This window comes from Acomys russatus, chromosome 10, assembly GCF_903995435.1.
Source record: "Acomys russatus chromosome 10, mAcoRus1.1, whole genome shotgun sequence".
Classification (NCBI taxonomy): Eukaryota; Metazoa; Chordata; class Mammalia; order Rodentia; family Muridae; genus Acomys; species Acomys russatus.
Genome location: NC_067146.1, coordinates 12001228 through 12072809, shown reverse-complemented (window position 1 = coordinate 12072809; position 71582 = coordinate 12001228). Strand labels below are relative to the sequence as shown.

General features: G+C 42.8%; 2 protein-coding genes across 3 annotated transcripts in view; one reads left to right on the top strand and one right to left on the bottom strand.

The window, feature by feature from the left end:
• Window positions 1–5952, bottom strand: part of Zc3hc1 (zinc finger C3HC-type containing 1) — a 22627-nt gene extending 16675 nt beyond the window's left edge. The window contains exons 1-2 of the mRNA XM_051151786.1: window positions 5763–5952; window positions 1600–1714 (exon numbers count right to left, since the gene is read on the bottom strand). Of these exons, the coding sequence (XP_051007743.1) occupies window positions 1600–1714; window positions 5763–5908 (261 nt within the window). The 5' untranslated portion in view covers window positions 5909–5952. The remainder of the gene's footprint in view (window positions 1–1599; window positions 1715–5762) is intronic.
• Window positions 5953–20127: 14175 nt separating this feature from the next.
• Klhdc10 (kelch domain containing 10) lies at window positions 20128–69541 on the top strand. Of its 2 annotated transcripts, XM_051151784.1 has the most exons (10): window positions 20128–20420; window positions 42394–42480; window positions 57103–57324; window positions 58865–59019; window positions 61540–61688; window positions 63637–63721; window positions 64409–64475; window positions 64884–64931; window positions 66952–67091; window positions 68883–69541. In XM_051151784.1, exons 1-10 carry the CDS (start codon window positions 20258–20260, stop codon window positions 69090–69092), a joined length of 1326 nt encoding a protein of 441 aa, XP_051007741.1. In that variant the 5' UTR covers window positions 20128–20257; the 3' UTR covers window positions 69093–69541. The 2 variants fall into 2 exon arrangements, with proteins under 2 accessions (XP_051007741.1, XP_051007742.1); XM_051151785.1 differs by lacking the exon at window positions 42394–42480 and having other exon boundaries at window positions 20129–20420.
• Window positions 69542–71582: the final 2041 nt, after the last annotated feature.

The following is a 71582-nucleotide window of genomic DNA, read 5'->3' as shown; positions in this document are numbered from 1 at the left end:
CACACAGAGAAACCCGGTCTTGAAAAACCAAAACCAACCAACCAACCAACCAAAATCTGGCTTTCATTCTGTTGGGTTTTTTTTTTTTTTTTTTTAAAGACAGGGTTTCTCTGTATAGCCTTGGTTATCCTGGACTCGCTTTGTAGAACAAGCTGGCCTGGAACTTACAGCATCCCACAGAGTGCTGGGATTAAAGGCCCAGCTTCATTTTATTGTTTTGCTTGTTCAACTGTGATGGAAGCCAGCTGCCAAATTGTGAACTGTTCCTATAAAATTCCACATAATAAGGAACCAAGGGAGGTCTCTGACCATTTGACAGTACAGCCTGAGGCCCTCAGTAGGATAGTCACAAAAAAGTGGGCCTGCTAATAATCATCCGAGAGAGCTTGGAACTGGATCCCCTCCCATCTGTCTATGCACTGGCTGCTCTTCATTGCTGCCTCTGAGAGAATCTGAACTAGTGATAAAACTGACCTTCTTGGGGTTAGAGGTTCAGTTAGAAGAACCTACTTGGCTTAGAGGTTAAGAGTACTGTCTAGTCTTCCAAAGGCCCTGAGTTCAATTCCCAGCAACCACATGGTGGATCACAACCATCTATATAAGAAGATCTGGTGCCCTCTTCTGGCATGCAGGCACACATGGGGGGCAGAGTACTGTATAAAATAAATAAATTAAAAACAACTGACCTACTTGGTGAGTATAGTGGCATACACTTGTAATTCCCACTTCAGAGAGGCAAAGGCAGGAAGATAGGGAGTTCAAAGCCAGCCAGGGCTATATAATGAGTTCCATGTCAACTTGGGTTGTATAGTTAAGACCCTGCCTAGAAAAATTGGGCTGGAGATGATTCAGGAGCTAAGCACATGTTCAATTCCTAGAATGTATGTCTGGTTGCTCTCAGGATTTTCAGGTTTTTTCCTTCTGTAAAGAGGAAAGGTTAGCTGGGTACCTGTCCCACCAGCACTTGAGGCCACAGCAGAAGGACCACAAGTATGGAGCTGGTCTGAGGATGCAACTTCCAGACTGTAGCCAAACAAAACAAACCAAGCCGGGTGTGGTGGCGCATGCCTTTGATCCCTGCACTTGGGAGACAGAGGCAAACGGATGCCTGTGAGTTAGAGGACAGCCAAGGCTAGACAGAAAAACTGTCCCCCCAAACAAAACAAAACAAACCACCCAAAACAACAACAAAAACAAACAGGCCAAAAGATTTTATCTATCTATTCTTCAACTGATCCTCTGCAGTATAACACATAAACGTGATGATTTCCATAGAAAAGTTCTTACCAACACTGGTTCTTTGGTTTAAAAGGTCAGATAAGGGGCTGGAGAGATGGCACAGCAGCCAAGAGCACTGGCTGCTGCTCTTGCAGTTCAATTCCTAGCACCCACATGGTGGGTACCAACCACCTGTAGCTGCACCCCAGGGGACCTGCTGCTCGTTTGGCCTCTGTGGGGACTACATGCATGTGGTTCGCAAACATACAGGCAAAACGCCCACACACACAACATTAAAACGAAGGATCAGAGTTAGCGCACGCACTCCCGAGTCACAGCTCCACAGCAGCTGGAACCACGTACACGAACTGAAAAGGATATAGAGAACGTTTCCACTCTGTGAAAAAAGGCTTCTTTGCTTGTAGATTCCAATGGAGGCTGCTGTTCTGCTTGAGGTGACCCACTGGCTGACTGGGATGTGGTCCAGGTGTCCTTTCTGAAACCCAACCGTGAGCCTGTTAGTGACCTCTTCTCTGCACGACTCCGCTTACATCTTCTGAGTGCAAACCTCAACACATCTGAAGCTCCTAAAACTCATTTCGACTGCCACCTTTTCAGTCAAGCCATTCTTCCGCTTAATAAATCCTAGGACTTCATAATACTTACTAAGAATACCCTAAACTCTTATGTCCAGGAGTGGTAACGCTTTACAATTCAGCCCGACTCTCTTGGCCCACTCACAGTTCTTCAGCAATATTTTGCATAACCTTAGTCAATACAAAATAAGGCCTTCAAGAGTTCAGGTACTGAACCGCTTCAGAGAAATAATTCTTCTATTTTTGAGACAGACTCTCACTCTATAAGCCAGAATGGCCTGGAATTCACAGCAATCCTCCTGCCTCTGCCTCTTAAGTGTCAAGATTACTACTGTGTGTAATAAGTGTGTGCACATGTGTGTGTGTGTGTGTGCAATATGCATGTGAATGCTTGTGCCCAGGCACATGTATGGAGGTCAGAGAACAACTCTGTGGAGTCAGATCTTTATCTTTATGTGAGTTCAGGGCTAAAACTCAGGTCACTAGGCTTTCATGGCAAGCACCTCCTGCTGGCCCAGAAATTCAACTCTTAATATAAGAAAGAATAACTTAGGCATTGCTATCTACACGGACCCTTGTTTCTCACTACCTCATTTGGAAAGTTCAAATCAGGGGCTGGAGAGATGGCTCAGTGGTTAAGACCACTGACTGTTCTTCCAGAGGTCATGAGTTCAATTCCCAGCAACCACATGGTGGCTCACAACCATCTATAATGTGATCTGATGCCCTCTTCTGCCTGCAGATGTACATGCAGGCAGAGCACTGTATACATAATAATAAATAATAAATCTTTAAAAAAAAAAAAAAAAGAAAGTTCAAATCAAAGACAAGATCTTTTGATTTCAAGAAGAAACTCAAAAAACCACACAAACAGAAACAAAAACAAAAATAAAACAAATACAGACCCAGCCAGGTCATTCTTTCATTTTCAGTGAAAAGCATTTGAACAGCTCCTGGGAACAGGAGGAAGGAAAAACTGCTAAGGCAAGGACCATTTGTTTCTTTACTTATTTGCTTTTTAAAAAAAAATGTGTGTATAGTGTGTGTGGCCATGGCATGCCTATGAAGTTCAGAGGGCAATTTCCAGGAATTCCCTTCCACCTGTAAATGGGTTCTAGTGAGAGCCCGGTCATTGGGTTTTATATACAAGTGCTTTATCTGCTAAGCTATTTTTTTTTCCTTTTCATTTTTTGTTTGTTCATTTGTTTAAGACAGGGCGTGGTGGCACTTGGGAGGCAGAGGCAGGAGGATCACTGTGAGTTCGAGGCCAGCCTGATCTACAAAGTGAGTCCAGGACAGCCATGGCTTCACAGAGAAACCCTGTCTTGAAAAGCAACAAAAAAGCTGGGCGTGGTGGCACACGCCTTTAATCCCAGCACTCGGGAGACAGAGGCAGGCGGATCGCTGTGAGTTCGAGGCCAGTCTGGTCTACAAAGTGAGTCCAGGATGGTCAAGGCTACACAGAGAAACTCTGTCTCGAAAAACCAAACCAAAAAAAAAAAAGGCAACAAAAAAACCAAAACAAAACAAAAAGACAGGGTTTCTTTGTGTAATGGTGGCTGTCTTGGGACTCACTCTGTAGACCAGACTGACCAGATCCGCCTGCCTTTGCCTTTTTAAAGTTTAGCCAGACTCTTATCACTACTCAGCTTTTCTACTGAACCATCCGTTTTTTGTTTTTCTTTTATTTTTTTTGTTTTTTGTTTTTCTTTTATTTTTGTTTTGTTTTTCAAAACAGGTTTCTCTGTGTAGCTTTGGCTGTCCTGGACTCACTTTTAGCCCTGGCTGCCCTTGAACTCACAGTGATCCGTCTGCCTCTGCCTCCTGAGTGCTGGGATTAAAGGCGTGAGCCACTGCTTTTGGTTTTTCAAGACAGGATTTCTCTGTATAGCTTTGGCTGTCTTGGACTCACTTTGTAGACCAGGCTGTCTTGGAACTACCTGCTTCTGCCTCTGCCTGAATGCTGGGATTACAGGCGTGCACCGCAGTGCCAGGCATCTGCTGAGCCATGTTGACTATCCCTGTTTTTGCTTTTTAGAGACAGGGTCTTATTTTGTAACTTAGCTGGCCCTGGAACTCACTATATAACAAGCTGACCCATAATTTACAGCAATCCTCTTGCTTCTTTCTTTTTTTTTTTTGGTTTTTCGAGACAGGGTTTCTCTGTGTAGCCTTGGCCATCCTGGACTCACTTGGTAGACCAGGCTGGCCTCGAACTCACAGCAATCCGCCTGCCTCTGCCTCCCGAGTGCTGGGATTAAAGACGTGTGCCACCACGCCCGGCTGCTTCTAACTTTCAAGTGCTGGTATTACAAGTGGGAGCCACTATGCTCAGCTAAAAACCATTTTAACAATAACACCAACAATTGCTTTTTGACTTGAAAGAAAATTACTCCAAGAAAAATCCTCACAGTGTTAAAGAGAGCCAGAAGATGTGGGCTTCTTGGAAGGGGAAAAAAATCAGAAAATCCCTAAACCCAGATAGGCATTAAATGATATTTAGAAGATCTCTGAGAAATACAGAATGGCTTCTTTCATTATCAAGATTAAGAGAAACCAAACCAGCCAGGCATGGTGGTGTGCGCCTTTAATCCCACCACAAAGTGAGTTCAGGCTATTTCGTTTTATTTTTTGGTTGATATTTTTGGACAGGGTTTCTCTGTGTAGCCTTGGCTGACCTGAAACTTACTATGTAGACCATTCTGGCCTCAAACTCAGAGCTTGGCCTGCCTCTGCCTCCCAGGTGCTGGGATTAAAGGCCTGCAACACCATGCCTGGCTCTTGTTTGTTTTGTTTTGTTTGAGACAGGGTTTCTGTGTGTAGCCCTGGCTGCACTCAAACGCATACATCCACCTACCTCATCCTTGCAAGTGCATGCACCACCCCTTGCCAGCTTATATTTTGAAATTGTATTGATGGCATCACTACTTTAAAATTACAATTGAGCTGGGTATGATGGTGCACGCCTTTAATCCCAGCACTAGGGAGGATCTCTGTGAGTTTGAGGCCAGCTTCATCTACAAAACAAGTCCAGGACAGCCATGGTGACACAGAAAAAACCTGTCCCCAAAAAAAAAAAAAAAAAAAAAAAAAAAAAAGCTGGGCATGGTGGCGGTGGTGCAGGCCTTTAATCCCAGTACTCAGGAGGTAGAGGCAGGCGGATTGCTGTGAGTTCAAGGCCAGCCTGATCTACAAAGTGAGCACAGGACAGCCAAGGCTACACAGAGAAACCTTGTCACAGAAAACAAAACAAAGTAAAAACCAAAACCAAAACATAAAATTACAATTGTGCTAAACATGCTACTAGTTATTAACTCTTTCCCCTCTCCTCTCCCTTCTCCCCATTCCTCCCCCCACCCCCACACACAGGGCCTCAAATTAGCCTGGGATTCAGATCCTCCACCTCTCAAGGGCTTAGGATATAGGTGTTTACCACCACTACCAACTGGTTTAATGTAGTGCTGAGAATCACATCTAGGCCTAGCGCATGCTAGGCTACCTATATTTTCAGCCCAGCATCAATTATTTAATCAAGGAAGAAAGGACAAGGGGAGCGAAATGACCGCAAGTTATGTTACCACATAACTTCCTTTTACTATCTTGCTATTTACCGTGTAACTGGTTTTATTTATATCCCGGGTAATTTGCCTTATGCGTTTAAGATTGTTCTTCGAAAAAGGGGTTCCTAAAATTCACCAGACTGTGAGAATCCACCGCATGAACCTTAATTAGTAATCAGGTTTTTCTTATTTAGCAAGTCAGCTCCCTCAAAAAAGGCTGAAAATAAAATTTTACAGGTGACACGGCGTCAGGTACATCGGGATGCCGTTGAAGCCAAGCAATCAGATATCAGAAAAAACTCAACCCCACCCACCAAGTCACCGATAGAAGTTACGGGCGGCGCCGCCCGCCCCCTGCTCCAGCGCCCATTTCACAGCCTGAACTCACGCGTCCCTGCTTCCCTCTTCCGGTACAATTCCCTCATCGATCAGCTGCCGAACTTTCTGGGGTGTCCCTTCAGGGGAACGAACGACTGCACCCCAAGTCTTTTCAATACCCGCGGCAAACAGCTGCCCCTCACTGGGAGCCGCCATCTTGGTCCGTTCCGGAGTTGTGTCCCCACGCGTCGGGAGGCTCAGGAACTTCCGTTCTGGATTAAGACCCGCCCCTCTGGCCTCTCAAAATATTGGCCTCATGTCCCACCCCTTCCTGGTTATCTAAAAGGATTTAAGAGTGGTTGTAGTATGTAAGGCTACATTGGTTAGCCTTTAATCCCAGCACTTGGGAGGCAGAGGCAGGCGGATCACGTACAGCCTCATACAAGCTTGGTGAGATCTACCACTGAGCTACATCCCCAGCTAGTCCCAGTGGTTCTTGTTTTTTTGTTTTTCGAGACAGGGTTTCTCTGTAGCCCTTGACTGTCCCAGAGTCTCTGTAGACCAGGCTGGCCTCCAATTTAGAGGGACCCGCCTGCCTCTGCCTCCGAGTTCTGGGATTAAAGGCATGCGCCACCACGCCCGGCTTCCCGAGGCTTGCTTTCAACCTCCAAGAGCATATGGTGCACATACATAGACACAGGCAAAACACTTACACATATTAAATAAATAAACCTTTAAAATTTTATTTTAGCCGGGCGTGGTGGTGCAGGCCTTTAATCCCAGCACTTGGGAGGCAGAGGCAGGCGAATCCCTGTGAGTTCGAGGCCGCCCTGATCTACAAAGTGAGTCCAGGACAGCCAAGGCTACACAGAGAAACCCTGTCTTGAAAAGCAACAACAAAACAAAACAAATAAAATAGAAAGAAAAAAGAAAAACAACAACAAAAAGTTTATTTCAAAGGGGGAGGTGGTGGGGGTAAACTGGAGAGATGGCTCAGAGGTTAAGAGCACTGTCTGTTCTTCCAAAGGCCCTGAGTGCAATTCCCAGTGGCTCATAACCATCTATGAAGAGATCTGATCCCCTTCTGGCATGCAGGCAGAATACTGTATACATTTTAAAAAATAAATAAATAAGAGGTGGGGAGCTGGAGAGATGGCTTAGTGGTTAAGAGCGGTAAGATGGTCACGCCTTTAATCCCAGCACTTGGGAGGCAGAGGCAGGTGGATCACTATGAGTTCGAGGCCAGCCTGGTCTACAAAGTGAGTCTAAGACAACCAAGGCTACACAGAGAAACTCTGTCTCGGGAAAAATAAAAAAATAAAAAAATAAAAAGAGCACTGTCAGCTTGTCTGCTCCTACAGAAGACCTGGGTTTGGTTCCTGGTTCCCATATTGGGTAATTCATAACCACTGGTAATTCCAGTCCAGGGAATCTGATACCCTCTTCTTGCTTTTCCAGGCTGGGGCACACATATACACACAAAATAAATATTTATACAGTATTTTGCCCACATGTGTGCCTACCCACCACAAGAAGACACCAGATCTCATTATAAGTGGTTGTAAACCACCATGTGGGTGCTGGGAATTGAACTTGGGATCTTTGGAAGAGCAGATGGTACTCTTAAGCTCTTAGCCATCTCTCCAGCCCAAATACATCTTTTTAAAAATAAAATAAAATAGAGGCCAGCCTGGTCTACAAAGTGAGTCCAGGATGGCCAAGGCTACACAGAGAAACCCCGTCTCGAAAAACCAAAAAATAAAATAAAATAAAATGTATTTATGTGTTTAGGTCTTTGAGACAGGGTTTTTCTGTGTAGCCTTGGCTGCACTTACTTTGTAGACCAATCTGGCCTCAAGCTCACAGAGATCCGCCGGCCTCTGCCTCCCCAGTGCTGGGATTACAGGCGTGCGCCACCACCACCAGGCAGAACCCCCCAGTCTTGGTACTGAAGTGGACAGGGCTGTTGAGAAGAAACCTGCACCAGGTCTTCCCAAAACTCCAACTGGAAGACTGGTGTGCAGGAACAGTGAGCAAAAAGGACAGTGGGATCACCTCTCCTTTCAGCTTATTTTTTTTCTTTATTTTCTTTATTTATCTGCAGAAGAGGGCATCAGATCACATTATAGATGGTTGTGAGCCACCATGTGGTTGCTGGGAATTGAACTCAGGACCTCTGGAAGAGCAGGTGGCGCTCTTAACCACTGAGCCAGCTCTAGCCCCTTCAGCTTATTTCTTATGGCTTCTGACTCCGATACCACTCATCCCCAAACACTGGAACCTGAAACCCGTGGATCTAGCACTTGGAATACAGAAGCAGGCAGATCTCTGCAAGTTTGAGGCCACCTGGTCTACATAGTTCCAGGCCAGCCCGAGCTCTGTTGGCGTGTTGTTATACACTATGTACGGTTTACTCTTGTATTATTCAAATACTGATTTCTCTATTCCAGGATCTGGTTTCAATCTGGACTCGGCTTTGTTATGTTTATTCTAAGAATTTCTTGTCTCAAGTTTCTATAACCATTGCTCCTCATTCAGGCTCTGCCTTGCCAATAGAATGGTGACCAGCCAATACTTGCCTGCATGTGAGCCAACAGGCCAGAAGAGGGCGCCGGATCTCATTATAAATGGTTGTGAGCCACCATGTGGTGGCTGGGAATTGAACTCAGGACCTTTGGAAGAACAGTCAGTGCTCTTAACCTCTGAGCCATCTCTCCAGCCAAGTCTTTAATAATAATAATAATTATTATCTTTTTTTTTTTGGTTTTTTGAGACAAGGTCTCTCTGTGTTAGCCTTGGCTGTCCTGGAGTCACTTTGTAGACCAGGCTGGCCTCGAACTCACAGCGATCCGCCTGCCTCTGCCTCCCAAGTGCTGGGATTACAGGCGTGCACCACCACGCCCAGCTCAAATCTTTAATTCTTATATTTTACTTAATCTTTACTTTTTACTCACTCACTCACTCACTCACTCACTCACTCACTCACTCCCTCCCTTCCTTCCTTCCTTCCTTTCTAACTTTTTGATTTTTTTCCAGACAGGCTATCACTATGTAGCCATGACTGTTGTAGAATTCACTTTATAGACCAGGTTGGCCTCCAAGTCATGGAGAGCTACCTGCCTGTGCCTCCTAATGGCTGGACTAGAAGGCATGCACCATCGCGACTCACTCACATTTTTGTTATTACCTGTGTGTCTGTGCTATGTATGCATGAGCATATGTGCCACCGTATGTATGTAGATCCTCTGATGACTTGTGGAGTCAGCTCTCTCCTTCCATCTTTTAAGGGTTCCCGAGATCAAAATGAAATGGCCAGGCATGCGCAGCGAGCACGTTCACTTTCTGAGCCATCTCAATGGCCCTGTTTAATCTTTAAACCTTGTTTCAACTACAGGCTTGGAGCAAGGTAACTAAGAAGCCACAGAATCACATGACACCTCAGCATGACTCTCCTGAGATGCCTGAACCCGTCTTTTATTTTATTTTTCTCCTCAAGACAGGGTTTCTCTGTGTAGCCTAGACTGTCCTGGACTCAATTTGTAGACCAGGCTGGTCTCGAACTCACAGCGATCCACCTGACTCTGCCTCCCTGCCTGGCTAGGCTTTTTTTTTTTTTTTTAAGATTTATTTGAGGGGTCTGGAGAGATGGCTCAGTGGTTAAGAGCATGGCCTGCTCTTCCAAAGGTCCTGAGTTCAATTCCCAGCAACCACAGGGTGGCTCATAACGATCTGTAATGTGATATGGTGCCCTCTTCTGGCTTGCAGGAGTACATGCAAGCAGAGCACTGTATCCATTATAATAAATGAATAAATCTTTTTAAAAAAGATTTATCGGGAGGCAGAGGCAGGCGGATTGCTGTGAGTTCGAGGCCAGCCTGGTCTACAAAGTGAGTCCAGGATGGCCAAGGCTACACAGAGAAACCCTGTCTCGAAAAACCAAAAAAAAAAAAAAAAAAAAAAAGTAAATAAAATAAAAATAAAAAAGATTTATTTATTTTATGTTTATCAATGTCCTGCCAAATTCATGTAAGTGTGGATTCTGAGAACCAAACCCAGGTCCTCTGCAAGAGAGCCAGTGCTGTTTACCTCTGAGGAGTCTCTTCAGCCCCGTTCGTCTTTTCTTTTGCTGCATAGCTATTACTACTATTTTTTTTTATTTTCTGTGTGTGGTGTACATGTGTGTACATTTTGTTGTATGTATGTGTATGCACTCATGTGCCTGTGGCTAGGTGTGTAGGCCAGAGTTTGGTGTCAGCTGTCCTCCTCAGTCACTTTCTACCTTATTTGTGTGAGGTAAGGTCTTTCTCTGCACCTGGAGCTCAGTGAGACTAGGGAAATGTCTCTGTGGGTAAGAGCAACCAAGCCTTGAGTTCAAGGCCTAGAATCCACATGACTGATATGGTGCATGTGCACGCCCGTGTGTGTGTGGGTGAGGAAGTTTGGACCTGGACCTGGAGGGTGTCACATTCTCTGTGACTGGCAGTCCTTCACTGCCAGGTGGGTGTTAGGAGTCAAACCTGGGTCCTCTGCAAGAACAGCCCATGTTCCTAACCACGGAGCCATCCCTCCAGCCCTTTGTAGTTGTTGTTTCACACAGGGTCTCACTCATCACCTTAGCTGGGCTGAAACTTATATGTAGACCAAGCTGGCTTTGAACTCAGAGATCTACTTACATCTGCCTCCCCCTCTGCCTCCCAAGAGCTGTAATTAAAGACTTGCTCCAGGACAGGATGGAGAGATGGCTCAGGGGGTAACAGTACTTGTTACTCTTTTTTTTAAGTTATTTATTATGTATAGAGTGTGGTGCCTGCATGTATACCTGCAGGCCAGAAGGGCATCAGATCTCATAGATGGTTGTGAGCCATCGTGTGGTTGCTAGGAATTGAACTCAGGACCTTTGGAACTCTTGACCTCTGAGCCATGTCTCCAGCCTCATACTTGTTGCTCTTAAAGAGGACCTGGGTTCCACTCCTAGCATTCACTTGGTGGCTCACAACCATCTGTAACTCAGGTTCCAGAAGATCTTGCATCTTCTGACTTCCACACGCACTAGGCATGCGTGTGGGGGACATAACACACATACAGGCAAAACACTCACATACATAAAACTAAGAAAATGATTTTTAAAAAAGACATGTCGGGGCTGGAGAGATGGCTCAGCGGCTAAGAGCACTGGGTACTCTTCCAGAGGTCATGAGTTCAATCCCCAGCAACCACACGGTGGCTCACACCCATCTATAATGTGATGTCCTCCTCTGCGTGCAGATGTACATGCAGGCAGAGCACTGTATACATAATAATAAATAAATAAATCTTAAAAAAAAAAGACATGTTACCATATCTGGACACTACTTTCCTTCCTTCTTTTCCTTTCTTTCTTTCTTTTTCTTTTTAAGATTTATTTATTTATTATTATGTGTATCGTGTTCTGCATGTATACCTGCAGGCCAGAGGAGGGCATTAGATCACATTAATAGATGGTTGTGAGCCACCATGTGGTTGCTGGGAATTGAACTCATGACCTCTGGAAGAACAGTCAGTACTCTTAACTGCTGAGCCAGCTCTCTGGCCCTGGAAGTGTATGGTTTTTGTTGTTGAATTTGTTTGGGACAGGGTCTCACTGTAACTCTGGTGGGCCTAGAACTCAAGGCGAGTCCTGCCTCTGCCTCTTTAGCATATCCTTTTTTTTTTTTTTTTTTAATTTTATTTCATGAACATTGGTGTGAGGGTGTCAGATCCCTTGGAACTTGAATTACGGACAGTTGTGAGCTGTCATGTGGTTGCTGGGAATTGAACCCGGGTCCTTTGGAAGAACAGACAGTGCTCTTAACCACTGAGCCGTCTCTCCAGCCCTCTTTAGCATATCCTAATAGAGTGTACCATCATGACTACAAAGCTTTTTTACATTTACTTTTTTCATACATGTAAATAATGTATGATTGTGGGCACATGGATGCCTCAGTACTTGTGTGAAGGTCAGAGGACAGCATGGGAGTCATATCTCTCTGCCACGTAGATTCTGGGGATTGGACTCAGGTCCTTAGCTTGGGCACAATTCCAGATCCAGTCAGCCACAGTGCATACCTGCTAATCCTAGTGCTCTGGGAGGCTCAGAGGTAGGACTATTGCTGTGAGTTCAAGGCCAGCCTGTGTTGAACAGTCAGACCCTGGGTCAAAATAAAACAAAATGGTGGTGGTAGGGGGGCGGTGCCATGCCCCAAGACCGGCTCCAGGAACGGGAGAAGAGGAGAGAAGAGAGGTGGATCCGAGGTAGGGAGAATTGAGCAGGTAGTGAACGGCTGGTTAAGGGAAACCAACTGTTGGTTGAACAACTAGCTAGAGGAACCAGTTGCTGAGGAGAGGTTGAGGAATGGAGGAAAAAAATTCAGATATATGAGGTACATGTTGAAGGTCTTAAAACCCAGGAGAACTTTTCTTCTGGCTCTCTATCTGTCTCCATTTCTGTCTTGCTTACTTAAAACCCAGGAGAACTTTTCTTCTGGCTCTCTATCTGTCTCCATCTCTGTCTTGCTTACTGTCTGTCTGATTCCTTGCCCCTTGTCACCCATCTTTCTGTCTCTCTTCTTGCTTGCTGTTCCACATCTCACTCTAGCTTACTCTCTCATGTCTATTACTCACTTGCCCTTTTCTTCTTGGCCCAACCCCAGTATTTTATTGAAATTAAGTTCAATTTTTTTTCATTACAGATTATATTATGATTTTTTTCTTTTACAATCACTAGGGAAATCAAAAATCAACTGAGTAATAAGGAACTGCAAAAAGTTCTGTAACCTACAACAAAGCATACAACAAAAAAATCAATTAATTTCCAAACAACAGTCAGCATAACCTGCTTGTTACTTCTTAAACAATACTGAGGAAAGTTTAATCATAAGTTTTCCCAGGGCTAAAGCCTTTGTGTTTACAAGATTGTCATAGCAACATAACTTGAGCTAAATGTTCTCTAATAAAGAAAAAAATTGACTTACTTCCAGTCCCAAACTAACAGGTGTGCTATCTAAGCCTAGGCTAACTACCAAGGGGTCATCTATTGTAAAATATCTGTAAAGCATGACGTTCCAAGCCCACCTTCTATTGCTCTGGAAGCAGTTTCTACAGGTAACGATATCTAGCCAGGTACTGTTATGTCAAGGTCTTAGCTTTCTTTCATGCAGTTTCCACTTGGGTGCTCACAGTCAGAGCAAAAAACAATCATTGTCTCAAACCTTTGGCCAGGTGCCCTCTTTCAAAACTCTCTGTATGATTTTCCTTAGGGCTGAGAAATAGGGGGAAAAAAAAAAAAAACAGGTTTAGGAGAAATAGCAGGTTTCTAAGCAACATTACACCTGGGCCATACATAATGTTTGGGGGCAGTGGTGATCAGCTGGAGATCTCTGGAACTTTGTCAAGCAAAGCCTCTGCGACTTATCCTTATGTCTGTGATGGGGGTGGGGAATGTGTGGGGTGGAGTGGGGCATGTGGTGTCTGGAGACATGGCTCAGTGGTTAAGAGCAGTTGCAACTCTTACAGAAGGCGGAGTTTGGTTCCCAGAACCTACATGGAGCCTCATAGCCACCTGTGACTCCAGTTCTAAGAAAAGCTGTTGCCCTCTGCTTACCTCCATGGACACTGCATGCACATGGTGCAAATATTCAGGCAAAATGCTCATACATACATACATTTTTTTTTTTTTTGGTTTTTCGAGACAGGGTTTCTCTGTGTAGCCTTGGCCATCCTGGACTCACTTTGTAGACCAGGCTGGCCTCGAACTCACAGTGATCCACCTGCCTCTGTCTCCCGAGTGCTGGGATTAAAGGTGTGCGCCACCTTGCCCGGCTCATACATACATTTTTTAAAAAATTAAAATTACAATAAAATAGGCAAACAAATTCTAGATCGATTTCTTAGATACACGTCAAGTTATGAGTGTCTGGAAATCTAAAGTTTTGCTCAGCACAATCCTTTTGTGCCCTAAGAGTGACCAAATCCCTGACTGAGCATGAAAGGGGAATTTTAAAGGCTCTCTGAGGGAGGGATGTAGATCAGGTTGGGGAGTGCTTGCCTAGCGCACACTATAGCGGTTGGGCACAGTGGCACTCGGGAAGTGGAGGCAGGAGGATAAGCAGTTCAAGATTGCCGGGCATGGTGGCGCACGCCTTTAATCCCAGCACTCAGGAGGCAGAGGCTGGTGGATCGCTGTGAGTTCAAGGCCTGCCTGGTCTACAAAGAGAGCCCAGGACAGCCAGGACTACACAGAGAAACCCTGTCTTGAAAACAAAACTAAACAAAAAGCAAAAAACAAACAAACAAAAAGAGGAAGAAGTAGTTCAAGACTATCCTCTGCCACACTGGGCAGCCAAGCCTGAGCTACAGGAGACACACACCCACACTCTCTTAAACAAAAAGCTCTGTGCTAGGCTGTCTATTTAACTATCTACAGGGAAGACTTTTCTAGTTCTTCCTAGTTCCTGGGCAGTTTCCCAAAAATTCCACTTTTAATTGAATGGCTTTTTTTCAGAATGATTTTCAGCTCCTAGTGGATTAAATAGAAAGTACAGAGAGTTCATAGCTGTCCTGTCCCTTCTCTGCATCCATCAATGCTCTGCACCTGCCAGTGTGAGGCTCATTTGTTAGAGTCAATGAACCAGCGCTGACACATCGTTATCTGCTAAAGTTCATAGTCTGCACTAGCATAATTTAGAATTGTTCCCTCAAGAACTATTCATAAAAAGCTTCTATGCTATGAGGGAGTAAAAGATCAAATCTACAGGCCTAAGAGCACTGGCTGCTCTTCCAAAGGTCCTGAGTTCAATTCCCAGCAACCACCTCATAGCTCACAACCATCTATAATGAGATCTGGTGTCCTCTTCTGGTGTACATACAGGCAAAGCACTGTGTATATATGATAAATAAATAAATCTTTTTTAAAAAATCAAACTACATTTTTTGGTGTTTCAAGACAGAGTTCCTCTGTTTAACAGTCCTAGCTGTCCTGGAACTTGCTTTGTAGACCAGGCAGAGATCTGCCTGCTTTTGCCTCCTGAGTGCTGGGATTAAAGGCATGCACAGAGGGCTGGAGAGATGGCTCAGAGGTTATGAGCACTGACTGCTCTTCCAAAGGTCATGAGTTCAATTCCCAGCGACCACACGGTGGCTCACATCCATCTATAATGAGGTCTGGTGCCCTCTTCTGGCCTGTGGTGTACATGCAAGCAGAGCACTGTAAATAAATTTTTTTTTTTTTTTCTGGTTTTTCGAGACAGGGTTTCTCTGTGTAGCCTTGGCCAACCTGGACTCACTTTGTAGACCAGGCTGGCCTTGAACTCACAGCGATCCACCTGCCTCTGCCTCCCAAGTGCTGGTATTAAAGGCGTGTGCCACCCTGCCCGGCTAATAAATCTTTAAATTTAAAATAAATAAATAAATAAATAAATAAATAAAGGCATGCACAAACCTGCAGAGTTTCAAATCTACTTTTTAAAAACTGGACTAATGCTGGGTGTGGTGGTGTATGCCTGTAATTCTAGAATTTGGGAGGCAGAGGCAAGTGGATCTCTGTGAGTTCACAGCCAGCCTGGTCTATAGGGCAAGTTCCAGGACAGTCAGAACTGCACAGAGAAATCCTGTATTGAAAAACCATTTAAAAAAAAAACCCAACAACAACAAAAACCCAAAACAACAAAACTACTAGAGTAAAAATCATACAATGAACTCTGAGAATCCATTACCCAGTTACAGTAAGCATCTATTTTTAGCAATCCTAATCTGAATTATCACCTTTTTCCAGTATCTTCCACCCTGTCCTACCACATTCCCATCCATCAATCTTAACCACTGAGCCAATTTCCCAGCGCTGTCATAGGGTTTTATCTATAAGTATCTTCACAGAAATCCTCCTGCCTCTGCCTCCCGAGTGCTGGGATTAAAGGCGTGTGCCACCATGCCTGCTTACACAATTTTCTTTATTAAAAATTGAGGTTTTTGTTTGTTTGTTTGATTTTGTTTTGTTTAGCTGTGCAGTGGTGTGGTATGCCTTTAGTCCCCAGGTTCAGGAGGCAGAGGCAGGTGGATTTCTGAGACCAGTCTGGTCTACAGAGTGAGTTCCAGGACATCCATGGCTACACAGAGAAACCCTATCTTGAACTCCTCTCAATTTTTTTTATGTATATGTGTTAGTGTTTGCATGCATGATGGTACCATGTTTATATCTGTCTGCTGGCCACAGAGGCTAGAAGAGGATGTTGGGTTTCCTTGAACTGGTCTTACAGATGGCTGTGAGCCACCATGTGGGTGTTATGGATGGACTACAGTTCCTCTTCACTGCTAAGTCTGCCCTCCCCCACCCTCCCCAGCCCTTCCCCACCTCCCTTTGGACAGCATCTCACTGTGTAGCTCAGACTAGCTTGGAACATATGTAGACTAGACTAGGCTCCAATGCATACAGATCTATCTGCCTCTATCTCTTGAGTGGCCAGAATTAATGGTGTGTCTCATCATGTCCAGGAACTTTGTTTTTTTTTTTTTTGAGCCAGGGTTTTTCTGTGTAGCCCTGGCTGTCCTGGACTCACTCTATAGACCAAGCTGGCCTTGAACTCACAGCAATCCTCCTGCCTCTGCTTCCTGAGAGCTGGGATTAAAGGTGTGTGCCACCACTAGTACAGCGATTTTTTTGCTTATTTATCTTTATTTGTGTATATGCCTGCAGGAAGTTATGTGTGCTGTGTGTGTATAGGAACTGAACTATAGGCAGTTGTGAACTGTCTGACGTGGGTCCTCTAGAATAGCAATAAAGAGGGTTTTGGGTTTTGGATATTGTAGACTCAATTTTCTTTCTTTTTTGGGGGGGGTGTTTATTTTTTGTTTTTTTGAGACAGGGTTTCTCTGTGTAGCCTTGGCCAACCTAGACTCGCTCTGTAGACCAGGCTGGCCTCGAACTCACAGCGATCTGCCTGCCTCTGCCTCCTGAGTGCTGGGATTAAAGGCGTGTGTCACCATGCCCGGCGACTCAATTTTCTTAACCAGTATATTTTATTATAAACTTATTAACTGAGCGTACATCACTTATAACCCGACTAACCAAAACAGTAGGAAAAGAAGATTAAGGAAAACAACAACAAAAAACCGTAAGGATATCAGTTCTGAGGAACGATTCTCCTGGAGTGATCAGCAGGATTTCTTCTATTGGAACCTGGAGTAACCAGAACCAGGAACTGCAGCAGGAGCCAGAGCCCTGAAGCCTTCCCTCGAGCAGTTCTCTCTAGGAGCCTCTCCAAGTGCAGCGATAACAGCCAAACTATCCCAAGTCTCCAAAAAGCCCCGCCTCCAGTTCTGGGCTCATTTATATATCTCCTCCCAGAGTCTGTTCACGGAATCTTTTCAGTTGGCAACAATCAAGCTCCTGCACTGGGTGGTTGGTCTTCTAGTGGATTAGCATCACCTGTTCTCTCATGAGACCGTTCCCATCCCACACTTGGGGATCGTAAAAACAGGTTTATCTCTCCTTCAGGGTAATTTTGGTTTTTCGAGACAGGCTTTCTCTATATAGCCTTGATTGTCCTGTACTCGCTTTGTAGACCAGGTTGGCCTTGAACTCACAGAGATCCACCTGCCTCTGCCTCCTGAGTGCTGGGATTGTAGGCATGCACTACCATGCCTGGATGCAATAAGCACTCTGGTTTTTTTGTTTTTTTGTTTGTTTTGTGTTGTTTTGGAGACAGGGTCTTTCTGTGTTATCCTTGGCTGTCCTGAACTCCCTTTGTAGACCAGGCTGACCTTGAATTCACAGCAATCCACCTGCTTCTGCCTCCTAAGTACTGGCATTAAAGGTGTGTGCCACCACCGCCTGGCGCAGTAAACACTCTTAATAGCTGAACCATAGCTCTTAAAAAAAAGTTACTGAGTCCAGTGTGTGACTGGGCAACTACCAGTAGCCACACCCTTGAAAAAAAAATGACCCACATCCAGTAACCATCAGTTGTCCATAGTTTCTCAGCTAGAAGTAGAGCCTCCCTCAGCACCCGCCTCCCTCCACACACACCTGTGCTAGAATGCTGATCAGCTTCATCTTGTGCAGGCAACCACAGCAGGTACCTGTTTCAAGTGCAGCGGACAGCGTTTCCCAGAACTCCATCCCATCTTTCAGCTCCTGCGTTCTCTCTGCCTTTACCCACTGAGCCGTTTCATCAGCCCTCACTCTTTTTCTTTTCTCCCCTTGAGCCTACTGCACAACCATGTTATGTTCTGGAGGTACATACGGCCACGTGATGCTAGTTGTGGCAGGCACTCAAGAGGGAAGATTTCTTAGTTCATTAGGGATGACAAAAATGGTGGTATTCTACCATACCTTGTTTATATAGACTACTCCTATAAAGAAAGATTTTCACGATGACACACATCATCCCAGCACTCTGGGAGACAGAGGTAGGCGGATCTCTGTGAGTTTGAAGCCAGCCTGGCCTACAAAGTGAGTCCAGGACAGCCAAGGCTACACAGATGAAGCCTGTCTCAAAAAGCCAAAGAAAGAAAACAAAACAAAGCAAAAAGAAAAACAAAACAAAAACCAAAAGGAAAAGCAAGGAGTGTATGAGTGCTTTGTGTGTCTATATGTCTGTGTACCTTATGTGCGCTTGGTGCCATGGAGGCCGGCCAGAAGAGGTCATTAGACTCTCTGGGCCTGGAGTCACAGGTGGATGTAAATGGCCATGTGGACACCGGGAATCAAATGCAGGCCTTCTGGAAGAGCAACCCGTGCTCTTAGCTGCCAGAGCATCTGTCCAGCTGTGCTGGTACAATTCTTTAGAAATATTAACACTCATTAACTTTGTTTTTCATAGTTTAGAAGCGCAGACTTTGTTGTTTGGTGCGTGGTTGGAGGATTCTCACACATCACAGAGTGACTTTAAACTCCTTACACAGCCACGACACTTGAATCGATGAGCTTCCTGCTTTTCCCAGGAAGTGCTGGGCTGGTATTACAGGAAGGCACCATCATACTGTTTGGTCTCTGTGCAACCTTGGCTGTCCTGGACTCTCTCTATAGATCAGGCTAGCCTTGAACTCAGGAAAATCTGCCCGCCTCTGCCTCCGGAGTGCTGGGATTAAAGGATGTGCTACCACATCTGCGTGCTTAGTTTTATATGGTGGTGGGGGACTGCACCTAGGGCTCAGTAAGTACTTTAAGCAACTGAGCTACCTACATCCTTAGCAGCACAGCTTTCTTTCTTTCTTTCTTTCTCTCTTTTTTCAGATATCAAACATTTTTGTAAACTGCATTATAATGCACAATGGGTAAAATACCTCTTTTCCTACAGAAACTGGGTGTGAGGGTACAGTAGCCCAAGGTTCATGGCGACATGAAATTTCTTTCCCAGCTCTTTCTCCTTTTCCACCCCAATCCTTAAAAAAAAAAAAAGAAACAATTCTAACACGTGAGATTCTCACGTGTGAAACATCAAGGGGGTCAGCAGTCCATCAGCTCAGATCCCAGAACCTTGAAAAGTTTTGTTTCCCTTGAGAAATTTATGGTTTTTTTCCTTATTTGGAAACAGCAGTGTGCATCTGCATTTTCCCACTTTGCACTGCGCCCCCCAACTTCAAAGCCAAATTTTCTGTTTAGTTTTAAAACAACGATAATTTCCGATATACACATTTACATTTAAAAAAATCACACGTTAACTCTTGCTGTTGTTAAAATTTATACGTCTTTCGTGTACATGGCCGTCGGTCATCTAGAAGAGTATGTTTTTCTTGGCAAGGCACACACAAGCCGCGTGTTCTTTAAAGCTCTTCACTGATGTATTTGTTGAACCTGGAAGGTTTTCTCATTGAAATTTTCATTTGTGTTTCTATGATTTTCTAAGATTGCGCAGTTTTCGGTATTTGCTAACCAGGTTTAAAGCTGTTTACTCGTGACTTGGTTGATACCGGGGAAGGGTCCCGCCAGTGCCAGTAAGAGACAAAACAAATGATGAAACCCAGGAGTGTTTTAGATTTCATCTCTGACTCCGCCCCCAAGCCCGGTGAGCCCTTTGTGTGTGCCGGCAGTCGGCGGACCGGATCTCAGTCTGCAGCTGCGGACTGATGATGTACTGACACCAAGTGCATGCATTGTGTACAGATGATACTCCTGAATGCTGTGTTTATGGGACAGAGTTCGGGAATATCGACCATGCCGCGGTCAACGGCCCTGTCTGGAAGTCTCCTCAGGCGTAGCCACCCTGCTCGGCCTTCGACTGGCTGGTCTGAGGACCCGAATCTGGGCGAAGCGGGCTAGCTTCGCGGGATCGATACGCTCTATGAGCAGCTGCTTATGCCTTTTCTCCCCCAACCTCTTTTAACTATAGCTATGGTTACCACGTCTCTCCCCGCCTCCCTCAACCTGCCAATAAAGAGACTGCCCATTGGTTCTCTGTCACCAAGACGGCCAGCCATTGGTTGCTGGCGAGCCCGGCGCTCCCCGGGCCCCTGTCTTCCCCCGGTCTCTTGAGGAGCCCGGGAAGGAGGCTCCGCTCGTGCTGCCAGGGCAGGCGCTTGTCGGGACCGAGCTGCGGCAATCGTTAGCGGGCCATGTCGGCTGCCCAGGGCTGGGACCGGAACCGCCGGCGGGGAGGAGGAGGAGGCGCGGCCGGCGGGGCCAGCGGGGGTAGCGGGGCCGGTGCGGCCGGCGGGGGTCGGGGCACCGGCCAGCTCAACCGATTCGTGCAGCTCTCGGGACGGCCGCACCTGCCAGGTGAGTGGTGGGGCCGCTGCCGGCGAGAAGGCGGCGGCGGCCGCCGGGCTCTGCTGCGCCTCGGACACACAGCCGGGGAAGGGAGGCTGAGCACCGGGAAGGTGGCGTTGAGGTCAGGAGGGGAACCGGAGCACTCCCGAAGAAAAGTCTCGCCGTGTCGACTGCTCGGGTGTTGAGAGTTGTATTTTCCTCTCGGAGGAGAGGCTGCTGCTGTGTCTCTTTGACATCCCCAAATGTTTCGCTTGCCCGGTTCCTAATCTTTTTCCCTTTCCACAGTTTTGATGTCGTGGAAGAAAGACAACTGCTGGTTAGCTGTGGAAATTTCTTTCAAAAAGAGTGCCAAATTAAGGAGGGGAGACAGAGCAATATAGGAGTGATTTTGTTTAAAAGGAGAAAAAAAAAGCCACCCAACTGTGTTAAGAGTTGGGTATTTTGAAACGGAATGTGTGTGTGTGTGTGTGTGTGTGTGTGTGTGTGTGTGTGTGTGAGAGAGAGAGAGAGAGAGAGAGAGAGAGAGAGAGAGAGAGAGAGAGAGAGAGAGATGGAGATGGCTAGGGAGTATATGGGAAAGAAAACCAAAAAGATGAAGGGAAACGGCTGAATTATTAATATTTGGGGATGTCCAGAGACAGAATGGATAAGGTTGTCTAGGTTTTAAAAAGAGAAAATGAAGATTACTAAAATTAACAAAGAAACAAAAAGGTGCTCTGACCTCGGTATCAATCAAAACTTAAAATTGCAAAAATATACCTATTGCTTTAATTTTGTGTTCTGGTCTTAAAATTAAAAAAAAAAAAAAAAAAAAGCCCATAGTCAAATTGGTATGTATGTGTGTAAACAGTTTAAAAAGAATATGCTTACAAATGAATTTTCAGTTTTTAAAAAGGAAGCTAGAGAATTAAATCCTGTACAGAATGCCAATCATTGTCTTACCGTGAAGCGAACTGTCAGGAGTGCTGTGTTAGGCCTTCGCCAGCCATGTTTTTCTGCATGTGTGACTGGTGTTAAGGTGATTGTATCAGTGATATTTGTTTAGATCGGTTTTGAGAATCTGATCGTTTCTGAGTTGTGTTTACCACCGTGACTTGTTGATCTAGGTAGTGTGGAATCAGTTTATTAATTTGAAGATAACAAAGGGGATTTTCCTTATTCAAAGAGACAATTATTAATGTTTGTGTTATGGTTTTTGATGTGTGCCAGAAATGTTCACTAACCCATTTGTGCATTCTGTTAGAATACAATTGAGACATTTGTAAATAGTCAAATATACCATGAGTTGAATTTGGAACGACAGTATCAGACTGGTTATCCTGGAACTGCTATATATGTGGTCTTTAACATGAAAAGAGAAAAAAAAAAAAGAAGACATCTTTTTTGTTATCTCCAGTTAACAACAAAACCCTAGATTTTTGTGCATTACTAACCTAGAGGACACATCCCTTGGTAAGGACTATTCCCAGCTTGCCCCCTGCTGCTGCAATCTCTAAGTCTTTGGTCATGGATTAATTTTTATACCATGAACTTCATGTGGGCAGTCTCAGGGTCCTGGAACATGTTGGTGCAGTTCGTCGCTGCTATCACACGAGGGCAGCGTAAGCCATGATTTCAAATAGGAGCCTGAGGTATGGCGCTATTTCTGCATTCCCTCAGCACACGAGGACAAGAACAGCCGTTTGTCCAGAGGTGAAGATAAAACGTGCTTAAACTGTGAGAATTCAAGACGTGGAGTCATCAGTCTTCGTTTGCTTCCTTTCTTCCAGGCTGGCACTCAGTTTCTTCTTCCCACACAGGCGTGCTCCATCTTTCCCTCATTCTCAAAATTGGAAGGTTTCTGATATCTCAATAATATACTTTGATATAAATAATAAATTCTTTTATACTAATCTTTTGTTCTAGGTATTGCCTATTAAAGCGTCTCACTGTCTTTTGAAATAATTCAAAAGGTTTTAAGTGGTAGGGAGGAATAGGATGTTTAGGAAGCCTATCTTGTTTTCTTTTTTCTTTTGGTTTGGCGTATTAATTTTTCATCTCTTTTGACCTCTAGTCCTATTCTCCATTCACCTTTCTTTACCAAGGCATCCACTACTGGAAGAATCTTTCTTCTTTTTTCATTTCTATCTTGTGCCTAGTCCCTATGAAACAAAACAGTACAGCCCAACCGGATGATCTTTCAGGAGTGCTCCACTGTTGGAGAGCATCTTTTGAAAATCTCACTAGATAGCCCTGTTCTGGGATTTCCTTTTGTTTTTTTTTTGTTTTTTGTTTTTTTTTTGAGACAGGGTTTCTCTGTGCAGCCTTGACTGTCCTGGACTCGATTTGTAGACCAGGCTGGCCTCGAACTCAACAGAGATCCTCTACTCCGTGCCTCTTGTTTGCTGGGATTAAAGGCTTGTGCTGCGATGCCTGGCTGGGTGGTAACACCATTACCTTTCTACTTATGGGAATCTGAAATCAGGTCTCCTTAAGCTCGTTGCCAACTTCAGTTGTAATTGGCTGCCTTCTGCTAGAACCTTCCATTCATATATGGTTGATCTCTCAAAGTACAGATCTTTCATCACCTCTGCTTGTAGCCCTTTTCTAACTGTTTTGTCCAGAGGGCCTTGAACCGTCCCTGCTCCTGCTTTAGCTCCTAGAGCAGTGGCATGCAGGCATGTGCCACATACTCGGGGTTCCTTGTTCTTTCATTGTTCTCGCAAGAAGAGGCAGAGATCCTTGGCATGTCTGTTTCCTCCCCTTGTCTTAACCCTCCATCTTGTTGTCTGCTTTCTGCTCTTTTTCTCTCAGCACAGGAAGCCATTGTACATGCTCTTCTATCCTGAACGAATGCCCTCATATGTTTCATTCTCTTATTTATCTCGTGTTTTAGTCGATCTCAGTTGTATTTTTTTTTCCATAGGAGCTTTCTCTTACCTTTCTGACATGGCCCTTCTCCATGTACCCTATCCTAGTATCATGCATTATGGATTTTTCCTTAGGTATACATAACGTTTCTATGTCAATACTGTTGAGAAAGTCTACCATGTTTGTGTGTATGTATGTATGTATACATATATATACACACACATACACATGTATAAACATATACACACACAATTATACCTCTATACATGTACCACAATGTAATATATTAACATTTTTTAAACTAGAGGTCGTAGAGAGGGATCAGAGGTTAAGAGGCTGTTGCAGGGTTCCAGTCCCAGCATCCACATTGTTGGGGTTGATCTGGCTCTGTGAATTCAGATGTTAAATACTGGCCCCCAAGATCTGGTTGGTATTGAGACGAGCACATTTTCACCTACACCTTATGATGTGTAACTTTGATCCCCAGTATGCTCTGATTGGTTAAATTTTAAAAAAAGGCAAGCTAGGCATGGTGGTGCATGCCTTTAATCCCAGCACTCAGGAGGCAGAGACAGGGGATCGCTGTGAGTTCAAGGCCAGCCTGGTCTACAAAGCGAGTCTAGGACAGACAAGGCTACACAGAGAAACCTTGTCTGGAAAAACCAAACCAAACCAAACCAAAAAAAGGCTGGAGCATGTAGCTGGCCAGAATGGAGGTTGGCAGAACTTGAGTTCCCAGGCTGGGGGTCTCAGGAGGGACCACAAGGAGAAGCAGAGAGAGAGAGAAGGGAAAAGATGGAGAAAGAGGATGTCGCCTGATGGAGCAGATCCACCCCAGGCAGGAGCTTATTGGCAAGTAACTTGGGAAATGCAGCTGGGAGGTAGTCAGACTAGCCTAGAAAATTAATTTAAATGTACCTGCCCCGTTATTGTGATAAATAAGTTAATATATCTTTATTTGGAGGGGGTAGTCCAGTCATAAAATAGCTCTCAAGAGTCTAATAAATAGTCCACAACACCATATAGCAACTTATAACCAGCCGTCTGTAACTCCACTTCCATGGGATGTGATGCCCTCTGTGGCCAGACATGCAGGTGCTGCACAGACAGACATTCAGGCAAAACATCCATACACATAAAATTAAAATATTTTTTTAAAGGCCAGGCAGCGGTGGCTCATGCCTTTAATCCCAGCACTTGGGAGGCAGAGGCAGGTGGATCTCTGTGAGTTTCAGGACAGCCAGGGCTGCTACACTGAGAAACCTTGCCTCAAATTTTTTTAAAAATTAAAAATATTAAATTAATGCATTGGCATATGTAAGGTATTAATGTGCAATGACATGATTATTGTAGTTCAATTCTCCATAACTCTGCTGGCTCCAGATGGATAATACTGAGTTCTTAAAAGTATCAAGCAGTGTATCAGACATGTGTCAGCACAGGGTTTTGACATTTTGAATATTGCCTTGCCTTTTTGTTATATTTTTCTATTTTTAAATATATCTTTTTAAAACCAGAATTACTTGCCAGGCATGGTAGTGAATACCTTTAATCCCAGTACTTGAGAGTCAGTGGCAGGCAGATCTCTGTGAGTTCAAGACCAGCCTGGTCTACAGAGCGAGTTCTAGGACAAGCAGGGCGACAAAGAAACCCTGTCTTGAAAAACCACCACCAACAACAGCAACAACAACAACACACAAAACCAAATCAAAACAGCACTCCCACAACATCAGAATACTTACTGTGTGCTTGTGCACTCACTTGCATATGAGTGTGCCACAGTATGCATATGGAAGTCAGAGGACAACTTTTGGGAGTCAGTTTTCTCTTTCTACTGTGTGGGTCCTGGGACTAGAACTCAGGTCATTAGACTTGACAGCAAGCTCATTTACCTGCTGAGCTGTCTTGTTGGCACTTTGCTGTTTCCTAAGGTATAGCCGTGACTAGGTTTTTGTTTTTGTTTTTCGAGACAGGGTCTCTCTGTGTAGCCTTGGCCATCCTGGACTCACTCTGTAGCCCAGGCTGGCCTCGAACTCACAGGGATCCGCCTGCCTCTGCCTCCCGAGTGCTGGGATTAAAGGCGTGCGCCACCACGCCCGGCTGTGACTAGGTTTTTAGTTCTCAGTGATTCATACTCTTTAAATACCTGGGGAAAAATAGGGAATGGTGCTGCTGTTTTGTAGATTAAGCATTTAGAGATAGAGAGCCCAGAGAGCACGGGATCGTGGAGCAGAGTGCAAGCCAGTATTTTATTGTGATGTGTGAGTGTAGGCGAATGTGTAAGTAGGGCAAACAGTTAAACATGGCTGCTAACACCAAAACTGACAAAGAGGAAGAAATGCTTTACGGTTGGTAATGCTGGGTAAAAATAACCCTGAAATCTCACTGTAAAAGTTTTAAATAAATGTAAAATTCAAATGGTAGAAGAGAACACATGGTAGCCACACATTTAGTACATGTCTGTGATCTCTCGGGAAGAGAGACAGGAAGGCCAGGTTTCCTCCACTACATAGCTGCATTTGAGTTGGACGCCATCTTGGGCTACATGAACCTTGTCTCAAAAAGCAAAACATATGGAGAAGGCAAGTTTTCTTTCTGTCTGTGACTCCCACTTACTGGCTTCTCTCCTTAGTAGCAAATAATGGTACATTTTCTTGCTTGTTTTTTCCAGAAGGGGTGTGTGTGGTGTGCCTGGGGCATCCGTGTTGTATGTTTATATATGCTAGATGGGCCTTTAAAGTACAGTCTCCTGCCACAGTGGTGCAGTGTGCTTCCCTAATGCATGTGTGGAATTTTACTGAGGGTTTTTATCTTACAGGTAGGTTCCTAAATGCTGAATTGCTGGGTCAAAGGATATGCACTGTTTAAACCTTGATAAACTGTCCAATTGCCCTTTATAGAGGTAGTATCAGTTCATGGTCTGGTGACTGTTAGAGTGCAGGTGGCTCTTGCTTCCTTGGTAATGGAATAGTTTATTGGACCACCAACCCCTCCCCATCTTTCTAAGAACTAAGGATGACACCCAAGCTTTGCACTTGATAGGCGAGCGTGCTACTCTGGAGCTATTCCCCCAGGCCAGAGATCACAGATTAATTGTTTTTGTTTTTGAGACTGAGTCTGACTCTGTAGCCTTGGCTGACCTGGAACTGTAGACCAGGCTGGCTTCAAACTCACAGATCTTCCTGCTTCTGCTTCCTGGGTGCTGAGATTAAAACCTTGTGCCACCTTACCCAGAGCCCCTTGTTTTTGAGAAAAGGTGTTACTGTGTAGTCCAGACTGGCCTGAAATGTGTGGAAATCCTTCTGCTTCTCAAGTGCTGGGATTACAGGCATGTCCTATCATGCCTAGTGAAATAAACTTGTACATTTTTTGAATGTGTATAGGTGGTTTTCTTGCATGTATGTCTGTGCACTATGTCTGTGTTGGGTGTCCTTGGAGGTCCGAGGAAGGCATCAGATCCCCTGGGACTGAATGGAATTACAGATGGTTATAAGCTATTTTGTGGGATTTGGGAATTGAACCTGGATCCTTGGTAAAAGTAACCAGTGTTCTTAACCACAGAGCTGTCTTTCTGAAGCCCTATACCATTTTCCTTTTTCTTTCATTTTGTTGTTGTTTGAAATAGGGGTTCTTTGTGTAGAAACTTGCCTGTCCTAGAACTAGCTCTGTAGGCTAGACTGGCCTTAAACTCATAGAGACCTACCTGCCTCTGCCTCTGGAGTGCTGGGCACCACCACTGCCCAGCTTCTAAACCACATCTGTCTGCCTACGTACCTATCTATTTATTGGTTTTTCAAGACAGGGCTTCTCTGTGTAGCCTTGGCTGTCCTGGACTCGATTTGTAGACCAGGCTGGCCTCTAACTCACAGGGATCTGCCTGCCTTTGCCCCCCCAAGTTCTGGGATTACAGGCATTTGCCATCATGCCCAGCTAGACCACTTTTTTTTTTTTTTTTCGAGACAGGGTTTCTCTGTGTAGCCTTGGCCATCCTGGACTCACTTTGTAGACCAGGCTGGCCTCAAACTCACAGCGATCCGCCTGCCTCTGCCTCCCGAGTGCTGGGATTAAAGGTGTGCACCACCACGCCCGGCTCTAGACCACTTTTTAAATTGCCAATTAAATAGGAATATTTGCCTGCCTGTCTTTTTTTTTTTTTTTTTTAAGTTTCTTTGTGTAGCCTTGGCTTTCTTTGAATTTGTAGACCAGGCTGGCCTCAAACTTAGAGTTCTGCCTGCCTCTGCTGGCATTAGCCACCATTGCCGGGTGGAATATTTTTCCTTTTTTTCAGACAGAATTTCTCTGTGTAGCCCTGGCTGTCCTTGGACTCACTTTGTAGACCAGGCTGACCTCGAACTCACAGAGATCCTCCTGCCTCTGCCTCCCTAGTGCTGGAATCACCAGCATGTGCCACCACGCCCAGCTGGAATATTTTCTTAAGCATCTTTTCAGTGAATGAAAGAGCCATATTTGTTTCATTTACTTAAAGTCTCTATAGATTTTTTTGTTGTTGTTCATTTTTCTTTTTTTTTGGTTTTTCGAGACAGGGTCTCTCTGTTTTAGCCCTGGCTGTCCTGGACTCACTTTGTAGACCAGGTTGGTCTTGAACTCATAGATATCCACCTGCCTCTGCCTCCTGGGTGCTGGGATTAACGACGTGTGCCACCATACCAGACTCCTTCTTGTTTTTATTTGAGACAGGGTTTCTCTGTGTAGTCCTGGCCATCACATTTTCTGCAGTACTCCACCACTTTTCACATTTGCTTATTTTTATATGCATGTGAGCACGAATATGCCATGTCTCAGGTGCGGAGGTTAGAAGACAGCTTTAGGAGTCTCCCTTTCATCGTATGTATTCCAGGGATGGAGCTCAGATCATCAGGCTTTGAGTACCAAGCCATCTTGCTGGTTCTGTTTAAGACTTTTTAAAAAAGTTAGATATAGGTACAGGAGAAAACATGTCTTATTTGAGCCTAATGCTTAACCCCTCTATTCCTTTAAAACACACACACACACACACACATACATTTTAATGTATATTTTAATGCTTTGTCTGCATGCATGTCTACACACCAGAAGAGGGCATCAGATCCCATTATAGAAGTTTGTGAGCCACCTTGAGAATGCTTGGAATTGACTCAGGATCTCTAGAAGAGCCGTCAGTGATCTTAACTGCCTAGCTGTCTCTCCAGCTCCTAGTCCTTATTTATTTGTTTATTTATTTATTGTTTGTTTCTTCAGACAGGGTTTCTCTGTGTAGCCTTGCCTGTCCTAGAACTCTCTCTGTAGACCAGGCTAACCTGGAACTTACAGAGATCCTCCTGCCTCTGCCACCTGAGTGCTGGGCTCACAGGCGTGCACTAGCACACCTGGCTGAACCAAGTGTTCTTATCCATGGAGTCATCTTTCTACCCAGCTACCATCTTATATTTTTATCTTTTCTCATATTAATATACCAAACTGGCCGGGCAGTGGTGGTGCTTGGCACTTGGGAGGCAGAGGCAGGCAATTCTCTGTGAGTTCAAGGCCAGCCTGGTCTACAAAGTGACTCCAGGACAGTCAAGGCTGCACAGAGAAACCCTGTCTCGAAAAACCAAAAAAAAAAAAAAAAAAAAAAAAAACCAACCAACCAACCAAACAAACAAAAATAACCAAAAAGCCCCAACCTGTTTGTTGGTAGGTATTTAGCTATACAGAGAAACCCTGTCTCAAAAAAAGAATTATTTATATGTTCTAGGTACAAGTTCTTTGTTGTTTATATAATTTAACATTTATATACGCATTTTCTCTCTCTTTTTTTTTTTTTAGTTTATTGCTTAAAGCACAATGGTTTTTAATTACTACTATTATTATTTTTTTCAGGACAGGGTTTCTCTGTGTAGCCTTGGCTGTCCTGGACTCACTTTGTAGACCAGGCTGGCCTTGAACTCACAGTGATCCTCCTGCCTCTGCCTCCCAAGTTTTGGGATTAAAGGTCTGTGTCACCATGCCCAGCTGGTTTTTAATTTTTGATGAAGTCTAGTTATCTGTTGTTTTTGGTCTGATATGCAAGGATCATTTGTCAAATAGGAGGTCATAAAGATATGCACCTGTGTTTTACTCTAGTTTTTTTGTGGTTTTGCCTTTGTCTCTGTACTTGGTGTCAGGGTCTTCTGAACTCCTGTCCAGCCATTTCACTGCCATTTGTTTATAGCACTTTTCTTTCACTTCTGAATGGTCTTGTCATTCTCGTCAAAAATCAGTTGATTACGGTAAAGTGGGCTCCTTCTGATCTCTCGGTTCTGTTCCATTGATCTGTATATCTGTTCACATGACAGTACCATACTGCTTCATTTATTGGTGATTTGAAATAATTTTTGAAATAAAGAATTAGGGTCTTTCTATTTTATTCTTCTTTCAAAGGTTCATTTTGGCTACTCTGGCTCTTAAAATTCTATATAAAATTGAGAATCAATTTGTCCATTAGCAGAAGTAATCAACTAAGATGGCTTAGTGGTTAAGAGTACCTGTGTGCAATCATGAAGATCAGAGTTTGGATCCTGAGTTCGAGGCCAGCCTGGTCTGCAAAGTGACTCCCGGACAGCCAAGGCTACACAGAGGATCCTTGTCTCAGAAAACAAACAAACAAACCAAACAAACCAAAAACAGAGTTTGGATCCCAGCACCCACATACTGAAACTATGCCCCCTGTAGGGAGAAATAGAAAGACCATTAGGGCTTGCCAGTGTTTTAGTCTACTGAGGATGGGAGCCCCAGGTTGTTCTCTGACTTATATATGCTCACCATGACACACACAAATACAGACATAAAATAAATGTAATTTTTTTAAAAAAACTTTTTGAGACAGGGTTTCTCTGTGTATCCCTGGCTGTCTTGGACTCGATTTGTAGGCCAGGCTGGCCTCGAACTCATTCACATGCTTCTGCTTCCCAAGCTCTAGGATTAGGAATTTGGCAAGTATGGGTTTTTTTCTCTTTGGGCTTTTTCTTTTTTGGAGATAGGTCTTCTCTGTGTAACAGTCCTGGCTGTTCTGGAACTTGCTTTGTAGACCAGGCTGTCCTCCCACTCATAGAGATCTACCTGCCTCTGCTGGGATTAAAAACATGTGCCACCAAGCCCAGCTTGCAAATATGGATTTTGAATAGATTTTTCTGTTTATTTTTTTGAGACAGGCTTCAAATTCACTGTGAATTTTGCTTTGAATTATAGCAGTCTTGCTTCAGCCTTTCACGTGCTGAGATTATATTGGTGAGCCACCATGCTTAACCAACTAATATTTTTTACTTATTTATTTATTCACTCATTTATTTTTGTGATACTAGGGCTGGAACCCAAACCTTCTTATGTGCTAGGCAGGTGTTATGCTTATTACGTGTAAGGCCCTAAGTTCAACTTGTATAAAAAATTACAGAATATAGTTTTACATGAGTACCATCAGAAGTGATTGTAGCCAGGCACTGTGGCATATGCCTGTAATCCCAGCACCAGGATCAGCAGAGTCAGGCAAATCTCTGTGAGTTTGAGGCCACCCAAGACAGCCAAGGCTACATAGATAACTGCTGTCTTAAAAACAACGACAACAAAGTGATTGTAGTATCCTTCCATAAGTGCCACGGTTCTAGTTCTTACCAGTCTTTCCACAGAATCCTTCCCCAACTCTGAGAAGGTGTTTATACTTTCTGTCCTTTCTCATTAATGCAGCCTCATTAGCAGCAGATACATCAGACCAACCGCAACAACCCGCAACATAAAATTTTTGCAATTCCTTTGAGAACTGTAGGATTTTGGAGCCTGAGAGACAAAACAAAAGAGTGGAGTAGTTTGTTTTTAGTTTAAGTTTAAAATTTTTTGTTTATTTTAAAGATTTATGTGTTTTAAATGTGTTTTGCTTGCATGTACGTGTGTGCACCTCATGCCTACCTGGTGCCCGAGGAGGCAAAAAAGAGGGTCTCATATCCCCTGGAACTGGAGTTAACACAGGACTCTGGTCTTCTGGAAGAGCAAGAAGTTGTCTTAGTCACTGAACTATGTCTCCAGCCCTGGGTAGAGTTTTGTGTTTAAGTCTTGGTAGACATTCATAAACGTTAAGAGTATGAATATATTATTTTAAACCAGAGTGTTCTCAGGAATTTTATATTTGTTAGATTCAATGTAATACTTCAATCTGATTTATGAATTATAATACTTTTTGATTAATATATGTAAATATGTAAATTTCATCTTATTTCTCAAGGATAGTCTACCCAAGAATCAGTCATTTATGTAGATGAGTAATTTCAATGTCACATCTACTTGTGCCCTTTCTTCCCCCCAAAGACAAAAACTCACCTAATGAGCCCTTTTAGAAAAAGGATGCTTGAATAACAAATCCAAAATGACAAAGACCAGCTCAAGATTAGATGTTCCTTAATATACTATGATTACTTCGTGTTTACAGAAGAAAGTTCTATGATAGCCTCCCTTGTTCTTAAAAACTGAGAGTAATGTTGAAGGAATAAGAAAATGAAAGGAAGGTGGGATGGTGGCGCAGAGGCACGTGGATGATTGTGAGTTCGAGGCCAGCTTGGTCTACAAAGTGAGTTCAGGACAGCCAAGGCTACACAGAGAAACCCTGTCTTGAAAACAAACAAACAACAAAAGAATATGAAAGGAAACTACTGCAACATAGCAAGAGAGAGCTGTGCATTTACACAGAAAGGACCACGAGACTGTGTTCCAGAGAGAATAGGAACATACAGCAGCAGGCCGTTTCTCTTCACTTATCTGTTTATTCCTCTCATAGTCCCCAAATAGTTGAGATGGTTTATAAATGAGTATGTGTGAAAATACAGTGCTCAGCAGTGTCTTAGTTAGGGTTTTATTGCTGTGAAGAGACACCGTGACCATGGCAACTCTTTTTTTAATAAATATTTATTATTTATTTTTAATTTTTTGAGACAGGGTTTCTCTGTGTAGCCCTAGCTGTCCTGAAAATTGCTCTGTAGACCAGCCTGACCTCAAACTCAGAGATCAGCCTGCCTCTGTCTCCCAAGTGCTGGTATTACAGGCATGTGCCACCACCACCCAATTATTTACTTAATGTATATGAGTGTTCTAGCTGCATGTACACCTGCATGCCAGAAGAAGACATCAGATTACATTATAGATGTTGTGAGCCACCATGTGGTTGCTGAGAATTGAACCCAGGACCTCTGGAAGAGGTCTTAACCCTGAGCCATCTCTCCATCTCTCATGGCAACTCTTATAAAGGAAAACATTTAATTGGGGCTGGCTTATAGTTTCAGAGGATTAGTCCATTATCATCATGGTGGGAAGCATGGTGGCATGCAGGCAGACATGGTGCTGGAGAAGGAGCTGAGAGTTCTACATCGGGATTTGTAAGATTCAGGAAAAGACAGCGAGCCACTGGCCTGGCTTGAGAATCTGAGACCTTTTTCTTTTTCTTTTTTTCTAGACAGGGTTTCTCTGTGTAGCCTTGGCTGTTGTAGATTCGCTTTGTAGACCAGGCTGGCCTTGAACTCACAGAGAATTGCCTGCCTCTGCCTTCCAAGTGCTGATTAAAGGGGTGTGCCAATACACTTAGCTGAGAATCTGAGACTTCAAAGCCTAGTGACACCTCCAGCAAAGCCACACCTTCTAATAGTGCCTCTCCCTACAAACCGATGGGGACCATTTTTATTCAAACCACCACAGGCAGATAGTTGCTTTGCCTCTGTATACTGCTTAAGGATCTATTTGCTGTTACTATTAGGGAGAATAAATATTCAACAGCTCTTTACATCATAGCTAGAAGGTTTATAAGGGCATCATCAGAGTGCATGTTGAGACTGTCAGAGTGTTTTGCTTGTTTTGAACAGGGTCTTGTGTAGCCTTGATGGGCCTCAAACTCATAATGTATGGGGCACTGTCCTGCCTTTATCTCCCATGTTCTGGGATTATAAATCTGTGCTATAGGGTTGACACAGTTGTTCTCAAATAATAGACTTTGTTTTGTTTAAGTCCTAAAGTTTTGGTGTGATAGAGAATGTTACCTTACTCTGCTACTCATAGTGACCTACTCTGGTTTTAATTTTAATGAGATTTGTCAATGTGGCAGTGTAATGGAGATATAATATCAGAGTCTTTGTGGGATTAGAAGACTAGTGTCTTATTGAGAATCAGTGTCCTAGTTTTCATTCAACAGGTATTACTTAAATTCCTTTATTAGGTATACCTATTTAGGTGTCAAACTGAATTATGATCAAGAGCATGATGGTATAGTAATTAGGGGAAATTTAGATTCAAATGCATTGGTTTAGCTGGTCCTGGAGATGAGTAATGCGTGTAACCCCAGAACTCCAGAGGCTGAGGCAGAAAGTGTTAAGGCCAGCCTAGGCTGTATAATACCAGATTCCAGGTAAACGCTGGCTTCATGCAGAGACCTGGCTTAACAAACAAACAAAGAAAGCAGGTTTAAATTCCAGACTTCTTGGTTGGTACTTAAGTGTTCTTGTACAAATTGCTTAGTCTTATGATTCTTGGTCTCCTCATCTGTAAATTGGGAATCATGGTAGTATCAATCTCAGTGTTGTGGAGGACTAAATGACTTCTAATAGTGCTAGTGTCCGTGTTCCAATCATTGATAAAGATGAATTTAGGCTTCTCAGCAGCAAGGGGATCAGGACTGAGCCCCAAACCCTTTTTGTAGAGCCTCTTTACTGTTGTACAGAAGGCATTTTTAGCAAGTTAATTTTCCCATACCAAGACCTCTTAATCTGATCTAGGAGATGTCTTGAAAGAACCCTGACCTTAAGCAGTTCTCAGCCAGGTGTGCCAGGCATGTCTCAAGACTAACGTTATGCAAAGGCTCTGAGAATCCTTCAAATGAATAACCCCATAAAATCTCAGATAATGATTATTGACTAACGGCTACTTCAAAGCCTAGATGCCATCACTCCAGACTCATGCCAGATACAATGGCTGCTAAAATTCTGCTGCATGCTAGTAACGTGTGTACTTGTTTCCATGTATATATGTATGTACAATGCTGTGGCTAATCTAACTAGAACATAGTACAACATGGCATTATGAGTTATATTTTAATTTGCTGACTATATAGTTCTTTGTTTCAAAAGTATTTGAAATGGAACTGAAGTGCTCTTCTTGAAGGAAGAGCTGAGATGTGTGCTTAGATCCCTTTTCTCTTTTTGGAGGGGAGGTGGGCCAGTAGAGTTTTCGCTCTATGTAGTCTTGGCAGACTGGAACTAATTCTATAGATCAGGCTGGTCTTGAACTCCCAGAGATCTGCTTACCCCTCCCTCCTAGGTGCTGGGATTTAAACCGTGTTACCATGTCCAGTCCTGGGTTCAGGTTTCTTTTTGAGACAGTGTTTCTCTGTGTAGCCTTGGCTGTCCTGGACTCGCTTTGTAGACCAGGCTTGCTTCGAACTCACAGTGATCTGCCTGCCTCTGCCTCCCCAGTGCTGGGATTAAAGGCACACGCTGCCCGTATAAGTTTTTTAAGAGCGAAAGGCAGAAATGTAAAACTAATGATGTATGTGCTAGAATAGATACTCAAGAAGAATTTATTCTCCTAAGTTTGTAAGAAAATCATTAATTTAGCAAGTGGATCAGTGCTAAATCAAAGTTTGCCACTGTAGCGGTTTACTTTTGCATGTTTGCACGTACATACACACTTTCCAGGTAGCCGTCTCTGGGAACTTCGGGGAGTAGAGTAAAGACAGGATTTTAGCCCCTCACAGTCACTTGGCCTGGAGCTGTTGAGCAGCAAGCAGGCTGTACAGCTGTGCTGTGATCTTGAATACAGTGCCATTTTGCTCCCCTCAAAAGTGCTCCTCCTTTTCCCCCGATCAAAGAGTTTTTCATGGATATTATGTTTTACAAATACACTGGAGAACATGCAGTGCTGCTTGCATTGGATGCAGTCCTGGCCACAAGTCTGCACACTCTTTTGTGACTGACCTGTGGAGGCAGAACCTTCATCTTCCCTTTGTTTGCTATGACCTTTACATTATCTTCAAAATAAGGCAGCATCCATCTTTTCTTCTGTATGACTCTTGTCAGATCATAAGGCGTCCTTTGATTCCCTTCACAGAGATGATGTACAGATTTTTGCTTTCTGTGCTGTCTTCACAGTTGATCACAGCTCTTCTGGGAAAATTCAGGGAGATCTGGGATTTCATCATAGAGGACCCCACTGCTTCCTTCTTCAACATCTTAAACACCTAGAAAGCATCAGAACTTTTAACCCTGTTCTCTAGCAAATAATTTCTCCAATTAGTAAAATACTTACATTTTTGATGTATCATTTAAAAAATATATCCTAGCTGGGCGTGGTGGTGCACATCTTTAATCCCAGCACTCGAGAGGCAGAGGCAGGTGGATCATTGTGAGTTCAAGGCCAGCCTGGTCTACAAAGTGAGTCTAAGACAGCCAAGGCTACACAGAGAAACCCTGTCTTGAAAAAGTAAAATAAAAAAACCATATATAGAGCCGGGCGTGGTGGCGCACGCCTTTAATCCCAGCACTTGGGAGGCAGAGGCAGGCGGATCGCTGTGAGTTCGAGGCCAGCCGGGTCTACAAAGTGAGTCCAGGATGGCCAAGGCTACACAGAGAAACCCTGTCTCGAAAAACCAAAAACCAAAAAAACCCATATATCCTAAATTATAATTTTTAAAAATTAATTTTGTTTTTTTTTTTAATATTTTTCTGGTTCACATGAAGGTTTGTTTGTTTGGTTGGTTTTTCAAGACAGGGTTTCTTGCTATAGCCTTGGCTGTCCTGGACTTGCTTTGTAGACCAAGCTGGCCTTGACGTCTACACAGTCCAGTGACCTTAGATTTCATCAGCTTTTATGTACGTGTATGTGTGTGTGTGTATTTAGTAGTTCTAGATAGTCTTTTTGTTTTTGTTGTTTGTTTTTGGTTTTTGAGAAAGGGTTTCTCTGTGTAGCCCTGCTGGTCTTCAGACGTTTTATAGACCGGGTGGCTTTGAACTCAGAGATCCTCCTGCTTCTGCTTCCCAATTGCTGGGATTAAAGGTCTGGCTCTGGATCATCTTACTTGATTGCTGGGAAGAAACACTATGGCCAAGGCAACTCTTATAAAGGAAAACATGTAATTGGGCCTGCCTTACAGTTCAGAGGTTTAGTCCATTATCATCATGGTGGGAAGCATGGCAGTGTGTAGGCAGCCATGGCGCTGGAGTAGAGGAGCTGAGAACTCTACATCTTGATCCTAAGGCAGCTAAGAGGAGGCTGTTACACTGGGCATAGCTTGAGTCTAGGAGACCGCAAAGCCTGCCCCCACAGCGACACACTTCCTCCAACAAGGCCACACCTGCTTCAACAAGGCGACACCTCCGAACAGTGACACTATGGGACAAACATTCAAACACATGAGTCTCTGGGGACCAAACCTATTGAAACCAGCACATATTACATATGTAAACTTATATGATCATTACAGCCCAGCTAAGAGCAGTTGCACTGCAGTGCTTCTTTATGGTATTTTATGCGTCCTCTGGCAAACTCCTGGAGACTATTAATCTATTTTTTGTTTCTCTTCTCTTCTTTTCTTCTCTTCTCCTCTCCTCTCCTCTCCTCTCCTCTCCTCTCCTCTCCTCTCCTCCTCCTCTTCTTCTTCTTTCTCTCTGTCTCTGTCTCTGTCTGTCTCTCTCTCTCTCATTATGGGTTGGGTCTTCCCATATCAATTTCTAAGAGAATGCTCTACAGGCTTGCCTACAGCTGGATTATATGAAATTATTTCTCAATGGAGGGGACCTCCTTTCAGATGACTAGCTTATGTCAAATTGACATAAAACTAGCCAGCACACCTGACTATATGCATGTGTGCCTAGTATTCTTGTAGGCCAGAAGAGGGTATTGGGCTCCATGGAACTAGACTTTCAGATGGTTGTGAGGCAGTATACGGGTGTGGGAACTGAATGCGGGGCTTCTGCAAGAGCAGTGAGTGTCCTTCACCACTGAGCATTCTCTCCAGCCCCTCCAGGCCAGTTTTGAGAGAAACCAAAATCAAGGACTTTTTGGCAAAAGGTGTGTGTGTGTGTGGGGTGTGTGTGTGTGTGTGTGTGTGTGTGTGTGTGTGTGTGTGTGTGTGTGTGTGTTTCTTTTTGGTGGTTTTGTTCACTTGGTTTTTGAGGTGGGGTCACTGTGAAACCTTGGCTGGCCTGGAACTCACAAGTAGACTAGGCTGGCCTCAAACAACCTGTTGAGTTCTGGGAACCCCTCACCTACCCCCAAGCACTATGTAAACCTTGTTCACCCTGAATGAATAAAGTTGAGCTGCCTCCATGGGGGGGGGGAAGCCTGCTCTACCACACCCTGGCTCTTTATGTGTGTGGCTTTGAGACAGTCCCACTCTAGCCTTGCTGATTGTACTTCTGAATGCTGTAATTTGTTATTTCCAAAGCAGCCAATGCTTACTGAGACTTGAAGCTTCACTGCTCGCTCTTTTCTTATGAATTTATTTACGTTTATTTTATGTGTATTGCCATTTTGCCAGTATGTTCATCTCTTCATTTATGTAAAGAAAAAAAATTCAAAATTTGATAAAAATGACTTTTCTTTAGTATCTTAACTTTTTAAATACTTGGGACTTTTTATCATGTTTGAGTCTTGATTTTATAATGGCTCATCCTGCTTTGAGAGTCTTTGTTAGCCCTCCTGTGACTTTGCATCCGTGTATTGCACAGATCCCCACTGATTGTGGTAGGGATGAGATGGTATTGTGGGGATGACATGGAATGAGTGATGAGGTGCAGTGTACCTGAGACTTCCCAGTCTCTAGTGTAGCTGCCCCTTAGTCTGCCAGAATGCTGATATCCACACAGGGTTCTTCTGTCTTGCATCCAACTGCTCATTCTTTTCTTACCTGGGGTGGGGTGGGGTGAGCACATTCTTGGCCATTGCCACTGTTCCCAGCTGGGAGCAAACACCTGTTCTTAAACACTTGCTCAAAGAGGTGAACAGGTGGGAGCCTAGGTCTGTAGTAGAACACCTGTGGATCACCAACCACCTATGCTGGGAGTTCTAACACTAGTGCAGCTCCTTCTGCCATCTGCCTTTGTGCCCTTAGTTCACCCAGGGAACCCAAGGAAGCCACCGCTCACCCCTCCTTCATTTGGTTGTATGGGACTGATTTCTTAATCTATTCTGTCAGTTTTCCCTTTCTTCTTTTCATTTCGAACTGATTCCTCTTATTTCAGTCTATTAGGGTATTTTGCTTGTTCGTTTTTTGTTTTTGTTTTTGTTTTTTTGTTTTTTTTACTGTAGGTTTTTGTCTGTGTGTGTGTGGGGGGGGGGTGGATTTTTGTTTGTTTGTTTGTTTTGACTTAGGGTTTCTCTGTGTAGTCCTGGCCAGCCTGGAACTCACTCTGTAGACCAGGCTGGCCTCAAACTCATAAAGATCTGCCTGCCTCCGCCTCCTGAGTGCTGGGATTAAAGGTGTGCTCCATTCTCACCCAGCTTCTGTTGTAGATTTATAAAAAGATGACATTATTAATGAAATTAGGGGAAGCTGAATTAGCTTGTCTTGCTAAGTTTTTATTTTTACTCATACCTATTTATAGTGAAGTAAATTTTATAAAAAGAAAATATAAGACAACAGATAAAATATTGATTAAATTGTTGGAGAAATTATGTTTTTCTTTGTGGAAATTTATTTTAAAATAAGCACTATTGGAGATTAGTCATCACAAGCAGCTAATGTTTATGTAAACATTAATGAATATAAGTTTAGTCAGGAATAAATTTATATGAAGTTTAAACAGTGCATGTTTCTTTAAAAATACAAAAGTGCATGAGTAAGTTACTGCAATGTTGCTACTATTATGCTAATGTGCCCCTCTCCTCCCCTTCTTTATTCTTTATTTCTCCTCTTTCTTCTTCCCTCTCCCATTCTCCTTCTCCTACCCTCTCCCCTTACCCCCTTGTTCCCCCCCCCCCCCCCACTTCTGTCTCTCTCTTTCCTCTCTGCTCTTTGGGTGAAGAAGAGCACTGGGTCCTGAAGTCAGCATCCACTTTGACTGAATAACTTCCATGAAGTTAGCATCGGCTTCTCCTGTGACAGAAATCATATGTTGGTTGCTGTGAGAGAAACATGCCAAAGATGTTTAACAGACTAATAAAACAAACCAGGGTGGAAGCTTAGCATTGAACCCAGGGACTGGGTCTAGTGCATGCTGACCAAGTGTGCTCTATACTGAGCGACACACCCAGCCCTCCAAAAGATCTTTGGTTACAGCTTTGATTCATTACTATTTAGTGTTATTCCCACATTATTCTAAAGTAGTTTTAAATTTCATATGGCAGCCAGATGTGGTGCAGCTTATCTTTAATTCAAGCAAGGAAAAGGCAGGTTGATCTCTGTGAGTTCAAAGCTAGCCTGGGATATACAGGGAGGGCCTGTCTCAAAACACCAAAAAGAAATTTTATATGACTATTATTTTCTATAAATAATATACCATATAATTTTTGGCTAATGTAAAAGGAGTAATTATCCCAACCTTAGTCATAACTACACTGTTAACAGCTTGGTGCGTTTCTTTCCAGCATTTTAAAAATTATATTTTAAAGAATTAAAGTAATATGATTTTTTTTCCAGTCCAAAAGTAATGCAAACTCAGTGAGAAAGCTTGGGAATGAAGCTGAGCACAAAGGGAGAAACACAAATCACTCATAAAATCCACCCAAAGATAATCACAATTAAAATTTGATGGATATCTTTTTTGTATTTTTCATGAACACTTTTTTTTTAACTAAAGTTATATCATAATGTAATACTACTTTGTAACTGGCTCATTTGCACTCTTTGTGAATGTTAATGTTAATAGCCTTATATAAACTTTTAAGTGGTATGTAGCCTATGAACATGTAAGTATGTTTAACTAACATACTTAACTATCTCCCTATTGTTGGATAATGAGAGTGTTTATACTTTTTTTTGGAAATATTACCATAGTTAATATCTTTGTCCATACCTCTTGCTATGCACCTATGGTTGTTTCTTTAGGACTAGATTGCTAGAAGTGGAATAGCTGGGTCAAAGGGTATGTACACTTTAATGATTTTGATACATAAAAATGTCAAATTTTAAGCTAACCATTTGTTATATTCTGTCTTGTATTGCTATTCAATTGTTTTTTGTGTCTGTCTTGTTTTTCTAGTTGAAACATAAGTGAGAGTAAGGGAAGCGTTTTATACATGTTAGGCTCCTTTGACAGTATGGCTTCCTGTGTTGGACTCATGAGTTATCAATGGTGTAGCATATTAATTCAAAGCAGTGGTTCTCCAGTGTGTATATTTAAAAATATATATTTGTGTGTATATATTTTAGAATAAATTTTGGTTTGCAAATTTTCTATTTTTCTAAGCAAATATATTTAAAAATATAGCCAGATGCAATTTTCTATCATCAGTCTCTTAGAAAATAAAAGATATTTAACAATAAAAAAGGATAGACCTTTGAAGAGAATCTTTTAACTTTTGTCTATATTTTTCTCATTTTATTATTGAGCTCGGAGTCTTCACCTTAACCTAGCAGTAAACTAGAGACCAAAATTTGGGAACCACAGACTTAAAAAAATTATAGAGCATTAAAACTGTAAACCCAGCCGGGAGATGGTGGAGCACGCCTTTAATCCCAGCACTCAGGGAGGCAGAAGCAGGTGAATCTCTGTGAATTCGAGGCCAGCCTGGTCTACAAAGTAAGTCCAGGACAGACAAGGCTACACACAAACCAGCCTTGTCTTGAAAAACAAAAAACAAAACAAAACAAAACAAAAAATATATATATACCTAGTCAGATGCCTTTAATCCCAGCACTGAAGGAGGCAGAGGCAGGTGGATCCGTGTGAGTTTGAGGCCAGCCTGGTCTACAAAGTGAGTCTAAGACAGACAAGGCTACACAGAGAAACCTTGTTTCGAAAAACCAAAAAACCTCAACCGACCAACCAAGCAAAAACAAAACAAAACCCCTTTGCCAGAGATATACTTTCCCTACAAGTCTCTTTTCTCCACAGTATTGTGAAAGTTATGTTATTGCATTATGCAGACTTGGTGTTTCTCTATGTCAGTGTGTGAATAATCAAGCTAGACCTTCTGACGAACATCTGAATGGATCCCCAGTTGCTTAAAACACAACCCACTCTCTTTCTAGGGAACTAGAGCCAGGGAAGGCGTGATGTAGTGGGAGGAAGGGCTGTTTAGTCCTCACCTTCCATCAGCCAGTCAGTTTTCCTTCTGCTTCTTTCCTTACATGGTTGCTAATAAGATCTGCGAGGGGCTTTATAGCCCTTGTTACACTTACTTCACTGTAATGTGATTGTACAAATCCCTTTCTTACCTGAACATGAGTTCTCTAGATAGGATGAATCATATCCTTTTACAACTCTAGGTCCTAACACAGGGACGCAGACGTAGCAGGTGCCTAATGAGTGCTGAGCCGTCTGTGTTACTGAGGGAGCTATGTGATGCTGTATATGTGGGAGCTTCATAAGCTTTGTGTGTTATGCAAACAACGGTATTTTTTTTGATGAGCTATTTTAATGGGGAGTATCAAAACTTTGGGAAGAAAGAAAATGCTCTATTGAACAATGTTGTGAGTGTATTGCATTTTTCTTCTATTTTGTAAAGAAACCAGAATTTAATTGGGGTTAGTATAGAGCTAATTTGCTTATGTGCGCCTCCTTCGTGTGCTACATGGAGGTCCCCAGATTTCTTATTATTAAAGGCCGGTGTCCATTCCTTTATAACTAGTAGAAGAAACCTTGAACAGAGGACCTGATGCTTCGGGGTGGAGCTCCTTTTGGCTTTGCTAGCTTTAAAAGACTGTTCCTTTTAATATCTTCTAAAATTCCTGGTAAATTTTTGTCACAAGATGGCAGCTCAAAAAAGGTACACATGATTGTATTGCTTGGGGGTAAGAGTTGAAGACTTTCATCACTGCTTATGTATTACTTCATTTTAACTTCCAGAGTTAAATGATACTTTATATCACTTTCCTTCTGTATTCAAGTATTGTTTGTTTCCTGTTTTTCTGTCTTTATAATACAGTAACTATGTATTATTTGCCATGTGTTGTATGTGTCTGACTTACTGCTGATAATTGTGGTGACAGGTAAGAAGAAAATACGATGGGACCCAGTTAGGAGGCGCTTCATTCAGTCCTGTCCCATCATAAGGATCCCTAACAGGTTCTTGAGAGGTGGGTGATAACTAGCAAGAGGTCTGTGCTTCCTGTGGGTGGAAGGGAATTTTGAATGAATTTCCTAAATTCAAAACTGTTTTCTTTAAGTTGTCTTAACAACCAAAATTGAAGAAAAAAAAAAAAAGTCTAGGCCTTAGTTTTAAATTTATGTTTTATAGTGACCACTGTTGGAATTGTAATGACAAGTTTTGGGGAAGTTAGACTCTTAGTGTATCTTAGATAGTAGAGCAGGTTACCTCACCAGTATCAGTGCATCCACCATAACCACATCAGAAAGACCTCCAAGTGTAGGATGTGCTTCTAAGGAAGAAATAAAAGATGATATCGTCTAAACTAAAAAAACAAGAACCAAAACAAAAAACCATTGTATTAAATAGCAATAAAAAGATAACTGTGAGGCCGGGCGTGGTGGCTCACGCTTTTAATCCCAGCACTCGGGAGGCAGAGGCAGGCGGATCACTGTGAGTTCGAGGCCAGCCTGGTCTACAAAGTGAGTCCAGGACAGTCAAGGCTACACAGAGAAACCCTGTCTCGAAAAACCAAAAAAAAAAAAAAAAGATAACTGTGGAAAGAAAGCATTTGTAACAGGTCATTAATATGAATATAAGAGATTCTAGAAACTAGTAGTCTATACCTACTAGAAAAAATACATAAATGCCCATGAGTAGTCAGTACATAAAGAGATGCTCGCTGGGGAGGGCAAAATGGTTCCAGGTTAAAGTACTTGCTGCCAAGCCTGGTAACCTGAGCGTAATCTCTTGGACTCAAATGGTAGAAACAGAGAAATTATTCCCTCAAGTTGTACTCTGATTTCCACACATGTGCTGTGGCACAAGCATGTGCGCGCACACACGTACAACATATAATTTATAAGTAAATAATACGTAAATGTAATAAAATGTTAAAAATAAATGTCAGTAAATATGAACCTCATTTATTTCACTATTGTATAAATACAATAAAATATTTAACTTATTAGGTGGGAAGATTAAAATAAAGCTATCCATGTTGCCAAGGGTGTTGGAAAAGAAGCTTAAATGCTAAGCTTTTATGCAGACTTTTCGGACGTAACTGGCAAAATATATCAGCTTTAGAGCTGCCGGTGCTGTGACAGCACAGCTCTTGTTAGAAAGGCCACGTTGTTTCTACTTTCTACTTCACTATCAGCTTGCACTGAGTGAAAAATTACGCAGAAGAGGGTCGAAATTTCTAGTTCACTTTTTCTTTAGCTGTAGCAAATTATAAGACAAGCATGCTTGATGTTGCAATTTAGACCTTATTACATTACTTACAAGTCATTTCATCTATTTTTTAAAATTTTTGATTATTTTTATGTGTATGGATCCTAAAAAAAAAAAAAAGATTTATTTATTATGTATACAGTGTTCTGCCTGTATGTGCCTGCACACCAGGAGAGGGCACCAGATCTCATTATAGATGGTTGTGAGCCACCATGTGGCAGCTGGGAATTGAACTCAGGACCTTTGGAAGAGCAGCCAGTGCTTTTAACCACTGAGCCATCTCTCCAACCTACATTTCATCTAATTTTAACTGAAGAGATTGATTCATAAACCTAAGATGGGTGTGGCTACATAAGCCTTTTAAAGCAGGCAGATCAGTCAGCTTGGTCTACAGAATGAGTTCCAGACCAGTCAGAGTTAAACAGAGAGACCCTTTCTCAAAAAACAAACAGCAACAAAAACCACCTAAGGGAAATTCTACAGCCCTAGAGATGTTTCTGTATCTAGCGTCTAACATATTTTTTAGCAGCCAAATCCTGGAACACGGAGAGACTAAAACCAGGCCAAAATCGACCAAGTTAAGAAAAAAAATCAGTGTTAGTGAGCTACCTTTTAGCATAAATAATGGTATCGAAAAATTTCAAAGGTATTTTTAGTAGTATGTGATGGAAAATATTATGTACAAGTAGCTTAGCAAGGAAGGATGTTTAATTCTATATTTTTGAATTTATAAATTAAAAATGTTAATTTATTGATTTTTTTTTTAAGTGAGAAATTTAACTTAGTCTGGAAAAGGCATAAATTAGGCTTCATAAGTATGGTGACATTATTTTAAGTATTCATGCTTACTAAATAAAAGCATAATTAAGAAGTAATTTAAGGCCAGGCATGGTGGCTCATGCTTATAATCCCAGAATTTGGGAGGCTGAGGCAGGAGCATGTTCATGTGTGGTATAGGCCAGCGTGAGTTAGTTACATAGTGAGTTCTGGGCCAGCCTGGGCTGCAGAATGAAACTCTGTCTAAAGAACCAGAACAAGGGTTAGAGATGTAGCTCAGTTGGCAGAGTGCTTAAACCGAGCATGCCCAAAGCCACATAGAAAGCCTGGTCCCCAGCATCACATACAAAGCCAAGTGTCGGCCAGGGAGACAGGTGGCTCAAGGTTGACAACATAAACTCAAGCCCTAGGACCCACATGGTGGAGCAAGAGAACCACTCCCACAGCTTGTTCTCTGACCTCCACACATGTTTATGGCCAAGGTGTTCCCACACAAAATAAATACAATAAAATTAAAACAAACAAAAATGCCATCAAAGCAAACAAACTCAACTATGATGGTACCACTTTTAATTCCAACACTTGAAAGGAGGTGTAGTCAGGAAGCTCAGAAGCTCAGCATTGTCTCCAGCCACGTAGTGAGTTCAAGGAGCCTGAACCACACGAGCCCTCGTCACCACCACCACCTAAAGGAAAAACAATTAGCACACCGAGTTTAATAAAAAACAAAAAACCAGGCTTTTTGGGGTTTTTTTTTGGTGTTTTTTTTTTGGTCTCAGAGGATGAGAGCACTTGCTGCTTTTGCCGAAGACCCGAATTCAGTTGCTATCGCCCACATGGCAGCTCAGAAGCTTTTTTACCAGGTTCAGAGGATCTGACAACCCTCATTTGGCTTCTGGAAGCATCAGGCATGCAGGTGGTGCACATACTTCCAGGCAAACACTCAAATACATTTTTAAAAAACTTTAAAAATTGTGTAAAATCCTATAAAAATACAAAATGACAAAACAGTTAAAAAAAAACAAACAAACCCAGAAAAACCAAACAAGCCCTGATTATAGCTGGATGGTGGATTTTTTTTGTTTTTGTATAGTCTCCATTAAAAAAAATTTAACCATGGGGGTAACACTGCACAGGTAAGTTTTATTACCATTGGATATGTGTAAATCATGCTGAGAAAGCTGGCGATAGACAGTCCTGAGCGCAGGGAGGTGGAGCAGGCTCAGCACGAGGGCTGTAAGATCACCACCCACACCTGGGAAGCAGTGGCCTTGTCTGTCTGCTCACCTTTGGCCACCTGCGTCTTCTTAACGTTTCCCTTCCTTTGGGTCACTATACTGTATGATCCTAGGTGTTTTCTTCTTCCTCTTTGTCATTTTGTTTCCTTCTCTAGTTTCTTACTTGTACCCATTAAAGGTGGGATCCCATGTTCTGTCCTTTCTCCATGGTCTCTGACTGTCCCATCAGCTCTTAGGTTTACCTCTCTGCCCATCGTTCATCCCTTCATTTCTGGATGGCTTCCTATATAGCAGCCACTGTACTTGCTAGATTGATGATGCAGATCTAGAGAACCAGGCAAACAGACAATTGCAGAGTAATTGGAATGGAATTATTTGTGATAGTGTCCTCATGAGGTAGTATGGCATGGAGCACACTGAAGAGGGTTTTCATCAGCAGATGGGGAAGAGGATGACAGAATAGTGTCATTTGACTTTTTACAAAAGTTACTTAAGAGGGTTTTTGTGAGGGAAGGATAGAACTGCAGACACAGATGCCGGGTAGCTTGGATATGGTGTTTATGCAGACCCAAGTGTGGTGCTTTCAAAGGTCTGTTGCAGGTTTAGCATAATGGGAAGGGCAGCCAGAACCTTAAAGAGGCCAGATAGAGTTGAGTACCACTGACGGAGAGTTTTCAGGATCAGACTTGGTGTTGTAGCTAGTAAAGAGATAATGACTACAGTTAGCAACCTGAGGCCTGAAATGAGGCAACTGTAGTAGGAATTCGGGGGAGGTAGGTAACTTGGACTATGCATGTGCTGAGTGAGATGAGACTTGATCGCTAATTGAAGAGCAGGAAGGAAAAACAAGGAATGACTTCCAGGGGCTGGAGAGTTGGCTAAGTGCTTAAGATGGCTCACTGACTGCTCTTGCAGAGGGCACCCATTTTTGCTTTCTTTGAGCATCAGGCACACATCTAGGACATATGCATATTCAAGGCAAAATACTCATACACCTAGAATAAAAACAATCTTTAAAGAATGACTTCTAAATTTTCTGTGTGATGTACTTCTCATCACTAGGCATGGCATGGATAATCACAGGGCAAGGGCTAGGAGTAGGTGGTAAACTCCCACTGAGCTGCAAGTCATTAGTTGATTATCCCTTAACACTTTTTTTGCGGGTGGGGGGGGCTTCAAGACAGGGTTTCTTTGTGTATCCTTGCCTGTCCTAGACTCACTTTGTAGACCAGGCTGGCCATGAACTCAGAGATCCGCCTGCCTCTGCCTCCTGAGTGGTAGGATTAAAGGTGTGCGCCACCATCTCCCGGCTTCCCTTAACACTTTTAAGACTTATTTCCATAAAAACCTCTGATTGTTTAACAGTAAGCCTAGCAGTTATTTCCAGGAAAACTTGTCATCTTCCATGGACTACCTATACCAGCACTGACCCCGTGGGATTCTGTTCACTCGTGTGTGCCTCCCCTCAGGCTGTAAGCGCTGCCAGAATGGGGCAGTGTGCCAGTTGTGCTGACTACTTGTCCAGTTGGTAGCACAGTGCATGTGAGACCTATACTGAGTTAGACCTAGTTATAAAGCTGTTGTCAGTGAAGAGCGTGGGTGTTAATTTTAGGGTAGCCTCAGCTGTTCGCAGTTGTAGTGGTAAATTAAAGAATTGTTGAGAACATGAAAATGTTTTTTTCAATAGTCAATTAGATGTCTTCTTAAAAACAAACAAACAAAACCAACCCCCAATAGTTATTTATACTTTAAAAATAGCCTTTCAAAATAGTTTTAGGCCTTTCATTTGGGAAACCCTTTGCCTTGATTGAAAACAGTTTCAAAGGCGGGCTCAGTGGTGCATGAGGCAGATCACTGTGATTTTGAGGCCAGCTTGGTCTACAAAAGGAGTCCAGGACAGTCAAGGCTACACAGAGAAACCTTGTCTTGAATTAAAAAACAAACAAAAAACAAAACCAAAAAAACAGTTTCATAGGTTCTGTTTTCTGTAACTAAATCCGACATATTCTCAAAAGAAGTTTCTACTAATTAACAGTATGGCGTGGTAAGAACAGATCTGGTGTATTGAATCACTAGATTTCATCATAAAGTAGTAAACTGAAAGTATCCACCTACATTCCTCAGTTCTCTAATGTCATTAAAAATGGGGGAGAGTAACTGTATGACCTTAGGCAAGCGCATCCTTATTTATTTCCTTATTTGCCTCAGTTTCCTATTTTTAAAGCTAGGATGGTGTTAATAGTGCCTATTTATAGAGAGAAATATTAAGAAAGAATATTTGCAAGGTTTTTAATTACATTTAGAAACACTAGTTAATGTCAGCTGCTGTTGTTTTTATTGCTGTAATAATACCAGGAATTTTGAGGAACTTCAAGGTAGTTAAAAGCAAATGGATGTGGAAGATGGAGCTCAGCACAGAGCACTTGCCTACATGAGTACAGTTCTCAGTGCTGCAAAGCTGATTGAAAACTAGACATGGTATCACATGCCTTTGTCCTCGAACTTGGAAGATGGAGGCAGAAGGGTCAACATCAGCTATATGGTGGGTTTTGGTACAGCCTGGGCTACGTGAAGCGGCTTTAAAAATGGAATTACATCAATTGAGAAACCAACACTGAATTTATAATATAGTCCAAAACAGTGTTTTTGATGTATGTTAGATACCAGAGAATTTTTGTTTGTTTGTTTGTTTGTCTGTTTTGAAATAATGTCTCATTATTTAGCCCTGTCTGGCCTGGAACTTACTATCTGTACCTGGCTGGCTTGAACTTAGAGAGATCTACCTGCTCCTTGCCTTCTCCATACCTCCCACTCCTACCCCCCAGACACGGTTTTTCTGTGTAGTTTTGGTTGTCCTGGAATTCCATGGGCCAGGCTGGCCTCAAACTCAGAGATCTGCCTGTCTCTGCCTTTGCTTGCGAGTGCTGGGATTAAAGGCTTGTGCTACCACCTCTGGGCTTGCCTCTGCTTCTTGAGTGCTTAGATTAAAGGTATGTACCCCCCATATCTGGCTTCCTGGTTTTTAGTTTAGTTTTTTTTTAAAGACTTATATATATAAAGACTATCTCAAGATTTCTTGCTGGCCTGGAACTCATTATATAGACCATTATATAGATTCTGCCTCTGCTTCTTGAGTGCTGGAATTAAAGGAATGTGCCACTATACTTAGTTTGATTTTTTTTTTTTTAAACTAGTATTTTTTTATTTTATATCTATTTAAAGCAGGTCTCATTATAGAGCTCTGGCTTGCCTGAAACTTACTGGCCTCAATTCACAGAGGTTGCTAGATTAAAATTACGCTTGATTTTCATTTTATTAATGACTAGGTAGTCAAGCTCATAGACACTAAAGGGAAACTTGATTTGGAAGACTTAAGATGAACAAATGAAACATTTTGCCCATGGTAGAAACAGGTTGCGAGGAAGCACTACGGAACTTTAGGAAGTAGTGAACTGTTCACTCAGCAGGGCTTCTTACATGCAGCACAGACTGCTAAAGATGATTGCAGTCAGTGGTCTCAGGGGAATTATTTTGCTGATAAATTCTGCTGTGCGGGGAGGTGTCAGAATAAGTAAGAGATCTGAAATTTATGCTGTACATGAATTTTGGGAAAATTAATTAGATACTTCCAGTAACGAAGTCCAAAATGAGGAAGATTTGAATATATGAATTAGTGCATGCAAACTCGAGTAAAACTTAGCCATCAGGCAAAGTAAGTATAATTGCAGAAATTTCTAGTAGTATAGAGGAATTATGTGGATATGTGTGTATACATATGTATTACATTCTATAACTAACATTATGCAAGTTGGAAGTAGTGCTAAAGTCTCACTATTTTTCTCACTTTTTTTTTTTTGTTTGTTTAATGAATTAAAAAATGCTGTACATGCCCGAGGACCAGTTTTGATCCCTCAAAATTGAGTAAACACCAAGGGGCATAGTAGCAGGCTGCCTGTGATTCTAGTTCTGGGAAGGTCGAAGGGCAGTCTGGCTGGTCAGAATTAAATTGAAAAACCTTTCCTCAGTCAACAAGATGAAGAGTGATGAAAACTCCCGGAGTCAGCCTTGGGCCTCTGTGTACACACACCTATGCCCTCACATTTGTACACAGATGCATACACAAGCTAATTAAGGAAAATTTGATATTGAACTACATAGGTGAAAAGTGATCACCCTTATTTCAGGGATTTGTAAAAATCAGTTTTTAAGAAAGACATTTCTCAGACGGGCAGTGGTGGTGCATGCCTTTAATCTCAGTACTTGGGAGGCAGAGGCAGGAAGATTTCTGTGAGTTCAAGGCCAGCCTGGTCTACAGAGTGAGTTCCAGGACAGCCAGAGAAACCCTGTCTGGGGGTGGGGGGCAGGGGAAGACATATCTCTAGAAGAATGTATAAGAGTCTGGAGTAGACTTTTACTGAAAGGAAAATTCCAGATGGCCAATTAACATAAAAAGTGCTCAATTTCGTTGGGCATGGTGGCATATGCCTTCAATCTCAGCATTCTGGGAAGCAGAGCTGGAGGATCTCAGTGAGTTCAAGGACAGCCTGTCTACAGTGTGAGTTCCAGGACAGCTAGGAGTGTATGTAGAGACCCTATCTAAAAAGAAAAAGAAAGAGAAGAGAAAGTGCTCAATTTCAACAGCAATGAGAAAGATGTGTGTTGTAGCTTGAGTTAGGTTTGCAGACTAACAGGACTTCTTCAAATGCAGCAGAGACTGTATGCCAAGTACTGGGGCACATGTGGGACTGAGGGGCTCTCATGCTGCGTGTGACTGGAAGTTGTTAAACATATGGTCTCCTCTAATAAGGATTTCCTTTAAGACTCAGAAATTCCAATCTGGGTTTATAGCCAACAGCAGTGTGGCCCCCTGTGCACCTGAAAACATGTATGAGGATGTTTATATCAACAACATTAAGAGCCACAGCTCAAAATCACCTAAATAGACATTCACCGAACTGGACTGAGTAAGTAAACTGGGCTGTGTATTCTACAGAGAAGTGTTGCCTAGCAGTGGGAATGAGCAGACCACACCCACCATTTTCAACAGCACAACACGGGGAGCCTCAGAGCAGTCCTAGGCAAGAACCTGAAAGAAAACGTATTCTTTTTCTTGAGATGGTTTCCCTGTGTAGCCCTGGCTGTCCTGGAACTCACTGTGTAGACCAGGCTGGCCTCAAACTCCGAGATCTCTGCTTCTGCCTCCCAAGTGCTAGGATTAAAGGCGTGCGCCACCACATCTGGCTACTATATCATTTTGTTTTACACTTCAAATAGTATTTGGGGATGCATAACAATAAATAATGTATAACAAAGCTATAGAGAGACTGCTAATTTTATGATTGACAAAAATTAATGGGATTGGAGAGATGGCGTAAAAGTGAAAAGCATTTGCTGCTCTTGCAGAAGACCCAGCTTTCATTCCCAGCACCCAGATGGCAGCTCATAATAATCTATAATTCCAGTTCCAGATGATCCTATGCTGCCCTCTGACATTTGTGGGCCCCAGGCACACACATGATGCCTGTACATGCAGGCAAAGTACTCATACACATAAATAAAATAAATCTAAAGAGAAAATTAATTGCCTCTAGTAGTGAGGAGGTGAGTTGGAGGGTGTGATGAAGAAGGGCAAGCTTCTGGGAGCTGGCAGTACCTACACTAATAGGTTCAAAGGAAAAGTGTGACACCCCCCCCAATATAAAACCTAACAAAATATAAGCATTCATTTTGTTAAAATGTATCGCACTATAGCCTTATATGTGTGACTTTATGTATGTAACATTTCAATGCAAACTCTATTTTTAAAACACACTCTTTTCTGATAATGAACAAAATTCTTATGTATAGTGATTATTTTATTGGTAGACCATTAAAAGAAACCAAGAGGGAATGCCATATTTAGTGGTCCAGAAATCTGACTAGCATTCTCACGGAATTAAATTAAGACTAATCTATTCAATGTCATCTCTACTATTCAACCTTGTTTTGTTAAATTTTAGCTAAATGAGTAGAATAAACAACAACAACAAAATTATTTGCTGGGACCTGGGAGATGGCTCAGTGACTAAGAGCACTTGACTAAGAACCTAGTTCGGTTCCCAGCACCCAGATGGCAGCTCACCACTGTCTGTAGTTCCAGTTCCACAGGATCTGATGCCCCTTTCTGATCTCCTTAGGTACTAGGTGTAGGTATGCACATAGTATATATGCTTACATTTAGGCACTCGTACACATAGAAAATATATCTTTTAAAAACGTTTTGCTGGGCTGACCTCTTGGGAGGCAGAGGAAGAAGATGAAGAGTTGGAGGTTGTCTGGATAAGGTGGTACATGTCTTTAATACTTGCACTGAAGAGGCATAGATAGGTTTTGATGAGTTCAAGGCCAGCCTGATGTATAGAGCGAATTTCAGGCCAGCCAGTGCTATAGTGAGATCCTGTCTCAACAAACAAAGAATTGGCCCAGACTACATACCCAGACTCTGTCGCAATAAGGGAAGAGGGGAAGACAGTAGTGCTGGGAGGGGTGTGTAGCTCAGGTAGTAACATACTTGCTTGTCGCGCATGAAGTCCAGTGTTTCATCTGGTGTGATGACCCATACCTGTAATCCCAACATTCTGGAAGTAGAGGTAGGAGGATCAGGGGATCCAATCATCCTAGGCTATGTAGAGAGCTTGAGGTAATCCTGGGCTACCTAAGACCTTGTCTCAAAGAATAAAATATACACTTTTTTTTTGGCAGGGGGAGGATATATACTTTCATACACATATTTAGGAGTATAAATTGGTCCAGTTCAGCTACTGGAGGAACAATATGGCTTTACAATTGTTTTATCTGTAAACACTTGAAATGCATATTCCTTTGACCCAAAAGTTCTATATTTCCAGATATATATTCATACATTTTCATACGAATATGTAAAAGAAAGTTTAATTATGAGAACATTGGGAACAGCCTAAGTATCTACTGTATAATCTCAAACAGCTAGCTGGCTTCTGCTACAAATTCAAACCCACTTCCATAGTTAGAATCATAACTCCTGTTTACCCCGGGTTAGAGCAAATGCCTGACCCAGGAAAGAAGATGGCTTGGGTGTCCAGGACCCACGGCTACATGTCTCTTCTGGCTGTTCAGATCACCCAGCATGTAGGTTCATTTTCCATTTTTTTTCACGTCTACATTTGCTTTTTTTATTAAAAGTATTTACATTATTTACAGTGTGTGTGTTTGTGTGTGTGTGTGTGTGTGTGTGTGAGAGAGAGAGAGAGAGAGAGAGAGACAGACAGACAGACACGCACACACACACATGCACGCACACACACACATGCACGCACACACACGCACACACACACACAGAGAGGGAGGGAGAGAGGGGTAGCTTTCGGGGACATAGTTCTCTCTTGCGATGTACACTCCAGAGGTTGGATGCTGGTCTCCAGGCTTGGCTGTGAGCATCTTCACTGCTGAGCTCACTCTGAAACCCTCCCCCTCTGTTTTCTCATGAGAGTTCTGGAACCAGGCACCCCAAACCTGTGGATGATTTTATTAGCAGAAAACTTTGGGTGGGGCATTCAGAGACTTTAGACTAAAACCTAATCTTATTTTGTCAGGTTGAGAATCCTGTGCTATATGCCAGATGATGAAAATTAGTGCTTGGTTCCTGTGGCATTGCCTGGACAAATTCCTGTGATTTATTAAAAATGAAATGGGTTTCTGATATGTGAGTCACTGTTGGGCTGGGACAGTACGATGGACGTGTGTGGAGAGGAGTAACGTTCTCAGTACAGCTGTACAGGCTCCTTGACAGACTGTCCAGCACGGATGAGGTGTTCTTTACACAGCATAATAATAACAATTAATTATTCTATTTAATTAGACTAGACTGTGAGACCAGCAGAAGTTAGCCCAACACTATCTGATAGAGATAAGAGCTACAAATTTAAAGTTTTGTAGCAGCCACATGAAAACAAGGCATGATGGTATTTTTAGTCAAGCCATATCATTTTAACATATCATTAACACAGAACTAGTAATTTTACATTCTTCTAGGGATGCTAAGTTGTTGAACATGAATCCCAGTTTGGCCTAGCCACATTTCAAGTGTGGCCAAGAATTACTGTACTGTGCAGGGCAGAGCTAGGTTATAAGCCCCAGAGACAGCATCGCTGGCCTGGAGCCTGTCATAGTCACAGTTCACAGCTGCTCTGCAGTAATATTTGGAATTACAGTGAATGAATTGATACATTTTATGTCAGATCATCTTGACATTTTGCCTCAGTATTTGATCCACGTGAGTTATGTTCATCACAAAGATAGTTTGGAATACGTTCTCTGCTCTGTGTGCAATGAGAGAAAGTTCTAGAATGGTACTGTATTTCTTTTCATATTGGCCCAAAATTTGAAAACTTAAAAATTATCTAATGGCTCTTAGAAACGAAAAAAATAATAACATTTTAGAGGTTCTCAGTTTTTCTGTTGATGGTAGCAACTATTTTTAAGTTGGTATTGTTAATTCCTAGATACATTTGTAACTTTCAAAGATTATCACAAAATCCAACACTTGTCCCCTAGATCACACTCTTCCCCTCTTCTTTTTTTTTGGTGCTGGGGTGGAAGCCAGGCCTCACACATGTTGAGCACCTGCTCTACTGTCCAGCTCCATGCCATCTATCCCTGCCTCCGTTTACTTTGGCCTAAAGTTAAACTCACGGAAACTTTTAGATGTGCTGTGTTTTTCCAGCTGTGTCAGGTATTATGGGTGATGCAGGATAATTGTACGTGCTGTTTGCTATTTAGGAACTTTTACTCTGTTTGCATTAGAAAAGCAAACAGACGAGATGGGTAGTGAAGAATCAGTTACAAACTAGTTCATTCTCAACTTTGTTCATGTTTTCTGTGAGCCTTAGGCTAGGTCATAGAAAAGTGAATGCACATACATTTCTCTTCCTCAAATAGCTTACTGCCATCTGGAAAGATATGCACATAAGCCAGTGAACATTTAAAAATAATAATCTGTGGGGAACAGTGATACCATGTCCAGCACAGATGAGAAAACAGATTCATTGAGAAGTAGTGGCTTCCACAAGGTCCTGGTTGAAGGAACTGGATTCAACGTAGTTGTCACGAGAGCCCTTGCTCAGGCCTGCACAGCACACTCTCCTGTTGCCACTGTTCCAGGAGGGGACTTGATTCTTCACTTACAATCAGTCACAGCGCAATGTGAATTTGCCAGCTGATTGCAGTTGCCTGGAATTACACATATTCACAAAGTTTACAGCACTCCCATCTTGATAACTGTGAGCCGGAGATCCCTAAAAGCATGGTATGGGGAGACATGGAAGCATTTCTCTCACTAGAGACTCACAGGGTAGGTGGGCTAGGCCAGTGTCAAAGAAGGACTTTAGGCTTGCTGAGCACTGAGGGTAACCCAACCCTAGTGAGTTAAGTGAAAGGGCTTTGAGGTGCTTGACCCAGGCCTTAAAGAACACAGGCCTATGGCCGGGTGTGGTGGCGCACGCCTTTAATCCCAGCACTCGGGAGGCAGAGGCAGGCGGATCACTGAGTTCGAGGCCAGCCTGGTCTACAAAGCGAGTCCAGGACAGCCAAGGCTTCACAGAAAGACCTGTCTCAAAAAACCAAAAAAAAAAAAAAAAAAAAAAAAAAAAAAGAACACAGGCCTGACATGGACCAGAGTGGCTAACAGGGTCATTGTTGCTTTGTTTTTCGTTTTTTTGGTTAAAAAGGCACAAAAGAGCCAGGGTAGTGGCACACGCCTTTAATCACAGCACCTGGGAGGCAGAGGCAAGTGGATTGCTGTGAGTTCAAGGCTAGCCTGGTCTACAGAGTGAGTCCAGGACAGCCAAGGCTACACAAAACCAAAAAAAAAAAAAAAAAACAAAGGCACAAGGTTGGTAATAAATACTTAGTAAAGCATATTTATTAGATGTCTAGCAATGTCCTAACTAGTAATGAATGACATACTAGTATCAGTAGCACATGAAAATAGAGGTGCCTTTAGGGTAACAGCAGATAAAATATCATTTTAGTCCATATTGTATTTTAGCTTGTTTGGTTCTATAACGATTCAAGGGTTCATGTAGACCACTGTGAGAAGTTGTAAGGATAATAGAAACAAAAAGTAGTGGGCTTTTCTTCTCCCTTGAAAATTACCTCAAAATAATTTAAAATGAACTAATATATGTGTATATAATTTAATCATTTATTTATTGTGTACCAGCTATTAAGCCAAGGACCGTTAATATGCTAGACAAGTACTCTACCCACTTGAGCAGTATCCCCAGCCTTCTCCCCCACACTCCCCCGCCCCTTTTAAAATTGAGACCGACTATCCCTAAATTGCATAGGCTAGTCTTGAACTTCTGTTCTGAGCCCAGGCAGGCTCTCCTGTCTCAGCTCCCTGAGTAACTTTGATTACAGGCCTGTGCCACAAGCCCTGGCTAGTTGATGTAATTGAAACTTGAGAAAGATCCTGTGGCTGCGGCTCTAGCGAACGCTTGCCAACCATGCATGAGACAGGTCTGATTCCTGGTATCATAAAGAAAAATATTTACATTTTAGAACTTGCCTCTTTCCTGTTTGCCAAGTTATGCTTTTGTTTTGGGAGGGGGGGGTTCTGGGGTCCTATCTAGAAAATACTGTCCTCACCAGTATCACAGAACAATAAGTGTTCCAGAGGTCAGGTCTTATTTAGAGTTTTTTATTTTTTACCATTTTGAGTTTAAGCTTTTTTCCCCCCATAAATAGCTTTTCTTAGTAATAATTTTGGGCAGAATATAAGATGTTCTTTGGGATAAATACAGGATTTTCTTTGAAAAGTTTTGGAATGGTATTCAAAGAATTTTGCTCTGACCAACATGAGAGCCAGTTTTCTTTTTAACTGTATACTTACATGTATGTGTTTATTTAGGCATGACTCATTCATGTTTGTGGTTGCTTTCTCCAATAATCACAGTTTAATCTAGTTTGCCTGTGTTCTCCCCTAAAAAGTAAGGAAATCTGACCTCTGACCTCTTAGCCTCTGAAGTACCAGGCCTCTCCTCTTCCTTTCTTGAATTCCATATCGTCAGCCATTTCCTTGAGTTTATCATGCTGTGTCACCTTTCCTGGGAAGAATCTCTCTTAGTCGTTGAGATTTAAAAATTATATAAAATAAAAATGGAGACTAACTCCCTAAAATCTTAAGTAGTCTGTGTGAGTGTATAAAATAAACTAAGTAAATGGCATATATATTGTGTTAGGAATCCCTCCCCGACTCCCTTTTAAAGTTCCAATGGTTGTTACTAATTTTGTTTATACTCTTCATCTGTGGACCACTTTTGGAAAAGTGTCCTCTTCTTCTTTAGGCCACAGACCTCCCCCAGCTCGCAGTGGACATCGTTGTGTGGCAGATAATACCAATCTCTATGTGTTTGGAGGGTATAACCCAGACTATGATGAGTCGGGAGGGCCGGATAATGAAGACTATCCTCTCTTCAGGGAGCTTTGGAGGTATCACTTTGCAACAGGTGTTTGGCACCAGATGGGCACAGATGGCTACATGCCCCGGGAATTGGCATCCATGTCACGTAAGTGCCAGCAGTTCTGAAGTTTTGACTTTGTGAATTATCTGAAATGGCAAATTCAGTGTCACTTGTTCTTGTTAATAATGCATGCTCTTGTGACATGATTAAGTGTTGTCACTGAATAGGTCTTTCACTGATGATAATACAGGATGATGACTCTGAATCTCTGAGTTCCAGGGTTTGGATCTAACTGTATCATATTAGATTGCTAGATGAGTGTTAACTTTATTTATCTGTAACATGAAATTAACAACATCTCAGGGGGTTCAGTATAAAGTAGGTAGGAAAATGTAGTCGAAATGAAAAACTGGAGTTACAGGTATGGTAATTAATAGCTATTAAATGATGGCCTTCACTTCTTTACAGAACCACTGTGATACAAGTTTCTACAGTGATTGCTGTTGTACAAATGAAGAACCCAAGGTTTCAGAGAGGCCCTAAGAATAAATGGCTATGAATACATGTTCTGAAGCCGGACTGCCTGGATTAAATCCCAGCTCTCACTAGGAAACCCTCAGCAAGCTATTTAAACTGTTCTTGCCAGGCATGGTGGTGCATGCCTGTAATCCCAGCACTTGGGAGGCTGAGTCAGAAGAATTGCAGTGAGTTCAAGGCTAGGCTAGCTTGGGCTACATAGTGATTCTGGGGCCAGCCTGAGCTACATGGCAAGACCTTATCTCCTGTAAACAAACAGAAGAATTAAAAAACAAGCACTTGCTACTTCTGTTTGTTTTTCATCTCTAAAAATGGAGGTTGGGCTCATTGCTTAGTGGTGGAATGCACCAAGCCCTGGACGCTGGCAGAGCCAGAGAGGGAAGTAACAATGAAAGAGAGAAGACAACAGCACTTACAGTTCCTCCCTCACAGGGTTGTTGTAAGAATTAAGTATGGAGGCTAAGGAGCTTCCCTGAAGTCGCACTAGAGTGAGGTCCAACTTGAGACTGTGCAGACTGTTATCTTCTACACTGTGTGAGTCTAAGATTGTGAGGAAGTTGGGGAGCTAGTGAGATGAGAGGGGCAGATGGAGGAGGGAGGGAAGAAGAAAGGGAGGATTGTATGTAATGTGGCAGACAGAAAAGATAAAGATAGCATATCAAAATTGCCTACAGGATATTGGTGTTTCTTTTTATCTAGCAGAGGATTAAACAGACAGAAACCATAGTATTAAAATATAAAGATCTCCTACTGGGTCTTTTCAAGGCAAAGATGATAGACCATTTTCCTTTGGTTTGCTGTGTATTTGAGCTGTCTTGAACAGAACTGGTATTCTGCAGTTTGTGGATTGACATTGGTATGCACACTGCTTTACTTAGTGAATTCTATAAGTGCATTTTGCCTGTGTGTCATACATCTAGCAGTGAACCATGTGAGACAATCCATACAGTATGGATTAAGCCACTTCATAAAATTCTATAGTTAGGAATGAGTGATCTTAGTAAGGTCATTAAAGTAGACATGTTTGAGCTTTTCAGATGGTCTGGGTTCATGGGGCAACATTACAGAAAGCAATTGCGTAAGTGGAATGTGTATTCTTTCTCCCCAGTTGTGCTGCATGGAAACAACCTGTTAGTGTTTGGAGGTACAGGCATCCCATTTGGTGAGAGCAACGGCAATGATGTCCATGTCTGTAACGTGAAGTACAAGAGATGGGCGTTACTCAGCTGTCGGGGGAAGAGACCCAGCCGTATCTATGGACAGGTACTAATCTGAGCCCAGTGAATGGTGAAGGTCTTTGTTTCGTGTGTTTCTAGTCTAGTGGCAATGTCAGAATACAGTGCTCCCGTTGTTTCAGTGGAGATAGAACTTGATGGGATATTTCATCTTTCTGGTATAAAAGTATACCGTTCTCCCTCTTGATTTCACCATTCTTTGCTGAGGGAGGATATTTTCCATGTGCAGGCTAGAGGATAGCCTCAGGTATTGCTCCTTAGGAACTGTCTACCTTTGTTTTTGTTTGTTTCTATGAGACAGTGTCTTTCTGGGGTCTGGGGCTTGCTGATGAGGCTAGACTGCCTGGCCAGCGGGTTCCAGGGCTCGGCCCGACCTTGCCTCCCCAGCACTGCTTTTACAAGCGTACATCACCATTTCTGTCTTGTTTTGTTTGTGTTTTATGTGGGTGCTAGGAATTGAACCCAGGTCCTTATGCTTGTACAGCAGCATTTTGCTTACCAAGCCATCTTCTCAGGGCCATTATTTACTTCTAATCCAGTTTAAGGTCAGGAGCTAGATCTACTTGGAAATGTCTTTAAACTATAACAAGCCCTGGCGTAAGACTGAGCTTTAGCATGCTCTGATCTGATCTGATGATAGGGTTCTGTGAAGAACTTTATCTCCTAAGAAGTGTAGCTCACTAAGAGACTGAACATGAATCTGAGCTAAATTAAATCTAACACATGTAGAGACTATGTATAGGTCAGTTTAACCTTTGGTTTGTAAAGTTATATTCAAAAAGATAGTGGGCTACCTACCATAAACAGAGAATTCGAGACCAGTGGCTGAACTTAGAGTAGGCACTGTTTGGCATCTGGCTCAGCTGTGTGGCACGCAGGAGTGATTAACCCTATATGAACTCTGACTTTGAGGGACACATTCTAGATGACTCTGTCCCAGCACAGGAGCCACTCAGGCTGAGAGTGACCATAGAGGGGAGTGTGTGATCTTACTTTGAAGAGGAGTCTGATGGGAAATGTGTGGGAATGCCAGCTCTGGGCTTCATGCTTTTAGACCGATGCCAGCTGATTTCTCTCCTTACTGCTTCCTAGGAGTGTTTCTCTTTAGACTGCTTAGAAGAGGAGCAGCTTTCAGTGGAAATGCTCCTGTCCACTCTCCCTACATTCTTGACCTCTAGGAGTTATCTCCCAGATACCTTTATAGATAGAACCAGCAATACTTTACTTTTGTAAAGGCGAAGATAAGACAGCCCCCGGGTTCTATTACAGATCTGGCCATCATGCTTTTGTGGACACGCTGCTCTCACATGTTGCCCGGGCTGCTCTCAGTTGTTGAGATCAAGTGACCCTACTGCTTCAGCCTCAGGAAGAAGGGGGCTTAGAGGCGTGTGTTAGATACCTGGCTTTCAGGTCTTTTTTTCTTAACCTTTGAAAACTTTTGTTTATTATTAATGTTACCAGCGTGTGTGTGCACACATGCCACACAGCCCACGACGGGTATAGGTCAGAGGACGTTTTGGGAGTTGCTTGTCTCCCTTCTCCGTGAATCCTGTGGATGAGCTCAGAACTCTGTGGTGTCAGGCTTGCAAGGCCAGCACTTTTACCCACTGCGTCATTTTGCCAGCCCTTTAACTTCTAATTTTGATGGAGTGAGTTTGTTTTTTGTTTATGTGTTGGTTTTTATTATTAACCTTATTAACACGAGGTCTCACTATGTAGCTCAGGTTAGCCTGTAATGCCTCAGTCTCTTGAGTACTGGGACATAAGCAAGCACCATTGCACCTGAGTCCAAGTCTGATACTTTATCTTATTTTAGATTTATTTTATGTGTATACATGTCTTGCCTGCATGTATGTGTGCTACATCTGTGCTTAGTGCCCACGAAGGCCAGAAGAGGGTGTTAGGTCTCCGGGAACTGGATTTCCGGGATAATTGTGAACCACCATGTGACTTCAGTTCTCTGGGAAATCAGAAAACACTGCAGCTACTGAGCCATATTCCTACTCAAGAGTCTTAAAGGGTTAAGAAGAAGAGGCCAGGCAAGTGGTGGCGCGCAGGCCTTCATTCCCAGCACATGGGAGACTGGCAGGAGTGTCTCCGAGTTTAAGACCAGCTTGCTCTACAGATAGAGTTCCAGAACAGCCAAGGCTGTGCTGAGAAGCCCTGTCTCAAAACAAAACAAAACAAAAAACTCCACCAAAACACTAAAGAAAAGACAAACAAAACCCAATAAAGAAATAAACAAACTGAGCTGGAGAGATGGCTCAGAGGTTAAGAGCACTGTCTGCTCTTCCAAAGGTACCGAGTTCAATTCCCGGCACCCACATGGTGGCTTACAACCACCTGTAATGAGATCTGGTGCCTTCTTGTGGTGGGCAGGCACACATGTGGGCAGAATACTGTATAAATAATAAATAAATCGTAAAAACAAACAAACAAAAAAACCCAAGGAAAAACAAAGAGGAGAGAATTTGATAAAACATGGTTGGAGGCATCTACTAAGTCTCAGTTCTGTAATAAAGCGTTAAGAAGTCTTCTCCTTCTACAGGCCATGGCCCTCATCAATGGCTCCCTTTATGTCTTTGGGGGAACAACTGGCTACATCTACAGCACAGACCTGCACAAGTTAGATCTCAACACCATGGTGTGGACACAACTCAAACCAAACAACCTGTCCTGTGACCTGCCAGAGGAAAGGTAGGTACTGAGCTGATTGACACTTTAGTCTTGGGGGGATTTGACCTCTTCCAGAGCCTTGGCAACATGCAGAAAAAGTAGCTAACTGGCACCTGGGTCCAGATCAGTAGTAAAGAAAGGTCTGTTGGTGGGAATAGTGTATTTATAGTATTTTAAGATGTTATTTCTGTGTACTTTTTAGTCTTTCAGTAGTAAGAAGCTAGTAATGTTATGAAGGAAACCAGTGGTAGCCGTTACCACTGAGAGTCACAATGAGGGTCAGTGAGTACTGACTGGAAGTCAGTATTCCCTCTGTTTAGACTAATTGGGTGTCTTTTGTTGTTTTTTAGCAACATGTCGACATTTGCTGTACTCTAGGTGTCCTTCCTTACAGTATGATGCTGCTGGGCTAGCTATTGCAGAGTTCCTGCGAGGGCACATGGGAAGTAGCCATTAATGCAATTATTTGGATATAATTTACGCTGTGAACACTAGGGCCTTTCAGAGAAAGGAAGACAAAGTATTTTCACATAGCTGTCGTCTTTGAATCATTTTATGGACATGTCTATTGTTGCCAATGGGAGGCAGAGGCAGGAGGATCAAGAATTCCAGTTCTGAGCCCACACCTTTAATCCCAGTCCTGGGGAGGCAGAGGCCAGCCTCAACTATAGAGTGAGTTCTAGGACAGCCAGGGCTATACAGAGAAACTCTGTCTTGAACACCACCCACCCCACGGAAAGATCCAATTCTGAGGGGCTGGAAGGATAGCTCAACAGTTAATGTGACTGCTCTTCAGAGGTCTTGAGTTCAATTCTCAGCACCCATATAGCAGTTCACAACCATCTATACCTGTAGTCCCATGGGATTCACTTCTCTCTTCTGGTGTGCATAGTACATGCAGACAAAACACCCATATACATCAAATCCTAATTAAAAAAAAAAAAGAATTCCGCTTTCAAAAGAGCCTGTATTAATCAGGGTTCTCTAGAGGAACAGAAGTTATAGGATGAATACACACACACACACACACACACACACAAACACACAGAATTTATTAGAATGGCTTACAGGTATTTGTCCAACTAGCCCAACAAATCTGGTAGTTGTTAATTCCACAAGGCAGGATGTCTCAGCCGGTCTTCATTATACACCAGAACCCTGAAGAAGTAGGCTCAAATGCCAGAGAAGGGATGGGCTCGCCAGCGCCAGTTAGAGCAAGCAGGCACAGGGGAGGCGTGGCCAGATTAAAGGTGGATCTTCCCAGTTCAAAAGATCTGCATTAAAAGTGGGTCATTCCACTTCAAATAATTTAAGAAAAAGCCTCCACAGTATACCTAGCCACTTGGGTTTTAGTTAATATACTCAAGTATATTATTTAGTTAATATACTCAGGTATATCAGATATACTCAAGTTGACAACCAAAAATAGCCATCTAAACTTAGAGATAGCTAGGATTACCATTTGAAATTGGATACCTTCTCACTCAGGTGTGTCTGCATATCTGAAAGTTTTTTGTTTATTATTTTATTTTATTTTTGGGGACATGGTTTCTCCGTGTAGCCTTGGCTATCATGGAACTTACTTTGTAGACCAGACTGGTCTTGAACCCAGGAGATCCACCTGCCTCTGCCTCCGGAGTGCTGAGATTAAAGGCGTGTGCCACCATGCCTGGCATGTCTGAAAGTTTTAAACCTGGTTGCAGCTTATTTTATGTGGAGCTCATTTCCTTTTCAGTTAATAATGTGAAAAGAACTTCTGAATGGATTAGCTATCTTTATTCCTTATTGATTGTATCCTAATGCATTTCATGCATATTCTGTAATTCATTTAATTCACTATTAACACTTAGGTCGCTTCTAATAATTTGTCATCATAAATAAGGGTTAATATTTAGTTAATAAAAACCTCTCAGCTAAACCTTAGGAAGGTCATTTTCACCTAGTTAAATATTTTACTCGATATTTTCAGGTACAGACATGAAATTGCTCATGATGGGCAGAGGATTTACATCTTGGGAGGCGGTACTTCCTGGACAGCCTATTCCTTAAACAAGGTACTTTTTTCTTAAAGAAGTATAAGGTTGTGGGAAAAGACTGGGCAAGGCATGTATGTGTCTTACTAGTCGATGTGATTCCGTTAGGGACTTGAGTGTTTGAGCAGCTTCAGCACTTGTTTTGTGATGGCAGTTCTCTGTGACAGAAGGTTTAACTCAGTGGCAGTCACAGCCATCATGTGCTGAGAAGTCTTTATGAGCTTGGTCTTGGGTAGGGCGGGAACTAGAGACTGTAGCAATTAGAGCTGGAGCCAGGCTCCTCAGACTGTCACATTCTTGTCAGCGCAGCGAGTCTAAGCACAGGCATAGGGAGGACTCCACACCAGACTCCGGAGAGTCAGCCTCCTAGGGGCTTTTAGTCATCTGTCCCCAAGGCATTTCAAAATACCATAGTTAGACATCCCAGAGGAGGTCTGGATCGGGTGACAGAGCCCCTGGCCTGCTGTGGAATTGAAGTGGCCTGTTGAAGTCCTGCCCCACAGCCTTACCCGTGCTGCTTCGCACACTGCGGAGCTGTGCGAGCTCTGGAGCAGCACACGGAGAGGCGCATGCGCTTCTCTCCTCGCTCTAGCTTTTCCTTCTCACTTTTTCTAAAGGTGCTCTTAAAAAGTTTGCTTTTAAAATGTGCTTTTGTTATAACTAAGATTACAGTTATTTACTTGTACATCTTTGTTTTTTTTTTCCAAGATCCATGCATACAACCTTGAAACAAATGCATGGGAGGAGATTGCAACAAAACCTCATGAAAAAATAGGTAAATTAAAAGTATTGATGCATGTCTTTAACAAATGTCCTTTATACTTGTTTTTTGGAGGGGAGTAAGGGTAGTTTGCTGAGCAGAGAGATTTTAGCAGGGATCATTGAGTTATGTGGCACAGGTGGAGAAAATGCACGTGAAATAAGAAATGGGGGCTTAGGAGCTGGAGAGATGGTTCGGTGGTTAAGAGCACATACTGCCCTCCAGAGGACCTCAGCTCAGTTCCCAACAGCAGGCAGCTCACAGCCACCTGTAACTCCAGCTCCAGGGGATGCGGTTTCCTCTGTTGAGATTTCTTTGAGGCACACACATGTGGTATGCACAGACACACACACTCACATAACAGTGAAAAAACCCTGTTGTTTTCTATGAATAATGGAATTCCTGTATTTATGTGTTTGACAGGTTTTCCTGCAGCCCGAAGGTGTCACAGTTGTGTTCAAATAAAAAATGGTATGTAGTCTAAATAAAGTTTTGATTTATTTCTGTAATCATAGCTGCTGAGAATGACTGATTTCCTAATTAGCTCCTCAAAGGGGGTGTATAATTTTGGACAGCACCTATTTCTTATCATTTAAATATAAAGAGAACTCTAGAGAGTTTTGCCTCTTGGCAGTTTTCAGAATGTAAGTGTAGTTTTCTGTCTGGACTCTGAGTTAAAAGAACTCTGAAGCTGATGACAAATAAACTTGCATTGTGCCACTGGATCCTTCACTTCACCTACGGCTCTAACGGACTGAGTCTTTACACAGCAAACCTTGGTGCCCATTGTATTAACATTGTCATAACTTCTCCAGAGTATTATAACATGAAATCTGTTCTGCTCTGTCTGATGGCAGAACTCTGAGTTCATTCTTTGGGCCTCCTATAGCAAAGGCCTTATATGACTTTAGAAAGTGGCAGCTACGTTATCTAAGTATGATTTTGAGGACATTTTGTAGTTTAGTTTAGTTTTGTTTTAACTTTTCTCTATGGTGTTTTGCCTCTGAGAGTGCCAGATCCCCTGGAACTGGAATTACAGACAGTTGTGAGCTGCCATGTGGGTGCTGGGAATTGAACCCAGGTCCTTTAGAAGAGCAGACAGTGCTCTTAACCACTGAGTCATCTCTCCAGCCCCAACATTTTGTAGTTTTTGTAGTTGGATATATTTCTTTGAATACCCTCCCTCCTCCCGACTCCTGGGAGGAGTGTATGCAAGAACTTGATAGCCTGTATCCTTTCAGCGTCCTAGTTCAGATTTCAGTAGTATTATACGCCATTTTATGTATATACAGGGACTTTTAAAAATTACATTTCTGCTTTCTGGATAAGATTTATAGGTAGTGACACTATTCTAATTTGCCTGTGAGGATAGAGGAGGTATGCTTTAAAGTTTTTCTTAATCCTAGCCAAAAAAAAAAACAAAACAAAAACAAAAAACTTTTCTGGTATATTTTATAGTTTAATTAAATATTGGCTTAAACTTGGTCAAGGCTTGAATTAGCCATTTGCTTTCTGGGAGCCATTAACTTCTGGGCCTTTAAAAGGTCACGCGGCCTTTACTACAAGTTCATCAGTAGTTAAGAACTAACTGACCCCGAGCTATATAGATCAAATGAGCTTCTGCTATTATGGCTGAAGACAGCCTGGAAGAACTTATTTTGTGGCCCCAGATTGCATATCGCAATGAGGATTTCTCTAAGGTAAAACCTCTGTGTGGAGGCTGTTCGTCTCTAGGACTAAAAAAACACATGCTTTTTCCAAGATGGTACTCAAAAGAAGAGTTTGGAAACTGGTCTGTAGCTTTTGTTTTTGTCTTTGATTAGTGTTTTCTTGACTAGTGACATTTTTAGCTTCTCTTGGAAACTGAGAAGAGGTAGCTAGCCTGCTCCCTCCGGGGAATCTCCCTGGTGCTGCAAAGCCACCTTCCCTCAGAGCAGGGTCTTTCCCTAGACCACAGCTTATTTATTTCCAGCCTCTCTCTTTCCTGTTTATTCACTTTCTGTATCTGGAACCTAGAAATATTTGAATTTGAGAACCTTGACATGATGCCTTCTTGGAGGCTGGCATTCTTTTAACATTTTTTATTTTTTGGTTTTTCGAGACAGGGTTTCTCTGTGTAGCCTTGGCCATCCTGGACTTACTTTGTAGACCAGGCTGGCCTCGAACTCACAGCAATCCACCTGCCTCTGCCTCCCGAGTGCTGGGATTAAAGGCGTGCGCCACCACGTCTGGCTCATTTTTTTTTTTTTTTATAATTTATTTTTATTTTATGTGCATTGTATATCTGTGGGTGTCAGATTTTGGAGTTACAGACAGTTGTGAGCTGCCGTGTGGATGCTGGGAATGAGGCTGGCATTCTTACTCCCCGTGAGCTGTCCCGCTCGTGTTGAGGAATGGCCCACCTGCCAGCTAACCATGTGCTCTCCGTAAGACATGCTGTAGCTGCGACTCATTTCCCTTGTGTGCTGTTGGCTTTCTCCGTTCGTGACAGATGTCTTCATTTGTGGGGGCTATAATGGAGAGGTGATCCTGGGAGACATCTGGAAGCTGAATCTGCAGACTTTCCAGTGGGTGAAACTCCCCGCTACCATGCCAGAGCCAGTTTACTTTCACTGCGCAGCTGTCACGCCTGTGAGTTTTTGTTCTCATATCACTCTTATGTGGTTGTAGGTGGTAAGGAGGAAAGATGCAGATAGCAACAAACTTTGATTGTAAAAAAGGAGAGGAAAATACTATCACATTCAAGTTTAAAAGAGCAGTCAATATAAATGTATGGGAAATTCAGTATGTGGTATTTTAGGCCCTGACAATCAATTCTAAGCTGTTTCCTAAGAGGGCAGAATGATGTTACCCTCTGTTATCATATTAATGAAGAGACTGCCAAGAACCTTTATCTTTATCTCTGTGTTACCAGCATTTGGCACTTTGAATACTTAGTATACATTAAATTTAATTTTTAATAAAAAATTGTTTGTAGCCAGGCGGTGGTGGCGCACGCCTTTAATCCCAGCGCTTAGAATATCAAAGTAGAAGGATCCAGAGGGTCCTAGAAACCTACAAGTAGAACATTATGATAGGCAGATTTGGGCCCAGGGGTCCCGCTCACACTAAGGCACCAGCCAAGGACAATACAGGCGGTAATCTTTAAACCCCTACCCAGATCAGGCCAATGGACAGAACATTCTCCACAGTTGAATGGAGAGTGGAGTAAGACTTTCACACGAACTCAGATGCCTCATATTTGACCATGTCCCCTGGAGGGGGGGGCGTGGTGGCACTCAGAGGAAGGATAGCAGGATACCAAGAAGAGACTTGATACCCTATGAGCATATACAAGGGGAGGAAATCCCTCTCAGGAACAGTCATAGGGGAGGGGAATAAGGGGAAAATGGGAGGGAGGGAGGGAAGAATAGGAGGATACAAGGGATGGGATAACCATTGAGATGTAACAAGAATAAATTAATAAAAAAAAAAAATCCCAGCACTTGGGAGGCAGAGGCAGGTGGATCACTGTGAATTCAAGGCTATCCTGGTCTATAAAGCGAGTCCAGGACAGTCAAGGCTACACAGAGGAAACCCTGTCTCGAAAAACAAAACAACAACAACAGTTGTTTGGAGTTGAAGCTAAAACACACAATAAACCAGGCAATGGTTGGTAGCATATGCTTGTAATCCGAGCACTCAGGAAGCAGAGGCAGAGCCGGGTGTGGCAGGTGCATGCCCTTAATCCCAGCACTCGGGAGACAGAGGCTGGTGGATCGCTGTGAGTTTGAGGCCAGCCTGGTCTACAAAATGAGTCCAGGACAGTTAAGGCTGCACAGAGAAACTCAGTCTTGAAAAAAACAAAACAAAAAACAAAAAACAAAAAAAAAACAAAAAAAAAAAAAGGAAGCAGAGGCAGGCCGATCTCTGATTTCAGGGCCAGCCTGGCTTACAGAACGAGTTCAGGACAGCTAGGGCTACACAGAGAAACCCAGTCTCAAAAAACAAGACAAACAAACAAAAACACAATAAAAGCAAATTATAAAACAAAACTCTAGAACTGGCCATGGTAATCCTGACACTCAGGAGCCTGAGGTGGGCAACTCATTTGACCTTAGGAGTCCAGTTGCAGCTAAGCAGTGCATGAAACCTAATGTCAAAAACAGAGTAGCCCTTAGTAGCTGGTAGTTATACAAGCACTCTTGGTTTCTGCATAGGTTCCAGATCAGTGAGGATTTCGTCTGTCGTGGGTGCGTTGAGCCCAGCCTGGTGGTTTCACCAGCGCTGTACCTGGTTTGCATCTCCAGCCTGAGGGGTTTTGTTTCATCCCACTTTAGTTAGTTAGAGCTATGCTGGTCCCTTTGCTTGCTGAGTCTCTGCCTTGGTGGCTGTTTCTCTTCCATTTGAACGTGTCTTCTTTTAACTGCCATTTGCTCATAGGCTGGTTGCATGTACATTCACGGAGGAGTGGTGAACATCCATGAGAACAAACGGACTGGGTCACTGTTTAAGATCTGGCTGGTGGTACCTAGCCTGCTGGAACTGGCATGGGAGAAGCTGCTCGCGGCCTTCCCCAACCTAGCAAACCTCTCCCGAACACAGCTTCTGCACCTTGGACTCACACAGGAACTCATCGAGCGCTTGAAATGAGGATTTCTGGACTGTTCATTGATACTGGAAATGTTAATTTAAAGAGACTCCTTTATTTATGGGCAGTGTAGAGTGTGCTACAAAGAGGATTGGTTACCCTGATCAAGGCCTTATTCAGAAAATACATCAGATGCCTTTCTGTGAATGGGTTTAAGTTTATGGACATATCACTTTCTCATGTGCTTTCTTCTTTGCTTCTCTTCCTCCTGCCCTAATGCACCCGTACTTATGCACTCCCTCTTTCTTGATGGAGTTGAGGGAATACCTGAAAGTACCTTAATAATGTTAAGAATCAAGAGAGGTAATTTGTTGCTTTTTTTTTTTTTTTAAATTCTGAACATACTGACCATGTCAGCTAACACTACAGATTAAAGCATCATCAGCAACAAACACAAAAGTGTAAAAAGCCAGCAACAACAAGAAGTAGTCTGGGAGATAGAATGAGAACACTAACCCTGATAGTCTTGCGGGTTATTCTTAAGTCTGATGTTGAATTAGTGTTTCTGAGATGTGTCTGAGTGGCTGAATGTGCAGCAGTGGGGATGACCTGGTGTAGAGATGCCTAGCCATGAGGAGAGTAGGCAGTTCAGCAAGGCTTGATTAGTGAGCCCCCTCAACCCTGCTCCCCAGGGTAGCGTTGGCCTGCCAGGATTTAGTGTGTCTGTCACCGTTACCCTCTGTTGTTGTCTTTCAAATTAAATGTATGGCATCAAGTTCTTTCCAGGCAGCTTTGAACCTCCCCTGCACTTACTAATGGCTTTAAATAAGCTCTTCATGGCTAATTGTAGATCTTCAGTGTGTGGTGTAAAGGTCAAAGGGCAGTAGAGTAGAGCAAAGCACTCTCACCCTTCAGCCTTACTATCTTAGCTTCTGCTTGGGGTGATGGGCTTTGACTGGCAGAGCAGCTGTTTCTTTTTTAGAACTTGTTTCTTTTTACTCTCTGGACCATGTTCGTGCATTTTCTCAATCAGTTGGTTCTCGATTCCCTCCTGAGCTTGTTGCGTCCTTTGCTGTCTGCTTCAGGGTGCACGATGCTGTAAGTGCCTAGGAAGAGGGTGAAGGGTCTTAAGGGAAAAGGCACAGCTCGTCCTTCCTCAAGAAGCAAGTGTCATTGGAAGAACCAGCAGAAGGAGTGACACTGAGGATCATTTGCCTTTTTTGGTGAGAGATTTTAGTTCTGGTTTGGTTTGGTTTGTTAATTCTATAAAGAAAAGTAACCTAAGTTTTCACTTGTTTTGTCCCCAGACGGCTAGAAGCATTGGAGGAGTTACTTGTGTAAGCTTGTGGGTATCCATGGTATAGTCAAGGTGCTGGAGGCTGCAGGAGGGTGCAGCCAGACTCCCTGCAGGCCCTTTCCAGAAGAGACTTGCAGGAAATTTCAAACACATTTTCCCTTTAAGTGCCTCTTTTTTCACCTAGCTTTAACATTATTCTTTTTCTTTTAGTCCAGAAGAGATCTCTTTAGTTTGTATGGAGTTATTAAAATCACCTTTGAGTTAGAGTTAAGAAGTTCCTGCCCAGTGTGCAGCTGTAGGGAGGTCTCCTGACTTCTGCTTCTAGCAGGGCTTGTGCTCTGTCCACACGGGTTACGTTAGTGGAGCCTTTGCTCTATGACCCTGAAGAAGCACATATTGGTGAGTTTGGGTCGTTTCTTGGGAATGAGAAATGGACCTGCTCTTCTAGGGGTCCCATCCCCAAATCTCACACTCCCTGTTGGTGTGGCTTTTACTTACTGCCACCCTGCTAGGTGTGCTCCTCAGAGGAGCCCTCTCCCGAGCAAGGCAGCCTGAGCCACTTTGTGCTCAAAACTAACTCCAGGCCAGATCTCTGGACACGTGGTGGAGATGTATCCCAAACTAAATAAGCCATGTTTTCTAGAATGACAGAAGGATTTTTTGTCATTGGTTTATATAGGGACCAAAGACTGAATGTTCAGCCTCTGTGCTTTGATACCCATGGTCCTTGGAATATAAAAAGGCCTCTGGTTCTGTTATTCCAGAAAGCTGTAGAGAGGGGTCTGCTTCAAGCCACACTTGATGGTAACTTTTTTAAGCCTTTTGAAGGCAGTCTTCTTTGAGATAGAGGAGGCCTGACATCAATGCCCTCTGTATCTTACAAGTACATGTTCGGTTTAAAGTGTCTGAGTAGAACACTAGTGAAAGTGGTGCAGTGAGCAGCTGTTCACACGCACATGTTCTGGATGCCAAATGACTGTCGTTAAGGACTTAGAGGAAGGTGCCTGGATTTTTTTTCTCTAAGGGTCACCAGCATTTTGGTTTCTCTGTAACCAGCACTTGGATTCCTAGTGTGGGGAAGGCTCTGATGCCTGCTGCTCCTCTGCCATCTTCCTGCAGTCCTGGAAATGGAAGTGCAATATGTAGAAACATATGGTCTGTACAGATTATGTAGGCGTGATGACTATAAAGTGGATACACTACTTTTTGTACCTGTCTTGGGCAAGTTCAGCTTATTGCTGTAGAATGAATTTTG

Excerpts from the sequence above, each read along its gene's own strand:
- Klhdc10 (XM_051151784.1), top strand. The coding sequence starts at position 20,258 with ATGTCGGCTGCCCAGGGCTGGGACCGGAACCGCCGGCGGGGAGGAGGA. Across the intron at positions 20,421-42,393 it reads GGGACGGCCGCACCTGCCAG|GTAAGAAGAAAATACGATGG; the intron begins GTGAGTGGTGGG and ends TTGTGGTGACAG. Across the intron at positions 64,476-64,883 it reads AAAACCTCATGAAAAAATAG|GTTTTCCTGCAGCCCGAAGG; the intron begins GTAAATTAAAAG and ends TGTGTTTGACAG.